The sequence below is a fragment of the Triticum dicoccoides genome, chromosome 6A (assembly GCF_002162155.2).
Source record: "Triticum dicoccoides isolate Atlit2015 ecotype Zavitan chromosome 6A, WEW_v2.0, whole genome shotgun sequence".
Classification (NCBI taxonomy): domain Eukaryota; kingdom Viridiplantae; phylum Streptophyta; class Magnoliopsida; order Poales; family Poaceae; genus Triticum; species Triticum dicoccoides.
In genome coordinates, this window is record NC_041390.1 from 69,099,345 (window position 1) to 69,151,186 (window position 51,842).

The 51,842-nt window shown below is 43.6% G+C and overlaps 2 protein-coding genes across 2 annotated transcripts; both read right to left on the bottom strand.

Moving 5' to 3' along the window:
* Window positions 1-39,331: 39,331 nt before the first annotated feature.
* LOC119315007 (F-box/LRR-repeat protein 14-like) lies at window positions 39,332-42,291 on the bottom strand. Its single transcript, XM_037589677.1, has 2 exons — window positions 42,104-42,291; window positions 39,332-41,139 (listed from the first exon to the last, which is right to left on the bottom strand). The coding sequence occupies exon 2, from the start codon at window positions 41,124-41,126 to the stop codon at window positions 39,672-39,674; it is 1,455 nt and encodes a 484-aa protein (XP_037445574.1). The 5' UTR covers window positions 41,127-41,139; window positions 42,104-42,291; the 3' UTR covers window positions 39,332-39,671.
* A 3,969-nt stretch (window positions 42,292-46,260) lies between these two features.
* On the bottom strand, window positions 46,261-49,300 carry LOC119319292 (F-box/LRR-repeat protein 14-like). Its single transcript, XM_037593779.1, has 2 exons — window positions 49,187-49,300; window positions 46,261-48,048 (listed from the first exon to the last, which is right to left on the bottom strand). The coding sequence occupies exon 2, from the start codon at window positions 48,033-48,035 to the stop codon at window positions 46,575-46,577; it is 1,461 nt and encodes a 486-aa protein (XP_037449676.1). The 5' UTR covers window positions 48,036-48,048; window positions 49,187-49,300; the 3' UTR covers window positions 46,261-46,574.
* Window positions 49,301-51,842: the final 2,542 nt, after the last annotated feature.

Sequence of the window (51,842 nt, forward strand, 5' to 3'; positions counted from 1 at the left end):
ACCCGCCTCCCAAGCCGCGCCGCCACCCGCGCCTCGCCGCCGCCGCTGCAAGCCACCGCCGCCGCTCCCGCGCTGCAGCGCCTCGCCGCCGCCACCTCGCCCCGCCGCCTCGCCTCGCCACCTTGCTCCACCAGAGCCCCGCGTCTCGCCGGACCCGACAAGGTAGCGGTTCGCCACCGGTTTTTTTAAAGAAAACCGATTCGGTTTTTTTGAAAAACCTAGTTCATTTTTTAGATCGGTTTGCCAGTTTTTCTCGGTTCTTCTCTTTAGCGGACGTTCGTCCGTACGTTCGTTTAAACGAACGGTTTTCGCTCGTTAGTTACAGACAATGAACGCTCGTTCGTTAGCCTATTCGTCAGTTTTCTTTTATCGGATTTTTTCCGTGATTATTTCTGATCGCGATCTCTGATCCGATTTTCATTTCATTTTATCTTTTTGCTCGTTTATCGGAATCAGGCGATTCAAGCGCCTAGATCTTCGTCTCGAGACCCTCTTTCTGTTTAATCAACTTAAACAAGATTTTTCAACTGTAAAATTTTACCTTAGTCTAGATTAGTAAACGGATCTTGTTTTCTTTCCCTGTTTGAGTTTCGTTGCTCCGTTTGATTTGATTCTTTTTGCAAACCGGAGTTCTTAAGTTGAACTTTCTGGTTAGATCTTCTTATTTGAGATTTACCCGTGCTTCTTTGCTTGATTGCTTATGTATGCTATTGTTTGTTTGCGATAGAATTCCCGGAGTGCGAAGCGTGTTATTTGGAGTCCCTAGGTTTCGTGAATCGTCAACAAGGCAAGTAACACTTTGATCATCCTGTTGGGGAACGTAGCAGAATTTTAAAATTTTCTACGCATCACCAAGATCAATCTATGGAGTCATCTAGCAACGAGCGAGAGGGGAGTGCATCTACATACCCTTGTAGATCGCGAGCGGAATCGTTCAAGAGAACGGGGTTGATGGAGTCGTACTCGTCGTGATTCAAATCACCGATGACCGAGCGCCGAACGGACAGCACCTCCGCGTTCAACACACGTACGGTTAGGGAAGACGTCTCCTCCTTCTTGATCCAGCAAGGGGAAGGAGAGGTTGATGGAGATCCAGCAGCACGGCGGCGTGGTGGTGGATGCAGCGGTGATCTCGGCAGGGCTTCACCAAGCTCCAACGAGAGAGAGAGAGAGGTGTTACGTGGGGAGAGGGAGGCGCCAGAGACTTGGTGCGGCTGCCCTCCCTCCCCCCCACTATATATAGCGCCCCTAGGGGGGGCAGACCTAGGAGATCCAATCTCCAAGGGGGGGCGGCGGCCAAGGGGGGGCTTGCCCCCCAAGTCAAGTGGGGCGCCCCCCACCCCTAGGGTTTCCAACCCTAGGCGCAGGGGGACGCCCATGGGGGTGCACCAGCCCACTAGGGGCTGGTTCCCCTCCCACTTCAGCCCATGGGGCCCTCCGGGATAGGTGGCCCCACCCGGTGGACCCCCGAGACACTTCCGGTGGTCCCGGTACAATACCGATTACCCCCGAAACTTCCCTGATGGCCGAAACTGGACTTCCTATATATAAATCTTCACCTCCGGACCATTCAGGAACTCCTCTTGACGTCCGGGATCTCATCCGGGACTCCGAACAACTTTCGGGTTACCGCATACTAATGTCTCTACAACCCTAGCATCACCGAACCTTAAGTGTAGACCCTACGGGTTCGGGAGACACGCAGACATGGCCGAGACGACTCTCCGGTCAATAACGAACAGCGGGATCTGGATACCCATGTTGGCTCCCACATGCTCCTCGATGATCTCATCGGATGAACCACGATGTCAAGGATTCAATCAATCCCTTATTCAATTCCCTTTGTCAATCAGTACATTACTTGCCCAAGATTCGATCGTCGGTATCCCAATACCTCGTTCAATCTCGTTACCGGCAAGTCACTTTACTCGTACCGTAATGCATGATCCCATGACCAAACACTTGGTCACATTGAGCTCATTATGATGATGCATTACCGAGTGGGCCCAGAGATACCTCTCCATCATACGGAGTGACAAATCCCAGTCTCGATCCGTGTCAACCCAACAGATACTTTCGGGGATACCTGTAGTATACCTATATAGTCACCCAGTTACGTTGTGACGTTTGGTACACCCAAAGCACTCCTACGGCATCCGGGAGATACACGATCTCATGGTCTAAGGAAATGATACTTGACATTGGAAAAGCTCTAGCAAACGAACTACACGATCTTGTGCTATGCTTAGGATTGGGTCTTGTCCATCACATCATTCTCCTAATGATGTGATTCCGTTATCAATTACATCCAATGTCCATAGTCAGGAAACCGTGACTATATATTGATCAACGAGCTAGTTAACTAGAGGCTCACTAGGGACATGTTATGGTCTATGTATTCACACATGTATTATGATTTCCGGATAACACAATTATAGCATGAACAATAGACAATTATCATGAACAAGGAAATATAATAATAATCATTTTATTATTGCCTCTAGGGCATATTTCCAACAGTCTCCCACTTGCACTAGAGTCAATAATCTAGTTACATTGTGATGAATCGAACACCCATAGAGTTCTGGTGTTCATCATGTTTTGCTCGCGGAAGAGGTTTAGTCGACGGATCTGCGACATTCAGATCCGTATGTACTTTGCAAATATCTATGTCTCCATCTTGAACATTTTCACGAATGGAGTTGAAGCAACGCTTGATGTGCCTGGTCTTCTTGTGAAACCTGGGCTCCTTGGCAAGGGCAATAGCTCCAGTGTTGTCACAGAAGAGAGTGACCGGCCCCGACGCATTGGGTATGACTCCTAGGTCAGTGATGAACTCCTTCATCCAGATTGCTTCATGCGCTGCCTCCGAGGCTGCCATGTACTCCGCTTCGCATGTAGATCCCGCCATGACGCTTTGCTTGCAACTGCACTAGCTTACTGCCCCACCATTCAAAATATACACATATCTGGTTTGTGACTTTGAGTCATCCAGATCTGTGTCGAAGCTAGCGTCGACGTAACCCTTTACGACGAGCTCCTCGTCACCTCCATATACGAGAAACATATCCTTAGTCCTTTTCAGGTACTTTAGGATGTTCTTGACCGCTTTCCAGTGTTCCATGCCGGGATTACTTTGGTACCTTCCTACCAAACTTACGGCAAGGTTTACATCAAGTCAGGTACACAGCATGGCATACATGATAGACCCTATGGCCGAGGCATAGGAGATGACACTCATCTTTTCTCTATCTTCTGCCATGGTCGGACATTGAGCTGAGCTCAATTTCACACCTTGCAATACAGGCAAGAACCCCTTCTTGGGCTGATCCATATTGAACTTCTTCAATATCTTATCAAGGTATGTGCTTTGTGAAAGACCTATGAGGCTTCTAGATCTATCTCTATAGATCTTGATGCCTAACATGTAAGTAGCTTCTCCAAGGTCCTTCATTGAAAAACACTTATTCAAGTAGGCCTTAATACTGTCCAAAAGTTCTATATCATTTCCCATCAAAAGTATGTCATCCACATATAATATGAGAAATGCTACAGAGTTCCCACACACTTTCTTGTAAACGCAGGCTTCTCCATAAGTCTGCATAAACCCAAACGCTTTAATCATTTCATTAAAGCGAATGTTCCAACTCCGAGATGCTTGCACCAGCCCATAGATGGAGCACTAGAGCTTGCATACCTTGTTAGCATTCTTAGGATCGACAAAACCTTCTGGCTGCATCATATACAATTCTTCCTTAAGAAAGCTGTTAAGGAATGCTGTTTTGACGTCCATTTGCCATATCTCATAATCATAGTATGCGGCAATTGCTAACATGATTCAGACGGACTTCAGCTTCGCTACGGGTGAGAAGGTCTCATCGTAGTCAACCCCTTGAACTTGTCGATAACCCTTAGCGACAAGTCGAGCCTTATAGATGGTAACATTACCATCCGCATCCGTCTTCTTCTTAAAGATCCATTTATTCTCTATCGCTCGCCGATCATCGGGCAAGTCTGTCAAAGTCCATACTTTGTTTTCATACATGGATTCTATCTCGGATTGCATGGCTTCAAGCCATTTGTTGGAATCTAGGCCCGCCATTGCTTCTTCATAGCTCGAAGGTTCACCATTATCTAACAACATGATTTCCAGGACAGGGTTGCCATACCATTCTGGTGTGGAACGTGTCCTTGTGGACCTTCGAAGTTCAGTAGCAACTTGATCTGAAGTACCTTGATCATCATCATTAACTTCCTCTCTAGTCGGTGCAGGCACCACAGGAACATCTTCCTGAGCTGCGCTACTTTCCGGTTCAAGAGGCAGTACTTCATCGAGTTCTACTTTCCTCCCACTTACTTCTCTCAAGAGAAACTCTTTCTCCAGAAAGGACCCGTTCTTGGCAACAAAGATCTTGCCTTCGGATCTGAGGTAGAAGGTATACCCAATGGTTTCCTTAGGGTATCCTTTGAAGATGCATTTTTTGACTTCGGTTCAAGCTTTTCAGGTTGAAGTTTCTTGACATAAGCATCGCATCCCCAAACTTTTAGAAACGACAGCTTAGGTTTCTTCCCAAACCATAATTCATACGGTGTCGTCTCAACGGATTTAGATGGTGCCCTATTTAAAGAGAATGTAGCTGTCTCTAGAGCGTATCCCCAAAAATATAGCGGTAAATCAGTGAGTGACATCATAGATCGCACCATATCCAATAGAGTGCGATTACGACGTTCGGATACACCGTTACACTGAGGTGTTCCAGGCGGCGTGAGTTGTGAAACGATTCCACATTTCCTTAAGTGCGTACCAAATTCGTGACTTAAATATTCTCCCCCACGATCTGATTGTAAGAATTTTATCTTTCGGTCACGTTGATTCTCTACCTCATTCTGAAATTCCTTGAACTTTCCAAAGGTCTCAGACTTGTGTTTCATCAAATAGACATACCCATATCTACTTAAGTCATCAGTGAGAGTGAGAACATAACGATAGCCACCGCGAGCCTCAACGCTCATTGGACCGCACACATCAGTATGTATAATTTCCAATAAGTTGGTTGCTCGCTCCATTGTTCCAGAGAATGGAGTCTTGGTCAGTTTACCCATGAGGCATGGTTCGCACGTGTCAAATGATTCGAAATCAAGAGACTCCAAAAGTCCATTTGTATGGAGCTTCTTCATGCATTTGACACCGATGTGACCAAGGCGGCAGTGCCACAGATATGTGGGACTATCATTATCAACCTTACATCTTTTGGTATTCACACTATGAATATGTGTAACATCACGTTCGAGATTCATTAAGAATAAACCATTGACCAGCGGGGCATGACCATAAAACATATCTCTCATATAAATAGAACAACCATTATTCTCGGATTTAAATGAGTAGCCATCTCGTATTAAACAAGATCCAGACACAATGTTCATGCTCAAAGCTGGCAATAAATAACAATTATTGAGGTTTAAAACTAATCCCGTAGGTAAATGTAGAGGTAGCGTGCCGACGGCGATCACATCGACCTTGGAACCATTCCCGACGTGCATCGTCACCTCGTCCTTCGCCAGTCTCCGCTTATTCCGCAACTCCTGTTTTGAGTTACAAATATGAGCAACCGCACCGGTATCAAATACCCAGGAGCTACTACGAGTACTGGTAAGGTACACATCAATTACATGTATATCACATATACCTTTAGTGTTGCCGGCCTTCTTGTCCTCTAAGTATTTGGGGCAGTTCCGCTTCCAGTGTCCCTTTCCCTTGCAATAAAAGCACTCAGTCTCAGGTTTGGGTCCATTCTTTGGCTTCTTCCCGGCAGCTTGCTTACCGGGCGCGACAACCCCCTTACCGTCCTTCTTAAAGTCCTTCTTACCCTTGCCTTTCTTGAAACTAGTGGTTTTATTGACCATCAACACTTGATGTTCCTTTTTGATTTCCACCTCCGCTGATTTCAGCATTGAAAATACTTCAGGAATAGTTTTCACCATCCCCTGCATATTGTAGTTCATCACAAAGCTCTTGTAGCTAGGTGGGAGCGACTGAAGGATTCTGTCAATGACCACCTCATCCGGGAGGTTAATGTCCAGCTGGGACAAGCGGTTATGCAACCCAGACATTTTGAGTATGTGCTCACTGACAGAACTATTTTCCTCCATCTTACAACTGTAGAACTTGTCGGAGACTTCATATCTCTCGACCCGGGCATGAGCATGGAAAACCATTTTCAACTCTTCGAACATCTCATATGTTCCGTGTTGCTCAAAACGCTTTTGGAGCCCTGGTTCTAAGCTATAAAGCATGCCGCACTGAACGAGGGAGTAATCATCAGCACGTGACTGCCAAGCGTTCATAACGTCTTGGTTCTCTGGGATGGGTGCGTCACCTAGCGGTGCTTCTAGGACATATGCTTTCTTGGCAGCTATGAGGATGATCCCCAGGTTCCGGACCCAGTCCGTATAGTTGCTGCCATCATCTTTCAGCTTGGTTTTCTCTAGGAACGCGTTGAAGTTGAGGTTGACATGAGCATTGGCCATTTGATCTACAAGACATTTTGCAAAGGTTTTTAGACTAAGTTCATGATAATTAAGTTCATCTAATCAAATTATTTAATGAACTCCCACTCAGACAGACATCCCTCTAGTCATCTAAGTGATACATGATCCGAGTCAACTAGGCTGTGTCCGATCATCACGTGAGACGGACTAGTCATCATCGGTGAACATCTTCATGTTGATCGTATCTTCTATACGACTCATGTTCGACCTTTCGGTCTTCCGTGTTCCGAGGCCATGTCTGTACATGCTAGGCTCGTCAAGTCAACCTAAGTGTATTGCGTGTGTAAATCTGGCTTACACCCGTTGTATTCAAACGTTGGAATCTATCACACCCGATCATCATGTGGTGCTTCGAAACAACGAACCTTCGCAACGGTGCACAGTTAGGGGAAACACTTTCTTGAAATTATTGTGAGGGGTCATCTTATTTAAGCTACCGTCGTTCTAAGCAAATAAGATCTAAAACATGATAAACATCACATGCAATCAAATAGGGACATGATATGGCCAATATCATTTTGCTCCTTTTGATCTCCATCTTCGGGGCGTCATGATCATCATCATCACCGGCATGACACCATGATCTCCATCATCGTGTCTTCATGAAGTTGTCTCGTCATCTATTACTTCTACTACTATGGCTAACGGTTTAGCAATAAAGTAAAGTAATTACATGATGTTTATGTTGACACGCAGGTCATAAATAAATTAAGACAACTCCTATGGCTCCTACCAGTTGTCATACTCATCGACATGCAAGTTGTGATTCCTATTACAAGCACATGATCAATCTCATACATCACATATATCATTCATCACATCCTTTTGGCCATATCACATCACATGGCACATGCTGCAAAAACAAGTTAGACGTCCTCTAATTGTTGTTGCAAGTCTTTACGTGGCTGCTATAGGTTTCTAGCAAGAATGTTTCTTACCTACGCCAAAACCACAACGTGATATGCCAATATATATTTACCCTTCATAAGGACCCTTTTCATCGAATCCGATCCGACTAAAGTGGGAGAGACAGACACCCGTAGCCACCTTATGCAACTAGTGCATGTCAGTTGGTGGAACCAGTCTCACGTAAGCGTACGTGTAAGGTCGGTCCAGGCCGCTTCATCCCACGATGCCGCCGAATCAAGATAAGACTAGTAACGGCAAGTAAATTGACAAAATCAACGCCCACAACAACTTGTGTTCTACTCGTGCATAGAAACTACGCATAGACCTAGCTCATGATGCCACTTTTGGGGAAGGTAGCAGAATTTTAAAATTTTCTACGCATCACCAAGATCAATCTATGGAGTCATCTAGCAACGAGGGAGAGGGGAGTTCATCTACATACCCTTGTAGATCGCGAGCGGAAGCGTTCAAGAGAATGGGGTTGATGGAGTCGTACTCGTCGTGATCCAAATCACTGATGACCGAGCGCCGAACGGACGGCACCTCCGCGTTCAACACACGTACGGTTAGGGAAGACGTCTCCTCCTTCTTGATCCAGCAAGGGGAAGGAGAGGTTGATGGAGATCCAGCAGCACGACGGCGTGGTGGTGGAAGCAGCGGTGATCTCGGCAGGGCTTCGCCAAGCTCCAACGAGAGAGAGAGAGAGAGGTGTTACGTGGGGAGAGGGAGGCGCTAGAGACTTGGTGAGGATGCCCTCCCTCCCCCCCCCACTATATATAGGGCCCCTAGGGGGGCGGCCCTAGGAGATCCAATCTCCAAGGGGGGGGGGGCGGCCAAGTCAAGTGGGGCGCCCCCAACCCCTAGGGTTTCCAACCCTAGGCGTAGGGGCAGGCCCATGGGGGGCGCACCAGCCCACTAGGGGCTGGTTCCCCTCCCACTTCAGCCCATGGGGCCCTCCGGGATAGGTGGCCCCACCCGGTGGACCCCCGGGACCCTTCCGGTGGTCCCGGTACAATACCGATTACCCCCGAAACTTTCCCGATGGCCGAAACTGGACTTCCTATATATAAATCTTCACCTCCGGACCATTTCGGAACTCCTCGTGACGTCCGGGATCTCATCCAGGACTCCGAACTACTTTCGGGTTACCGCATACTAATGTCTCTACAACCCTAGCATCACCGAACCTTAAGTGTGTAGACCCTACGGGTTCGGGAGACACGCAGACATGACCGAGACGACTCTCCGGTCAATAACCAACAGCGGGTTCTGGATACCCATGTTGGCTCCCACATGCTCCTCGATGATCTCATCGGATGAACCATGATGTCAAGGATTCAATCAATCTCGTATTCAATTCCCTTTGTCAATCGGTACGTTACTTGCCCGAGATTCGATCATCGGTATCCCAATACCTCGTTCAATCTCGTTACCGGCAAGTCACTTTACTCGTACCGTAATGCATGATGCCGTGACCAAACACTTGGTCACATTGAGCTCATTATGATGATGCATTATCGAGTGGGCCCAGAGATACCTCTCCGTCATACGGAGTGACAAATCCCAGTCTCGATCCGTGTCAACCCAACAGATACTTTCGGGGATACCTGTGGTATACCTTTATAGTCACCCAGTTACGTTGTGACGTTTGGTAAACCCAAAGCACTCCTACGGCATCCGGGAGTTACATGATCTCATGTCTAAGGAAATGATACTTGACATTGGAAAAGCTCTAGCAAACGAACTACACGATCTTGTTCTATGCTTAGGATTGGGTCTTGTCCATCACATCATTCTCCTAATGATGTGATCCCATTATCAATGACATCCAATGTCCATAGTCAGGAAACTGTGACTATCTATTGATCAATGAGCTAGTTAACTAGAGGCTCACTAAGGACATGTTATGGTCTATGTATTCACACATGTATTATGATTTCCGAATAACACAATTATAGCATGAACAATAGACAATTATCATGAACAAGGAAATATAATAATAATCATTTTATTATTGCCTCTAGGGCATATTTCCAACACATACCCCTTTATCACCCAGTTTTTATGCATTAGTTCCAATCCTCGAACATTGCATGATTAGGATGCCAATAACATGTGGGTTGGGAAGTAGTTGATGAGGTAGAACCTATTGCCTTGTTACATTCAAACCCTTGGGAGTTACTTCGACGCGTTGCTTATATTGCTATGCTATGCTCGTGGACGTGGTTTGGTTGAGTGAAATCCATGATAGATGTGAGATTGTTAATTAATGGTTCAACTTAAGGTGGCAACTTGAATACACATATGGGTGGATTGAGGCACCTGGAGAACCCAGTGTTGCCTGTATTTTTTTGGAAATCCCGGGGTTCCGTGTGATTTTCCTATGGACCGCCACCCAGGCTCAAAGGGAATTGAGATGATTCATGCTAGAAACTTCTGTGTGCAGCCACAAGCTATTATGGGCTCTAGCATAGTTGAGTAAGTTACATGAAGCTCTCGAAGAGGTAGATCAACAGGTAGTGGGTTGTAGGTTTGGTATGGTCTGCCCGGAGTAGAGAGTTAATGTTTTTGAAAGACTGTGTCTTGGTCATTCGTTTCTCAAACACCATGTAGTGCGAGAAATTCAACGGAGGCTATCGAGTCTTGTGGGGAAAAGTGCGCAAACCTCTGCAGAGTGTATAAACTAATCATGGTTAGCCGTGTCCCCGGTTATGGACAATTTTGAGTATCTAGTACTTGGAGTATCTTAAGTATCTCATGACTTTTTAACTTAAATTGTTGGGTTGATAATTACTTTAATTGGGATTGAGTTGGAGGAACCTTCTCAATGATGTTTCAACTACCATGATAGTTAAACTAAAATTGATTCCTTTGTTGTAGGGAAAATTGGCTTTTCGCAAAACTATAGCCATAGAGCTTTCCACCAGCCCAATATGCATGTAGTGATAGCATTATTCTGTTCTTGCTCTACTTTGTTATTTTGCCAGCATATTCCATGTGCTGACCCGTTTTCGGGCTGCAACGTATTATGTTGCAGACTTTTCAGACGAGGAGTAAGGTTTGTTAGGTCGTTGCCGTGCAGCTCAGCTATGCCGTTGGAGTTGATGGACTCACTTTATCTTCCAAGCCTTCCATTGTTATCGTATTAGATAGCCTTAAGCCATATTTATTGTAATAAGTTCTCTTTTGAGACATTTGATGTAATAAGTGTGTGATTGCTACTCTGTTATAAATCCTTCGAGTACTGTGTGTGTCAGCATTACCGATCCAGGGATGACACTGAAGCACAGAGACTTGACCGTTTGAGGTCGGGTCACTACACGGGGAAACTTCCCTCCGGGAGGGGGAAATCATCGCCATCGTCATCACCAACGATCCTCTCATTGGGAGGGGGTCAATCTCCATCAACATCTTCACCAGCACCATCTCCTCTCAAACCCTAGTTCATCTCTTCTATCCAATTCTTGCCTCTAAGTCCGGGATTGGTACTTGTGGGTTGCTAGTAGTGTTAATTACTCCTTTTAGTTGATGCTAGTTGGTTTATTTGGTGGAAGATCATATGTTCAGATCCTATATGCATATTAATACTCCTCTGATTATGAACATGAATATTCTTTGTGAGTAGTTACGTTTGTTCATGATGACATGGGAGAAGTCTTGCTATTAGTAGTCATGTGAATTTGGTATTCGTTCGATATTTTGATGAGATGTATGTTGTCTCTCCTCTAGTGGTGTTATGTGAATGTCGACTACATGACACTTCACCATTATTTGGGCCTAGAGGAAGGCATTGGGAAGTAATAAGTAGATGATGGGTAGCTAGAGTGACAGAAGCTTAAACTCTAGTTTATGCATTGCTTCGTAAGGGGCTGATTTGGATCCATATGTTTCATGCTATGGTTAGGTTTACCTTAATACTTTTGTTGTAGTTGCGGATGCTTGCAATAGAGGTTAATCATAAGTGGGATGCTTGTCCAAGTAAGGACAGTACCCAAGCACAGGTCCACCCACATACCAAATTATCAAAGTACCGAACGTGAATCATATGAACGTGATGAAAACTAGCTTGACGATAATTCCCATGTGTCCTCGGGGGCGCTTTTCTCTATATAAGAGTTTGTCTAGGCTTGTCCTTTGCTACAAAAAGGATTGGGCCACCTTGCTGCGCTTTATTTAGTTTTGTTACTTGTTGCTCGTTACAAATTATCTTATCACAAAACTATCTATTACCTATAATTTCAGTGCTTGCAGAGAATACCTTGCTGAGAACCGCTTATCATTTCCTTCTGCTCCTCATTGGGTTCGACACTCTTACTTATCAAAAGGACTATGATAGATCCCCTATACTTGTGGGTCATCAATTTGTTGAGCAAGTAATGAATCACGCTCCTTCTGAAGATCTTCATAACTCACTCTTAACTTCTCAAGATCTTGCTTTCTTGAAGAAATTCATAAGAAAGCTTCTCATGATCAGATAAGAAAGTGTTATGATGACTTTGGAGATTATCAAACTTAGTCTGAGGTCTCTGAAGACTTTCAGCCAAAGCTTTAGTGCGATCCATTTCATCACCCAACATATCATCGCTTTTGTCTAGCATATTTTGAACCTTTTCAAGAGCCTTTTGTTGTTTCACAACAATCTTAGCAAGTTTAGAATAACTAGGCTTGAGGTTTTCATCAGATTCATCCTCACTTGATTCAGAGGAGGGATATTTTATTATCTTTGCACCTTTTGGGACGAAGCAATAGGTGAGAGCGTAGTCATCATCGCCGTCGCCAGTGGTGTTGGGGAGGTCCTTTTCCTCAGAGTTGAAGATGGACTTGCTGACGAACGCGGTAGCGAGGGCTAGGCTCGCCACACCAGAGTCTAACTCCTCAGATTCCTCCTCTTCCTCACTTTCCTCAGATTCAGCCTCAGAGTCCATTTCCTTGCCAATGAATGCCCGAGCCTTCTTGGAGCTGCTCTTCTTGTGAGATGAAGACCTTGAAGGTTTTGATGAAGAGGACTTTGAAGATTTCTTCTTCTTCTTTGAATCATCAGAACTATAGTCCTTGTACTTCTTCTTCTTCGATTCCTTTTCCCACTAAGGACAATCTTGAATGTAGTGACCGGGTTTCTTGCATTTGTGGCAAAGTCTCTTCTTGTAATCACGGGATGAGGAATCTGATCTTAAGTCATCACTTCTTGAGGATTTTCCAAAACGACCATGTCTTGAGAACTTCTGGAATTTCCTCACGAGCATTGCTAGCTCCTGGCTTAGTTCTTCAGGATCACCAAGGCTGCTACCAGAATCCTCACCTTCAGATTCAGACACTGCCTTGGCCTTCAGAGCTCGTGATCTGCCATAGCTTGGTCCATAGAGATCTCTCTTCTCAGCAAGCTGGAACTCATGAGTGTTTAGCCTCTTGAGGATATCAACGGGATCAAGTGACTTGTAGTCTCCACGTTCTTGTATCATCGGTGCAAGGGTGTCAAATGAGGAATCAAGCAGTCGAAGCAATTTCTTCACCACCTCGTGGTCGGTGATGTCAAAGGCACCAAGTGCTTGAAGCTCATTTGAAATGTTAGTGAGTGCTACCTCTTGAGCATGCGTTGGTTTTCCCTTGAAGAGGAAAGGGTGATGCAGCACAGTAGCGTAAGTATTTCCCTTAGTTTTTGAGAAACAAGGTATCAATCCAGTAGGAGGTAACACACAAGTCACCTAGTATCTGCACAAACAAACAGGAACCTCGCAACCAACGCAATAAAGGGGTTGTCAATCCCTTCACGGTCACTTACGAAAGTGAGATCTGATAGAGATAATAAGATAAATATTTTTGGTATTTTTATGATATAGATTGGAAAATTCAACGGTAATAGAAATAGCAAATTGATATGGAAATAATATGATGGAAGATAGACCCGGGGGCCATAGGTTTCACTAGTGGCTTCTCTCAAGATAGCAAATTCTACGGTGGGTGAACAGATTACTGTCGAGCAATTGATAGAAAAGCGAATAATTATGAGAATATCTAGGCATGATCATGTATATAGGCATCACATCAGTGACAAGTAGACCGAAACGATTCTGCATCTACTACTATTACTCCAGACATCGACCGCTATCCAGCATGCATCTAGAGTATTAAGTTCATAAGAACAGAGTAACGCATTAGGCAAGATGACATGATGTAGAGGGATAAACTCAAGCAATATGATATAAACCCCGTCTTTTTATCCAAGATGGCAACAATACAATACGTGCCTTGCTGCCCCTGCTGTCACTGGGAAAGGACACCGCAAGGTTGAACCCAAAGCTAAGCACTTCTCCCATTGCAAGAACGATCAATCTAGTAGGCTAAACCAAACAGATAATCCGAAGAGACTTGCAAAGATATTTAAATCATGCATAAAAGATTTCAGAGAAGAATCAAATATTGTTCATAGATAATCTTGATCATAAACCCACAATTCATCGAATCTCAACAAACACACCACAAAAAGAATTACATCGAATAGATCTTCAAGAGAATCGAGGAGAACTTTGTATTGAGAACCAAAGAGAGAGAAGAAGCCATCTAGCTAATAACTATGGACCCGAAGGTCTGTGGTAAACTACTCACACATCATTGGAGAGGCTATGGTGTTGATGTAGAAGCCCTCCGTGATCGATTCCCCCTCTGGTAGAGCACCAGAAAAGGCCCCAAGATGGGATCTCACGGGTACAGAAGGTTGCGGCGGTGGAAATAGGGTTTCGTGGTGCTCCTGGATGTTTTCGGGGTATGTGGGTATATATAGGAGGAAGAAGTACGCCGGTGGAGCTGCGAGGGGCCCACGAGGGTGGGGGCGCGCCTCCCTACCTCGTGACCTCCTCGCTTCTTTCTTGACGTCCAGTTCAAGTCTCCTGGATCACGTTTGTTCCAAAAATAACTCTCCCGAAGGTTTCATTCCATTTGGATTCCATTTGATATTCCTTTTCTGCGAAACACTAAAATAGGCAAAAAAAACAGCAATTTGCACTGGGCCTTTGGTTAGTAGGTTAGTCCCAAAAATAATATAAAAAGGTAAATTAAAGCCCATTAAACATCCTAAACAGATAATATAATAGCATGGAACAATCAAAAATTATAGATACATTGGAGACGTATCAAGCATCCCCTAGCTTAATTCCTGCTCATGCTCGAGTATGTAAATGATAAAAACAGAATTTTTGATGTGGTATGCTACCTAGCATAATTCCCAATGTAATTTCCTTTATTGTGGCATGAATGTTCATATCCGAAAGATTCAAGACAAAAGTTTAATATTGACATAAAAATAATAATACTTCAAGCATACTAACAAAGCAATCGTCTCTTCTCAAAATAACATGGCCAAAGAAAGTTATCCCTACAAAATCATATAGTTTGGATATGCTCTATCTTCACCACACAAAGTATTTAAATCATGCACAACCCTGATGACAAGCCAAGCAATTGTTTCATACTTTTGGTGTCCTCAAACTTTTTCAATCTTCACGCAATATATGAGTGTGAGCCATGGATATAGCACTATAGGTGGAATAGAATGGTGGTTGTGGAGAAGACAAAAGGGATAAGATATTCTCACATCAACTAGGCGTATCAACGGGCTATGGAGATACCCATCAATAGATATCAATGTGAGTGAGTAGGGATTGTCGTGCAACGGATGCACTAGAGCTATAAGTGTATGAAAGATCAAAAGAAACTAAGTGGGTGTGCATCCAACTTGCTTGCTCACAAAGACCTAGGGCATTTTGAGGAAGCCCATCATTGGAATATACAAGCCAAGTTCTATAATGTAAAATTCCCACTAGTATATGAAAGTGACAACATAGGAGACTCTTTATCATGAAGATCATGGTGTTACTTTGAAGCACAAGTGTGGTAAAAGGATAGTAGCATTGTCCCTTCTCTCTTTTTCTCTCATTTTTTGGGGCCTTCTCTTTTTTATGGCCTTTCTCTTTCTTTCTTTTTTAAATTTTCGTCCGGAGTCTCATCCCAACTTGTGGGGGAATCGTAGTCTCCATCATCCTTTCCTCACTTGGGACAATGCTCTAATAATGATGATCATCACACTTTTATTTACTTACAACTCGATACTAGAACAAAATATGACTCTATATGAATGCCTGTGGTGGTGTACCAGGATGTGCAATGGATCGAGAGTGACATGTATGAAAGAATTATGAATGTGGCTTTGCCACAAATACGATGTCAACTACATGATCATGCAAAGCAATATGACAATGATGAAGCGTGTCATAATAAATGGAACGGTGGTAAGTTGCATGGCAATATATCTCGGAATGGCTATGGAACTGCCATAATAGGTAGGTATGGTGGCTGTTTTGAGGAAGGTACAAGGTGGGTGTATGGTACCGGCGAAAGTTGTGCGGTACTAGAGATGCTAGCAATGGTGGAAGGGTGAGAGTGCGTATAATCCATGGACTCAACATTAGTCATAAAGACCTCACATACTTATTGCAAAAATCTATTAGTTATTGAAACAAAGTACTACACGCATGCTCCTAGGGGGATAGATTGGTAGGAAAAGACCATCGCTCGTCCCCGACCGCCACTCATAAGGAAGACAATCAATAAATAAATCATGCTCCGACTTCATCACATAACGGTTCACCATACGTGCATGCTACGGGAATCACAAACTTTAACACAAATATTTCTCAAATTCACAACTACTCAACTAGCATGACTCTAATATCACCATATTTATATCTCAAAACAATCATCAAGTATCAAACTTCTCATAGTATTCAATGCACTTTTTATGATAGTTTTTATTATACCCATCTTGGATGCCTATCATATTAGGACTAATTTTATGGCCAACGCAAATTACCATGCTGTTTTATAAGACTCTCAAAATAATATAAGTGAAGCATGAGAGATCAATAATTTCTATAAAATAAAACCACCACCATGCTCTAAAAAGATATAAGTGAAGCACTAGAGCAAAATTATCTAGCTCAAAAGATATAAGTGAAGCACATAGAGTATTCTAATAAATTCCGATTCATGTGTGTGGCTCCCAAAAGGTGTGTACAGCAAGGATGATTGTGGTAAACTAAAAAGCAAAGATTCAAATCATACAAGACACTCCAAGCAAAACACATATCATGTGGTGAATAAAAATATAGTCTCAAGTAAAGTTACGGATAGACGAAGACGAAAGAGGGGATGCCTTCCGGGGCATCCCCAAGCTTAGTCTTTTGGTTTTACTTGAATTTTACCTTGGGGTGCCTTGGGCATCCCCACGCTTAGGCTCTTGTCACTCCTTATTCCAAAATCCATCAAATCTTTACCCAAAACTTGAAAACTTCACAACACAAAACTTCAACAGAAAATCTCATGAGCTCATTTAGTATAAGAAAACAAACCACCACTTCAAGGTACTGTAATGAACTCATTCTTTATTTATATTGGTGTTAAACCTACTGTATTCCAACTTCTCTATGTTTCATACCCCCCGATACTAGCCATAGGTTCATCAAAATAAGCAAACAACACACGAAAAACAGAATATTTCAAAAACAGAACAGTCTGTAGTAATCTGTAGGTTTCGAATACTTCTGTAACCCCAAAAGTTCTGAAATAAATTGGTGGACGTGAGGAATTTGTCTTTTAATCATCTGCAAAAAGAATCAACCTAATCGCACTCTCCAGTAAAAAAAATGGCAGCAAATCTCATGAGCGCTAAAATTTCTGTTTTTTACAGCAAGATCACAAAGACATCCCCCAAGTCTTCCCAAAGGTTCTACTTGGAACAAACACTAATTGAAAGCATAAAACCACATCTAAACAGAAGCTAGATGAATTATTATTACTAAACAGGAACAAAAAACAAAAAACAAAAATAAAATTGGGTTGCCTCCCAACAAGCGCTATCGTTTAACGCCCCTAGCTAGGCATAAAAACAAGAATAGATCTAGGTATTGCTATGATAATGATAAGGTAAATCGCGAAAACTTATCTCATACTCCCTACGTTCAGCAGCAAGCTTTCTTTGTGGCAAGCAAAAGTAATCAAAAGGGCTAAATTTAATGGGACAAAGGTCCCCAAGATCAAGCTCGGGAGGTATTGGTTCCTCCTTTGGCCGCTCATATTGCACAACCAATTCATCATTATAAGCATTCTTTTGGCAAAAGGTCATGAGCCTTTGTTCAAGAGGAAAGCCTAACCCAATGTTTTGGATAGAAAAATTATCACTAAGTTCAGAGATCCTGTCAACAAGAATATCGGTAGGAACCTTCTTTCTAAGGTTTTTGTTAAAAGCAACATGATCTAAAGATCGTAAGCGCATTATGTCCTCTTGATAAAAAAGGATTGCTTCTATGGGAGGACGGCCGGCATCCACCCTATAATGCGCAAAAATTTCATTGGCCTCTTTAATTATAAATCTGAACTCGTGAGCTAAAAAGATGGTAGTTGCTCGCTTAACCGAAGAATGCTCAATATTAGAAAATTCTAGAAAGATCCTCTGTATGCAAGGATGCATATGGATAAATTTCCTTCCAAGTTCAACAACAAGCAACGATATAGCATCCGCAAGACTACTAGTTTTATGAAGAATATACCCGCTCATGGTGGGCAAAGCACCGACACAAGTAAAGAAATCTTGAATAACTCCTTTTCCAATAATATTACCACTACCAATCCGAAACTTTTTAGTGTGTAAAATAGTAGGTTTTTCATGAGGATCAACAAAATCATCAAAGTTTTCCATGTTATTACCACTCTCCTTATCAATGATAACCTCCCCAATTTCAGACATGATGGCAGCAAGAGGCAAGCAAAAAGAGGCGAACGAAAAAGAGGTGAGCAGAAAAGAGGGCGAATAAAACGACAAGGGTGAAGTGGGGGAGAGGAAAACGAGAGGCAAATGGCAAATAATGTAATGCGAGGGATAAGAGTTTGTGATGGGTACTTGGTATGTCTTGACTTGATGCAACATCCCCGGCAACGGCGCCAGAAATGGCTTGTTGACGGGAGATCAAATCTTGACTTGACTTGGTGCAACCTCCCCGGCAATGGCGCCAGAATCCTTCTTGCTACCTCTTGAACATGTGTTGGTTTTCCCTTGAAGAGGAAAGGGTGATGCAACACAGTAGCGTAAGTATTTCCCTCGGTTTTTGAGAACCAAGGTATCAATCCAGTAGGAGGTAACACACAAGTCACCTAGTACCTGCACAAACAAACAAGAACCTCACAACCAACGCGATAAAGGGGTTGTCAATCCCTTCACGGTCACTTATGAAAGTGAGATCTGATAGAGATAATAAGATAAATATTTTTGGTATTTTTATGATATAGATTGGAAAATAAAGATTGCAAAATAAACGGTAATAGAAATAGCAAATTGATATGGAAATAATATGATGGAAGATAGACCCGGGGGCCATAGGTTTCACTAGTGGCTTCTCTCAAGATAGCAAATTCTACGGTGGGTGAACAAATTACTGTCAAGCAATTGATAGAAAAGCGAATAATTATGAATATCTAGGCATGATCATGTATATAGGCATCACGTCCGCGACAAGTAGACCGAAACGATTCTGCATCTAGTACTATTACTCCACACATCGACCGCTATCCAGCATGCATCTAGAGTATTAAGTTCATAAGAACAGAGTAATGCATTAGGCAAGATGACATGATGTAGAGGGATAAACTCAAGCAATATGATATAAACCCCATCTTTTTATCCTCGATGTCAACAATACAATACGTGCCTTGTTGCCCCTGTTGTCATTGGGAAAGGACACCGCAAGATTGAACCCAAAGCTAAGGACTTCTCCCATTGCAAGAACGATCAATCTAGTAGGCCAAACCAAACTGATAATTCGAAGAGACTTGCAAAGATATTTAAATCATGCATAAAAGATTCCATAGAAGAATCAAATATTGTTCATAGATAATTTTGATCATAAACCCACAATTCATTGAATCTCGACAAACACACCGCAAAAAGAATTACATCGAATAGATCTCCAAGAGAATCGAGGAGAACTTTGTATTGAGATCCAAAGAGAGAGAAGAAGTCATCTAGCTAATAACTATGGACCCAAAGGTCTGTGGTAAACTACTCACACATCATCGGAGAGGCCATGGTGTTGATGTAGAGGCCCTCCGTGATCGATTCCCCCTCTGGCAGAGCGCCGGAAAAGGCCCCAAGATGGGATATCATGGGTACAGAAGGTTGCGGCGGTGGAAATAGGGTTTCGTGGTGCTCCTGGATGTTTTTGGGGTATATGGGTATATATAGGAGGAAGAAGTACGTTGGTGGAGCTGCGAGGGGCCCATGAGGGTGGGGGCGCGCCTACCCCCTGGGCGCGCCTCCCTGCCTCGTGGCCTCCTTGCTTCTTTCTTGACGTCCACTCAAAGTCTCCTGGATCATGTTTGTTCCAAAAATAACTCTCCTGAAGGTTTCATTCTGTTTGATATTCCTTTTCTGCGAAATACTGAAATAGGCAAAAAACAGCAATTTGCATTGGGCCTTTGGTTACTAGGTTAGTCCCAAAAATAATATAAAAAAGGTAAATTAAAGCCCATTAAACATCCTAAATAGATAATATAATAGCATGGAACAATAAAAAATTATAGATACATTGGAGACGTGTCAGTGAGGCGATCAAAGGTTTGCTGAACATTTTCATTGTCGAGTCTTTTGAAGCGGTTGAAGAGATTGTGAAGAACGTCAACTCGAGAATCACGCAGGGTTGAGACTCCTTCATTGACCTGGGACAGCCTGCCCCAAATAAGTTTTGTTGTCCCCAAAGCACTCACTTTGCCATACTGCCCTTTGATCAGATGGCCACATATGATGTTCTTCGCTTGAGAGTCGAGTTGCTTGAATCTATTCACATCAGCAACGTTGATGGTAGGAGTGATAGAGGGAACGCCATTTTCCACAACATGCCAGAGATCATTGTCAATCGCCTCAAGATGCATGCACATCTTATTCTTCCAGTAGGGGTAGTCCGTCCCATCGAAGGTAGGACACCCAGTAGAAACCTTGATCATACATGCGGTCGACATAACTAAAACTCTAGGCGATTAAACCAAAATCACACAGAACAAGGGAGTACCTTGCTCTGATACCAATTGAAAGAGCGTTAAGTCGACTAGAGGGGGGTGAATAGGCGATTTTCATAAATTCTTCACTGAGGAATTTCAGGGTGAGGAAATTCCTAAGCGAAGAACTACTTGCAGCGGAATAAGTACTCAGATATAGACATGACATAACATAACCATGGACATCATGATGAATTGGAAACAAAACACAGAGTACAGAAAGCGTAAGCACAGGATAAAACAGAATAAAGACAAACAGACTCAAGAAATTGAACTGAGGAAATTGAGAATGTCTTCAGTCGAAGTCTTCAAACAGATATGAACAGGTACACAACACAGTAATGAAGAAATGAAAGGGTTGAGGAAATAGAACCAGTTAGCTTGGTGAAGACAATGATTTGGTAGACCAGTTCCAACTGTTGTGCCAGTTGTACGTCTGGTTAGAGCGGCAAGGTATTTAAACCTGAGGACACACAGTCCTCACCGTATTCTCCTTGAACTAAGGTCACACAGACCTCGTCCAATCACTCGTGGTAAGTCTTCAGGTGACTTCCAAACCTTCACAAACTCGGTCACTCGGCGATCCACAATTTCCTCTTGGATGCTCTAGACCATTACGCCTAACCGTCTGGAGGATGCATAGTCCTCAAAGGTAACAAGCGTCGGTTCCACACGGGAACAATCTCTTCAGTGATGCTCAATCACTTTGGGTTTGTAGGAGTTTGGTTTGGGGTTTTGGGTTTTTCCTCACTTGATGATTTTCACTCAAAGTCCTCGGAGGATGGGATGCTCTCAATGACAAGTGTCAGTTTCTCGCGGAGCAGCCAACCAGCTAGTGGTTGTAGGGGGCGGCTATTTATAGCCTAGGGAGCAGCCCGACATAATAAGACATAAATGCCCTTCAATGATATGACCATTAGGTGGATAAGATATTTTGGGACAGCTGGCGCATAGCACAGCAACGGTCGGAAATTTGAGGTTCAAATTCCTCAGGGCTATCATGTTCCTCACTTGCAGGTAATCCGCACTGGCGAATTCCTAACTCCTCAGTCAGAACAAATTCCTCAGAGACCAGAAGAACTTCGTCTCTGTCACTGAAGAAATTTATTGAAATGTATGAGATTTCCAATGGCTTCACTCGAAAGGATTGGTAGGTGTAGGATTTTGAGATGAGCATGACTTGGAAACGTTTCCTTAGTTTTACCTCAACCCCCTTTAACAGTACGGTGTTTCCTGTGACTCAAGAAAGAGAAAATGAAACTACGAAAACAAAAGTCTTCACGCTTCATGTTCCTCGCATGAATATCAAGTCTTCATGATCACACCAATTTCTTCACTTTCAAAGTCTTCAGGAAGTCTTCAGAAATCCAAAGTCTTTACTTGAAGACATTCATTTTTAGGGGTCGACTTTCTCTGTAAATATCAAACTCCTCATAGACTTATAGACCTGTGTACACTCACAAACGCATTAGTCCCTTAACCTGTAAGTCTTCAATACACCAAAATCACTATGGGGCACTAGATGCACTTACAGCATCCCAGATCGAGGTCACCCAAGGGACCTCTTCGCGGTTATAGAACTTGAAAAGGTGTTTTAGATGGAGGGCTACGATCTGGGTTTTGATGTCAATAACCCCAAATCCACCTTTATGTTTTGGTCTACAAACCAACTCCCTGGCTGCTAGAGAATTGTTCTTGACCCCATCTTCAGAGTTCTTAGCCCAAATACAATATCTGCGCAGTTTATCAAGGTGCTTAATGACCTCAGGGTGCAGTTTGATCGTGCACATGGCATAGATCAGCATCGACGTTGCAGTTGAATTGACCAAAGTGAGCTTGGCCCCGAGCGACATTAGAAACAATGTCGTAGACATCTTCCTTTCCACTCCATGCACCAGTGGCATGAGCTCCAGCAATGTTGGCCTCGTCGTGCCCATGGGGAGGCCAAGGTAGGTGAATGGGAGCGAGCCAACAGAGCAGCCAAAAACCCGCGCCAACTCAATAGCACGCCGCCGGTCAATGTTGATATGAATCAAGGTGGACTTGTGAAAATTGATTTTCAAATCTACCGAGGCAGCATAATCCTCCAGGATGATTCTCATACGAGCAGCTTGATCAAGGTAGGCTGGCATCACTAGAATGGTGTCGTCCACGTACTGCACCACTGGGAAATCACCACTGCGTTTGCATGGAAGGCGCAGGTTAATCAGGCACTGAGCAAAAGCATCATTGATCGCGGCTTGAAGGAGATCTGCAGTGAGGAAAAAAATCAACGATGATAAGGGATCGCCTTGCCGTACCCCACATTTGCACTGAAACTTTCTGCTAGGAACTCCATTAAGGAGAACAGAAGAAACACCAGAGCCAAAGATTGTTTCCATCCAGCCCAGCCATTTGTCATCAAAGCCCATGTGTCGCATGATCTCCAGCATGGGGGCATGCTTGATTGTGTCAAAAGCTTTGGCAAATTCAAGCTTAAGGAGCACAATCTCACGCGACGATGTCTGACATTGATGAACATATTCAAATGTCCACGCTAGAAAATCTTGGATGGTTCTTCCTTTAATGAAACCGTACTGATTCCTGTGAATGATTTTTAGAATGACTTTCTGCAGAGGATTAGCCAAAATTTTCGTGACAATTTTTCAGGCAGCAGTTAAGCAGAGTTATTGGTCTGTAGTCATTGGCAGTCTGTGGAGATGAGATCTTCGGGATCCAAGTAATGTACCCTTCACTAATACTGGTTATATCAAGCTTGCCACCATGGAAATCCTGACACGTTCTGTAAAAATCCTCTTTGATGATCTGCCAACAACTCTTAAGAAAACAACCATTAAATCCATCAGGGCCAGGAGCCCTATCAGTCAACATTTCCTTAACCACGACATCGATCTCCTCATTTGAGAAGGGGGCCGATAATTCATCCAAGCCATCAATCTGTCGGATGATCCAAGAGAGATCAAAATACATGTTGGTAGGCTTAGAGGAACCCAAGCGCTCTTTGTAGGTTTTGTACAACACCCCCTCTTTGCCAACATGATCACTCACCACCACATCTCCATCACGTAGATTGGCAATAGAATTGTGTCTAAACCTCTCTGTCGCAAGTGATTGAAAGAGTTTGGTGTTTTCATCAGCAAACCTGAAGTATCTGACATTGCATCTCTTCCTCCAGTATTCATTCTGATATTTAAGCAACGTGTTCAGATGCAGTTTTAAAATGCGCCTGAAGTTTGTTTCTTGGATGAAGAGTGTTCTCTTGTCCTCAAGGTCATCTAGCTGAGCAAGAGCCTCATTACTATTCTGAATCATGATTTTCATATTTGAGATACCCCGGCTCCAATGTTTGAGATCATATCGCAAAGTTTTAAGCTTTTTGTAGATAAGTGCAGCAGAATTAGGAGCATGGCATGACTTGGACTAAGAGCCAGCAACCACATCTAAGAAACCCGCATGGTTGACCCATAAGTTCTCAAAGTGAAACAATTTGGACTTGGGGATTTTTGATTCAATGGCCACCACACACGGGATATGATCAGAAACAGGTTTTCCCAACAGCAAGATCATCGTGTTCGAGAAAGATGTTGTCCAATTAGATGATGAGAAAAACTAGTCGAGTTGTTCGAGCAGGGGATCATCCTGCATATTGCTCCAAGTGTACGATTTGCCTTTGATAGGGAGTTCCATCAAAGATTTTGCTCGTATGATTTCATTAAACAAGAGCATATCCGCAACGTCTCCACCTGGTTTATTTCTGTTCGTCGTGGAACGAATGCAATTAAAGTCTCCCAAGATCAACGAGTTTTCATCATCAGGTATATTAAGATCAAATAACCAAGAAGTAAAGTCCACCCGTCTCTGACTAGAACAAGGACCATAAATATTGACTAGATTCCAAGACTCACTGGATTGCGTGGCAACAAAAGAAACACCCACCGCAAAACAATCAATGTGCCACGGCGTGCCCACAAACACAAAATTGTTCCAAATAGTGATAATACCACCCGAGGCACCCAACGAGGGCGAAAACACAAATTTATCAAAGCACTTGGGCAGAAGGTTTTAATAAAAGCTAAATCAAAATATTCACGCTTAGTTTCCTGGATACATAGCACCGAACAACCGCTAGTATCAATAGCATTCCTAAGAGCCAAAAGTTTACTTTCAGAGTTTATGCCTCTGATATTCCACGATAACACATTCCAAGATTTATTCATGTCTAAGGAAGGATCATATTTCACCGTCTGGGGTCATCTGCTCGCCATCCAGCAGCTTCTCTGCAGATAAATCTTCAGGAGCAATCCCACAGCGGTCGCCCACCTGTTGAATTTCCTCGATGGAAGTAGGAGGCGGGCAAGAACCAGTAACCACCTCTGCAGGAGCAGCAGCCATGGAAATAGCACTGACAGACGGCACTACACGAGCTTTCACCCTTGATCTGGTTTGCTTGGTGTCAGAAACATGGTTGACCTTGAAGCCATCATACTTGTTCGATCTGGTACTCCTTCTAACTGCAGTAGTGTCAAGTGGCACCTTAGCACTGCGAGAGGTAGTAACATTAAACAGAGACGAAGAAGCAAGCATCTGAAGGGCATTCCCTTGGTCAGGCAGAGCAATAGGAACTGACTGAGAGCCTACAGTTTCAGAAGCAAAATGTGCAGTAATAGCTTTGAGCCTAGGGGATCGATCAGCGAAGTCCCATTCCACATTAGCAGTATCAGCCATGACAAATGAGTCCTCATGCAGCAAGTTATGGGGAAATATGCTGGCTCCCAACTGAAAGTTAGAACAGAAGACCACAGACATAAAATCCGGTTCGGGTGCAACACGAAGCATCCATGCGGCAAAGACAGAGTTCAGTTGACTCTGATTGATCTTGAAGGGATTGAGAGGGAACATGGCATTCTCCAACCGCACATTGGTGAGGGCAGGTGTGTACATGCACTTGAGCATTCCTCCTATCCAAAGCAGCAGTTCATAATCAAGTGCAACAGTAAGATTAACCAAGTCTCCACCAGCCCTGACAAAGGCCATACGTTTAACAGGATTCCCAAGAACAAAACTGTCAGCTGAAGCTTCGACATCCTCAATCTCCTCTTCAGAAGACCAAACATCAGACAAGTTATCCTGAATTTTATGCTCGGGATGTCGGGGAACGTAGCAATAATTCAAAATTTTCCAACGTGTCACCAAGATCAATCTATGGAGTCATCTAGCAACGAGGGAGGAGTGGATCTACATACCCTTGTAGATCGCGCGCGGAAGCGTTCAAGAGAACGGGGTTGATGGAGTCGTACTCGTCGTGATTCAAATCACCGATGATCCTAGCGCCGAACGGACGGCACCTCCGCGTTCAACACACATATGGAGCAGTGACGTCTCCTCCTTCTTGATCCAGCAAGGGGGGAGAGGTTAATGGAGATCCAGCAGCACGACGGCGTGGTGGTGGAAGTAGCGGGATTCCAACAGGGCTTCGTTAAGCGCTGCGGGAAGAGGGAGATGTGTCACGGGAGGGAGAGGGAGGCGCCAGGCCTTAGGTTAGGTTGCCCTCCCTTCCCCCCACTATATATAGGGCCAAGGGAGAGGGGGAGGGTGCAGCCTTGCCCCTTCCTCCAAGGAAAGGTGCGGCCAAGGGGGGGGGGAGGAGCCCATCCTCCCCAAGGCACCGCGGAGGTGCCTTCCCCTTTTAGGACTCTCCCCTCCTCTTGTCCCTTTGGCGCATGGGCCTCTTGGGGCTGGTGCCCTTGGCCCATATAGGCCAAGGCGCACCCCCTACAGCCCATGTGGCCCCCGGGGGCAGGTGGCCCCACCCGGTGGACCCCCGGGACCCTTCCGGTGGTCCCGGTACAATATCGGTGACCCCGAAACTTGTCCCGATGGCCGAAATAGCACTTCCTATATATAATTCTTTACCTTCAGACCATTCCAGAACTCCTCGTGACATCCGGGATCTCATCCGGGACTCCGAACAACTTTCGGGTTACCGCATACTAATATCTCTATAACCCTAGCGTCACCGAACCTTAAGTGTGTAGACCCTACAGGTTCGGGAGACACGTAGACATGACCGAGACGACTCTCCGGCCAATAACCAACAGCGGGATCTGGATACCCATGTTGGCTCCCACATGTTCCACGATGATCTCATCGGATGAACCACGATGTCAAGGACTTAATCAATCCCGTATACAATTCCCTTTCTCTAGCGGTACGATACTTGCCCGAGATTCGATCGTCGGTATCCTGATACCTTGTTCAATCTCGTTACCGGCAAGTCTCTTTACTCGTTCCATAACACATCATCCCGTGATCAACTCCTTGATCACATTGTGCACATTATGATGATGTCCTACCGAGTGGGCCCAGAGATACCTCTCCGTTTACACGGAGTGACAAATCCCAGTCTCGATTCGTGCCAACCCAACAGACACTTTCGGAGATACCTGTAGTGTACCTTTATAGCCACCCAGTTACGTTGTGACGTTTGGCACACCCAAAGCACTCCTACGGTATCCGGGAGTTGCACAATCTCATGGTCTAAGGAAATGATACTTGACATTAGAAAAGCTTTAGCATATGAACTACACGATCTTTGTGCCAGGCTTAGGATTGGGTCTTGTCCATCACATCATTCTCCTAATGTTGTGATCCCGTTATCAACGACATCCAATGTCCATGGTCAGGAAACCGTAACCATCTATTGATCAATGAGCTAGTCAACTAGAGGCTTACTAGGGACATGGCGTTGTCTATGTATCCACACATGTATCTGAGTTTCCTATCAATACAATTATAGCATGGATAATAAACGATTATCATGAACAAGGAAATATAATAATAACTAATTTATTATTGCCTCTAGGGCATATTTCCAACAGTCTCCCACTTGCACTAGAGTCAATAATCCAGTTCACATCGATATGTGATTAACACTCAAGGTCACATCCCCATGTGACTAACACCCAAAGAGTTCTGGGTTTGATCATGTTATGCTTGTGAGAGAGGTTATAGTCAACGGGTCTGAACCTTTCAGATCCGTGTGTGCTTTACAAATCTCTATGTCATCTCCTAGATGCAGCTACCACGCTCTATTTGGAGCTATTCCAAATAACTGTTCTACTATACGAATCCAGTTTACTACTCAGAATAATCTGGATTAGTGTCAAAGCTTGCATCGGCGTAACCCTTTACGACGAACTCTTTTAACACCTCCATAATCGAAAAAATTCCTTAGTCCACTAGTTACTAAGGATAACTTTGACCGCTGTCCTGTGATCCATTCTTGGATCACTCTTGTACCCCTTGACTGACTCATGGCAAGGCACACTTCAGGTGCGGTACACAGCATAGCATACTGTAGAGCCTATGTCTTAAGCATAGGGGACGACCTTCGTCCTTTCTCTCTATTCAGTCGTGGTCGAGCTTTAAGTCTTAACTTCATACCTTACAACTCAGGCAAGAACTCCTTCTTTGACTGATCCATCTTGAACACCTTCAAGATCATGTCAAGGTATGTGCTCATTTGAAAGTACCATTAAGCGTTTTGATCTATCCTTATAGATCTTGATGCTCAATGTTCAAGTAGCTTTAATCCAGGCATTCCATTGAAAAACACTTTCCAAATAACCCTATATGCTTTCGAGAAATTCTACGTCATTTCTGATCAACAATATGTCAACATATATTTATCAGAAATTCTATAGTGCTCCCACTCACTTCTTTGGAAATACAAGTTTCTCATAAACTTTGTATACACCCAAAACTTTGATCATCTCATCAAAGAATACATTCCAACTCCGAGATGCTTACTCCAGTCCTTAGAAGGATTGCTGGAGCTTTGCATACTTATTAGCATCTTTCAGGATTGACAAAACCTTCCGGTTGTATCACATACAACCTTTCCTCAAGAAAATCATCGAGGAAACAATGTTTTGACATCATATCTGCAAGATTTCATAAATAATGCAGTAATCGCTAATATAATTCCAACAGACTCTTAGCATCACTACGAGTGAGAAAGTCTCATCATAGTCAACTCCTTGAACTTGTCGAAAAAATCTTAACGACAAGTCGAGCTTTCTTAATGGTGATACTTACCATCATTGTCCGTCTTCCTTTTAAAATCCATCTGCACTCAACAGCCTCACGACCATCGAGTTGTTCTGTCAAAGTCTACACTTTGTTTTCATACATGGATCCTCTCTCGGATTTTATGGCCTCGAGCCATTTATCGGAATCCGGGCCCACCATCGCTTCTCCATAGCTCGTAGGTTCATTGTTGTCTAGCAACATGACTTCCAAGACAGGATCACGTACCACTCTAAAGTAGTACGCATCCTTATCATCCCACAAGGTTTGGTAGTGACTTGATCTGAAGTTTCATGATCACTATCATAAGCTTCCACTTCAATTGGTGTAGGTGCCACAGGAACAACTTCCTGTGCCCTGCCACACACTAGTTGAAGTGAAGGTTCAATAACCTCATCAAGTTTCCACCATCCTCCCACTCAATTCTTTTGAGAGAAACTTTTCCTCGAGAAAGGACCCGATTGTAGAAACAATCCCTTATTGCTTTCGGATCCGAGACAGGAGGTATACCCAACTGTTTTGGGTGTCCTATGAAGATGCATTTATCCGCTTTGGGTTCGAGCTTATCAGCCTGAAACTTTTTCACATAAGCGTCGCAGCCCCAAACTTTTAAGAAATGACAGCTTAGGTTTCTCTAAACCATAGTTCATACGGTGTCATCTCATCGGAATTACGTGGTGCCCTATTTAAACTGAATGTGGTTGTCTCTAATGCCTAACCCATAAACTATCGTGGTAATTCGATAAGAGACATCATGGTATGCAGCATATCCAATAGGGTGCAGTTATGATGTTCGGACACACCATCACACTATGGTGTTCTAGGCTGTATTAGTTGTGAAACAATTTCCACAATGTCTTAATTCTGTGCCAAACTCGTAATTCATATATTCATCTCTATGATCATATCATAGATATTTTATCCTCTTGTCACGACGATCTTTCAACTTCACCCTAAAATTACTTGAACCTTTCAATAATTCAGACTCGTGATTCATCAAGTAAATATACTCAACATCTACTCAAATCATCTGTGAAGTAAGAACATAACGATATCCACTACATGCCTCAGCACTCATTGGATTGCACACATCAAAATGTATTACTTCCAACAAGTTGCTTTCTGGTTCCATTTTACTGAAAACGAGGCTTTCAGTCATCTTGCCCATGTGGTATGATTTGCATGTCTCAAGTGATTCGAAATCAAGTGAGTCCAAACGGTCCATCTGTATAGAGTTTCTTCATGCATATACACCAATAGACATGGTTCGCATGTCTCAAACTTTTCAAAAACGAGTGAGCCCAAAGATCCATCAACATGGAGCTTCTTCATGCGTTTTATACCGATATGACTTGCGTGGCAGTGCCACAAGTAGGTGGTACTATCATTACTATCTTATATCTTTTGGCATGAACATGTGTATCACTACGATCGAGATTCAGTAAACCATTCATTTTAGGCGTAAGACCATTGAAGGTATTATTCAAATAAACAGAGTAACGATTATTCTCCTTAAATGAATAACCGTATTGCGATAGGCATAATCCAATCATGTCTATGCTCAACGCAAACACCAAATAACCATTATTTAGGTTTAACACCAATCTCGATGGTAGAGGGAGCGTGCGATGCTTGATCATATCAACATTGGAAACACTTCCAACACATATCGTCAGCTCACCTTTAGCTAGTCTCCTTTTATTCCGTAGCTTTTATTTCGAGTTACTAACACTTAGCAACCGAACCGGTATCTAATACCCTGGTGCTACTAGGAGTACTAGTAAAGTACACATCAACACAATGTATATCCAATATACTTCTATCGACCTTGCCAGCCTTCTAATCTACCAAGTATCTAGGGTAATTCTGCTCCAGTGGCTGTTCCCCTTATTACAGAAGCACTTAGTCTCGGGTTTGGGTTCAACTTTGGGTTTCTTCATTAGAGCAGCAGCTGATTTGCCATTTCATGAAGTATCCCTTCTTGCCCTTGCCCTTCTTGAAACTAGTGGTTTCACTAACCATCAACAATTGATGCTCCTTCTTGATTTATACTTTCGTGGTGTCAAACATCGCGAATATCTCAAGGATCATCATATATGTCCCTGATACATTATAGTTCATCACGAAGCTCTAGCAGCTTGGTGGTAATGACTTCGGAGAACCATCACTATTTCATCTGGAAGATCAACTCCCACTCGATTCAAGCGATTGTTGTACTCAGACAATCTGAGCACAAGTTCAACAATTGAGCTTTTCTCCCTTAGTTTGCAGGCTAAGAAAATCGTCGGAGGTCTTATACCTCTTGACGTGGGCACGAGCCTGAAATCTCAATTTCAGCCCTCAAAACATCTCATATGTTTCGCGACATTTCAAAACGTCGTTGGTGCCTCAATTCTAAACCGTTTAACTGAACTATCACATAGTTATCAAAATGTGTATGTCAGATGTTCGCAACATCCACAGACGACGTTCGAGGTTCAGCACACTGAGCGGTGCATTAAGGACATAAGCCTTTTATGAAGCAATGAGGACAATCCTCAGTTTACGGACCTAGTCCGCATAATTGCTACTATCAACTTTCAACTAATTTTTCTCTAGGAACATAACTAAACAGTAGAACTAAAGCGCGAGCTACGACATAATTTGCGAAGACCTTTTGACTATGTTCAGGATAATTTAGTTCATCTTATGAACTCCCACTCAGATAGACATCCCTCTAGTCATCTAAGTGATTACATGATCCGAGTCAACTAGGCCGTGTCCGATCATCACGTGAGACGGACTAGTCAACATCGGTGAACATCTTCATGCTGATCGTATCTACCATACGACTCATGCTTGACCTTTCGGTCTTCTGTGTTCCGAGGCCATGTCTGTACATGCTAGGCTCGTCAAGTTAACCCTAAGTGTTTTGCATGTGTAAAACTGTCTTACACCCATTGTATGTGAACGTAAGGATCTATCACACCCGATCATCACGTGGTGCTTCGAAACGACGAACTTTAGCAACGGTGCACAATTAGGGGAGAACACATTCTTGAAATTGTAATGAGGTATCATCTTATTTTCTACCGTCGTTCTAAGCAAATAAGATGTATAAACATGATAAACATCACATGCAATCAAATAATAGTGACATGATATGGCCAATATCATATAGCTCCTTTGATCTCCATCTTGGGGTTCCATGATCATCTTGTCACCGGCATGACACCATGATCTCCATCATCATGATCTCCATCATCATGTCTTCTTGAAGTTGTCTCGTCATCTATTACTTCTACTACTATGGCTATCGCTTTGGCAATAAAGTAAAGTAATTACATGACGTTTAAGTTGACACATAGGTCATAAATAAATAAAGACAACTCCTATGGCTCCTGCCGGTTGTCATACTCATCGACATGCAAGTCGTGATACCTATTACAAGAACATGATCAATCCCATACATCACATACATCATTCATCACATCCTTTTGGCCATATCACATCACATAGCATACCCTGCAAAAACAAGTTAGACGTCCTCTAATTGTTGTTTGCATGTTTTACGTGGCTGCTATGGGTTTCTAGCAAGAGCGTTTCTTACCTACGCAAAACCACAACGTGATATGCCAATTGCTATTTACCCTTCATAAGGACCCTTTTCATCGAATCCGACCCGACTAAAGCGGGAGAGACAGACACCCGCCAGCCACCTTATGCAACTAGTGCATGTTTGTCGGTGGAACCGGTCTCACGTAAGCATACGTGTAAGGTTGGTCCGGGCCGCTTCATCCCACAATACCGTCGAATCAAGATAAGACTAGTAATGGCGAGCATATTGAACAAAATCAACGCCCACAACTTCTTTATGTTCTACTCGTGCATAGAATCTACGCATAGACCTAGCTCATGATGCCACTATCGGGGAACGTAGCAATAATTCAAAATTTTCCTACGTGTCACCAAGATCAATCTATGGAGTCATCTAGCAACGAGGGAGGAGTGGATCTACATACCCTTGTAGATCGCGCGCGGAAGCGTTCAAGAGAACGGGGTTGATGGAGTCGTACTCGTCGTGATTCAAATCACCGATGATCCTAGCGCCGAACGGACGGCACCTCCGCGTTCAACACACGTATGGAGCAGCGACGTCTCCTCCTTCTTGATCCAGCAAGCGGGGAGAGGTTAATGGAGATCCAGCAGCACGACAGCGTGGTGGTGGAAGTAGCGGGATTCCAACAGGGCTTCGTTAAGCGCTGCGGGAGGAGGGAGATGTGTCACGGGAGGGAGAGGGAGGCGCCAGGCCTTAGGTTAGGTTGCCCTCCCTTCCCCCACTATATATAGGGCCAAGGGAGAGGGGGAGGGCGCAGCCTTGCCCCTTCCTCCAAGGAAGGGTGCGGCCAAGGGGGGGGAGGAGTCCATCCTCCCCAAGGCACCTCGGAGGTGCCTTCCCCTTTTAGGACTCTCCCCTCCTCTTGTCCCTTTGGCGCATGGGCCTCTTGGGGCTGGTGCCCTTGGCCCATATAGGCCAAGGCGCACCCCCTACAGCCCATGTGGCCCCCCGGGGCAGGTGGCCCCACCCGGTGGACCCCCGGGACCCTTCCGGTGGTCCCGGTACAATATCGGTGACCCCGAAACTTGTCCCGATGGCCGAAATAGCACTTCCTATATATAATTCTTTACCTCCGGACCATTCCGGAACTCCTCGTGACGTCCGGGATCTCATCCGGGACTCCGAACAACTTTCGGGTTACCGCATACTAATATCTCTATAACCCTAGCGTCACCGAACCTTAAGTGTGTAGACCCTACGGGTTCGGGAGACACGTAGACATGACCGAGACGACTCTCCGGCCAATAACCAACAGCGGGATCTGGATACCCATGTTGGCTCCCACATGTTCCACGATGATCTCATCGGATGAACCACGATGCCAAGGACTTAATCAATCCCGTATACAATTCCCTTTGTCTAGCGGTACGATACTTGCCCGAGATTCGATCGTCGGTATCCTGATACCTTGTTCAATCTCGTTACCGACAAGTCTCTTTACTCGTTCTGTAACACATCATCCCGTGATCAACTCCTTGATCACATTGTGCACATTATGATGATGTCCTACCGAGTGGGCCCAGAGATACCTCTCCGTTTACACGGAGTGACAAATCCCAGTCTCGATTCATGCCAACCCAACAGACACTTTCGGAGATACCTGTAGTGTAACTTTATAGCCACCCAGTTACGTTGTGACGTTTGGCACACCCAAAGCACTCCTACGGTATCCGGGAGTTGCACAATCTCATGGTCTAAGGAAATGATACTTGACATTAGAAAAGCTTTAGCATATGAACTACACGATCTTTGTGCTAGGCTTAGGATTGGGTCTTGTCCATCACATCATTCTCCTAATGATGTGATCCCGTTATCAACGACATCCAATGTCCATGGTCAGGAAACCGTAACCATCTATTGATCAACGAGCTAGTCAACTAGAGGCTTACTAGGGACATGGCGTTGTCTATGTATCCACACATGTATCTGAGTTTCCTATCAATACAATTATGGCATGGATAATAAACGATTATCATGAACAAGGAAATATAATAATAACTAATTTATTATTGCCTCTAGGGCATATTTCCAACACGGGATCCACGCCATCCATCAGAGACGGCCCATCATACTGAAAAAAGGTTCTGAAGCTGAAACCAGAGTATGGTGGGGGGATCACTGGCCACATACGCCACCCATTCTCCTGAATCTGACCCTGAGCAGGCGCAGGCGCATTCCAGGCAGCTTCATTCAGGGCATCCTGCGCAGCCATATCATCAATTCTGGTCTGCTGCATGACAATATAGCATGGGAGTTCATACCAATGCGGTGAGTCATTAAGAAGAGGAGGAGCTTCCTCAGTGCCAACCAGACCTGGGATGGTGTTTCTTCCATTGAGCACATACACGGGGACAGACCAAGAGCGACCAAGACCTGACAACAAACCAACTCTAGTGACCAAGAGACTGTGCGGGACTTCAGCAACATCCTTAATGTGACACTTAACCAAAATGCGGACTTTGTTTTGACCCGGACACGGCCAGACTAGCAGTTTACCAAAGTTAGAAACAACCTTATGGGTATAATGTTTAGTCTGATAATCCATAGGGAATGCAAGAAACATAATCCAGACCTCATATTCAAAAGCAGGCATGCGCATATTGATACTCTCATCATGCGGGACTAAAGATAAAGTAGAGTCATCAGTCAAAGTGTGAGTCCCTTCCCTAATCGCAGCATCTCTGCTCCCCATATCCGCAAACACCACACAACCAATGCCGAGCGGATAGATGAAATCATCAAGCAAATCATACTCTAGATAGACCGTGATAATGCGGCAGACTTCAGCAAGCCAGAACTGCTTCTGATGATCAGGAACGGGAGGATCGATGGCGTACCTATCATGCTTGAGCGAAGGATCATCCACCACCATGACATGGCGCTGGACTCGATGAGCAGGGCCCCGGTCGAACGTCGATCCGTCCGAAGCAAATGCAAAAGGGTGCACCGGGAAGTTCGCCATATCACCAGCTACCGGAGCGCGAGAAGGCGGAGTGATTAGAGCTGCCAGCGAGGAGCAGAGAGATTGCTTGGGTGAAGGCGATGATGGCAGGGGCGGTAAGCTTGAGGGAGACGTCGGCTCACCCGATTGGGTTTTTTAGCAGGTGGAATTGACTGCCCCCTGATCAAGGAGTCGTATCGTCAAGCAATGGGAGGTAGCCACGTCCAAAGAGCGTGGGATTTCTATTTCCGGACCCAAACCCAGCGTGACCTCGTATCCCGAACTACACGGGCCATACCAACAACCATAGAGTTACCAACCGTAGCCGAATCAGAGTTACTCTGGGGTAAGATCTCCTCAGATTGTGTTGTGTGAGGCCTTTTTTGTGCCCAAACCAGATGAGGGAAACGATTACACAAATTAGGCTTACAGGCCTCATGGCCCAGATGGCGACAGAGATGGCATCGATGAAGCCCAAGGCAAAAGGTGGCCCTGTGATCAGTCGCGGAACAAGCCTTACAGGAGTAAAAATTAGACTTAGGGCCCATTCTGCATGGCTCATGACAAGGGGACTGCGGACGTTGATGAAACATCATTTTTGGCAAAGATGCCAAGCAAATGCAATTCCCAGAAACATCCCCACAACTTTGACAGAAAGAATCAGTGCAGTTGTTTGCCAAATGACCAAGCCTATCACAAACGGAGCAGCGTTTTAGCCGATTATATATATAATCCTTGGTTGGTACGGAAGATATTTCCATCATCAGCTTAACACTCTCATTATCGTAACCAGCCTGCCAACCATCCAAAATAGATAGCAGTTTATCATTCGGAATAGACTCCCATAAACCCTACGTAAACAAACCTCCACAAAAAGACGACGGTGTAGCGGGAATACCCGATGAGATCGGTAGAGATATGGCCCCAATACGAAAAAGATTATGATTATCCTAAGAATCCGGAACTAAAAAACTGCCAAAAGAAATCTCCGGTAAAGGAAGCTCGCCGGAATGTCTCTCCGTCGGCGACGAGATCAGACCCAATTTTTCAAATACGAAGATTGAGGCAGGTTCAATAGCATCATTGCACTTTGATGAAATCCACTTAGACTTGATAGCCAGACTAGGTGATGAAGCCAATCCATTAAGCTCGGTGTCCGCATGCCAAGAACCAACCGGGGGGTGAGAGATCACACCTCGATGAAGATGAAAATGGCAAATGAAGTCCGGCCAGATACGGTCTCGTAGGCCAAAAATAAAGTGCCCCACACGATTAGATGCCACCGAGAACCAAAAATGACGATCACCCAAACGAGTAACTTTGAACCCTTCACTGATCCCTCCAATACATGATTGGAGAGCCAAACCAACAGAATCCTCCGAGAGGGGAAAAGAAGTCGAGGATAAGGAAACCTCAAGGAAGAACTCCTTGGAGTTAGTGTTGGGGACGAAATGAACCGTAGATCCGAAGCGTGCACGCACCTGTGCCTCGACCCTAAGGTCGGGGGAGAAGTCCCAATGGAGGAGGCCATCCATTGGGGTCGTCGGTAGGAGATCCTAGGGTAAAACCCTAGAATCGCCATGGGAGTCGCCATCATCGCCTTAAAGAATCAGGGAAAATAAGTGGTGTACGAACTTGTGATGGCCAACACACAAAGTGGTCAAGTCGTTCAATCCCAAATCCCACCAAAGCAACTAATAATATGGAGTTACAAGGGAGTAAGGAAAATGAGGAAATTAACAAATGAATCCCACGATCTAGATCCAATAGCTTCTCCTCACTAAGAGGAGAGATTGATTGGTGGAGATGTAGATCTAGATCTCCTCTCTTTCTTTTCACTTGAGAAGGAGCAAGAAGTATTGGAGGGATTGAGAGATGGAGAACCCAAAGAAGATCAACAATGGAGGAGATAGAATTTTCTAAAAGCTTGGGTAACCATTTGGGAAGAAACCCCCTTAAATAGGCCCCCCAGAAACTCAAACCGTTATGTGCAGAAACATGCAGGGGAAGTACTACCGCTACTTGGGATTCAGTTAGCCATTAGGAAAAAATCATGCAAAGGTACATGGGCGATACTACCGCCCAGCGGCACCAGTAGTATCGGGCCATTACCACTGCATAACCGTTATATATAGCCCGAGCGGCTCTTTCGATGGTAGTGCGAGCGGTTCTTCAATCGGTAGTACCGCTGCAGGAGGGAGGCACTACTACCGCTAACGAGGCCGGTACTACTGCTCCTGGAGAAGACAGTTGAAACATTCGACGTCATAACAAGCATAACTTCTGCAAATGAAATCCAATTCAGATGAAACCAAGTTTGTTGGAAAGATAACAAGCTGATGGCTCTATTTTATACGCATTTTTAGAGCTCATTTGTTGCATATTATCTTTATATATCATGTCCCATTGAACCAAATGCAAGTCCATTATGCATGATTTCCGGTTTTCACTCTTTTCATTGTGTGCATTGCATAGTTAGTGTTTTCATTTAGTTTTCTTTGTTTTGTTGTGTCTACAGGTATTTTGAAGCAACCTAGGACCAAACACGATAAAAATACGAAAGATGGTTTCAATACGGAGGACATCCACGCACCAGACTTACGCATTTTGGAGTGTCAAAAATGGCTTTTTTCCAAAGTGTTGAAAATCAATATCTAGTACCAAAGATGCCTCGGCGTCATTCACGCATTTCCAACAAGCCCAAGAACGTTAAATCAGATTTTGTACGAAGAAACGGCGACCAATTTACATAAGGAGTCTAGAGCATCCGACGGCGCACGGTACGCCCGGAGTGATCGTAGCGCCGCTCGTACCACACCTAGAAAAGCCCGAAATGGCTCATGTTAGACGAGATTCTTCATGGATTTTGTCTCTTTTTTTTCACGACTTCCTTGACTTCCAAAGGAGGTATTAGAAGAGGATTTGGCTCATCTAGAGCCATAGTCCTGGGAGGGAAAAATTCTCTCTCGGGCATATCCTGCTATCTAAATAAAAAAAGAAGGCGGAAGTAAAAGAGAAACGAAACTAACATATCCTACAACAAAAGAATTGCATCGCTAATCGACAAACAACCAATTGGAAAAATCGAACCGAGGTTTGGGTTGTTTTGTCGGCGGAACCAAGGGAAAGCCAGTACATTCAGCACGTGGGGAGATAAGAACAATCTTGAAGGTGTCGGCCAATCAACTGAGTCCCGTGCTAAAACCCTCTTTGAGCAAAGGGAGATGAGTACTCGATAGGTACATGTTGTCGAGGGCCTAGTTGCTCTTTCTCGTCTATTGCCGCCGTGGAAAATAATTTAAGTTGCAACCTCCCGTGGAGGCAGGAAGACATATCGATGGCGCCATGAGTAAAAACAATTGAAAGAAATAAAATGAAAGAAATATAGGCGTACACTCTTTCATCGTAGGATAAATATCGTTATTCTCAAAGTATGACCTAAGGAGCCTACCAAAACATTTTACATATATTTGAAAACAGTGGTAATAACTTTCATTGATCTTACATTGAGATTCATGGGAATATTTTCTTTTTCTTTTTTCTTTTTCTCTTTATGCTTGATTCACTCACTTAGATATGCAATAACTAAATCACATCTAGATGTGCCCTAGACACACCCTAATACTTTTTAGAGTTCAGTTTTTTCAACCAGATTTCAACTTAGTGCGCGACAATCACAACGAAAGTTCTGCGCTGGCTTCTCCAACTTTTAGATACGATCTTCTCAGATGGTGTACTCAATTCTGATTTTTCATACTCATCATACTCTTGATATGTAAACAGAAACATGACCCCCTCTAAATTTCTGGAGGCATGTTATTAGCACACAACTATGTCATATGCCTTCAGCGGCTCAAGTTTCAGTTGTACCTCAACTTCCATGAGATGAATCACTCCATTTGTAATCTTGGAATATAAAAACCCAAATTGTGCTAGCCACTACACGTAACTTATCTTTTGCGAAGCAACGAGAAGACATCCCAAAATAGAATCAATAACAAAACAAGCATGCCGCCTTTGTACTACAGATCCATGTGAAACATTGACCATTACTACACTGATCCATACCAGAATTGCCACACGGAGGTAGCAGGCAGATATACATGTCTTCAAATCCCTTGCGTAGTAAAAAGGGTTCACAACATCTCTTAGAGAGTAGAATCAATAAAACCAAACAGCAAAACAGGGAATCTTGGGGCCGATGTGTGCGGATTACAAAACAGCTATAGAGTAGAAATTATGCAACAAGAATTACAGTACACTAGTGGTGCCTACTATTAAAGTTTCATTCACCAGATGTCGTCCAAAGATCATCATTAGACTGTCATACAGAAAAAATCATAGCAGTAAAGGTAGAAAAGGCAATAGAAAGTCCAGACAAGTGGATCTAGGTTGGATAACGCACAGCCTTGTCCAATGATGCACACTAAACAACTTAATGGCTTCAGCCGCAAATTCATACTGAAAATTTTGGAGACCACTTCATCACTAGGCGCCGAGACAAATTGCCTTCATCAGGGCATCTGAGAAGTTGCTGGAGTAGTGAACCGACTTGGCAACACCCCCCGCCCCTTGCAGAGAGACCTTACTACAACAATCGATAATCAAAGACTCTAACTTATGTGCATGTCCCAGTTCAGCCACTCCGACATCAGTCACCTCATGACACAACCGAAGTGTGAGATTACTCAAGCGTGGGGTCTGTCCAATGAAGCGCATCCCAGCATCAGTTACCACTTCACACAATATAAGCTCGAGTGTCTCCAGGTATGGTGAGGATGACAGGACCTTCATCCCCTCGTCATCAAAGAAGTTGGCAGTATTTAGCACGAGAACACGAATAGGGCAGGACTGAATGAGCACCAGAAAACCCTGTTGTGTGAATCCTATTTCTGATGGCCAGTCAGCAGCACATCCTGTAAAGCTGAGGTCTACGATCTGAAGCATTGGACAGTTGAGGGCTAGAGCGTAAAGGCTGTTATCAGTAAATGATGTCCTGGTTTCACAATAGCTGATATCACTAGAGTACCTCTGCGGGTCGAGCCAAAGTGAGATGCTTTTAAGGTTGCTGCAGCTCCGAGATAATGCAATCATGTCATCGTCATTTAGGGCATGAACATACTCAAGGCAAAGCTTCTCCAATGCTTTACACTTCCCTAGGACAACACGAAGCCCTACTTCTGGCCAAGTTTTAATATGCGCCAATCTTAAATCCTTCAAACTCTCACAGCAGAAATCATATATATCCATGCTGTGAGCATCGTACGAGGAGTCATAAACCACATCACCTGGAACACAATCATATATTCCTCTTTTCCTCTCAAACTCGAACTTCTGGAGCTTCATCCATCCTGAACCAAACTTTAGGAAGTCATGATGATTGATACCTTTGCAATTCTTCACTACAAGCTCTTCCAACGATCCATCCCTACCAAGGTATTCCAACCACTCTACACTGTCGATTTTCTCGCAATCAATAAGGTGGAGAGCAGATAGACTTGTACAACCAACTGCAACCGAGAGAAGCCCATATGATGTTATTTTTGGTGTGGAGTTCAGCCTGAGAGACACCAATGTCTTGCAATAAGCTAAACAACCAAGCCCAGAGTCATCAATGCATGAACAGAAGCTTAAGGTGAGGTCAGTCAGCGAGGAACAGTGAGATGAAAACACAGAAAGGCCTTTTTTGTCCAACTGCTTTCCATGTCCACGTATCCAACCAGAGTAATCGATTTCCACTTTCTGCAAATTTGGGAACCGGGCGCACAATGATGTCAGTGCTTTCGTAGCAGTGCAAAGACCGGAACCAACATGGATAGCACCCCTCTGATTCCCCTCTATCTTGTAGAGCTGTTTTGACACAAGGGAAAGAGAATTCAGATCACTTGTGCTGGTGATCCTCTTGAGAATCTCTGTCACCAGAGCCTCTGGTAGGTCCTCCATTGAGCAAATTCAGCTGTAGCAATCAGGTAATATATATCAAGGTTCAGAAAACAAGAAAGAGCTGGACTCAAACTTATGATATATCAGAATAATGCATGTGAAGATGGAGATGACAAGGGCGACACTCATTACGAAGAATATACTGATGAACTTTGAGCATTTTCTCTTGTGTGTTCTTCGTAACCATGGAGATTAATTAAAGTAGTAGCTAGCTAGCACCTTATCTGTCTCTAGATTGTTAGAAAGAAGAAATGACACTACATGCCACATCATTAAATTAAACTAGCACCATAAGTAGCAGAGCCTGGATAATGAACTAGCTATAAGAGAATACAAAGAAACGAGCTAGGATCGACGCAAGCAATTCTGCAAGAAGACCACGTGCTGAATCTGAACCAACTTATTTGGAGTGGAGGCACCTAATTTAATTAATAACATTAAAACCAGAGCATGCAGATTAGTACTTTTAGCTCTTGTTTGGGCAAGAAAGAAAGTAGGGAGATCATTTTGCCACAGCCGATGAGTTCACAGGGTGCAGTTATTATTAACAGATAATCTGTTCAACTAGAAATACTAGTATTTGCTGCAACCCTAGGCTAGTACTCAGTTGCAAAAAGCTTATTTTCTACTCCTACCTAGGCACTGGCGGAGCTTCGGCAAGGCCGAATGGGCCGTGGCCCGCCCAACATTTTGACATTTGTACACTAATTCATTTACTCCTAGGCCTTGAAACATCAGCCCACAGGCTACTTAATTCTATTTGTCCGATCAGCCCGCCCAACAATTTGCCTCAAGCTCCGCCACTGTACCTAGGAGAATGGATTTGCAACATTAACTAACTTTATTATGGATGCTACTACCGGTCGAGTTTCCCCTATCAATATCAAGAAAGCGAATCTAAAAGAGAGCGTGTACATGTCGAATGGGGGAACCAACGAACAGGGGAGGGGTCGGGTGAAGCTTAAAAATGGCGGTACCTTGAGCACGGCCGGGAGATAGCAACAGTAGCGACCGTGGGAGAGGAGGGTATCTCCGCCGCCGCTCGGCCTCGGTCCGCACCGGAGGAAATTGCTTCTCTCCTTCTTTGATTCGGGATCGGAGGAGAGTGTAAACCCTACTCTCGCTCACATCGCATTTCCTACCCAGAGCGGAGGAAGAGGAAGGAAAATGTGGGGCCGGCCTATTGCGAGCTGCAGCGGGCCGAGTCGAAAAAGCTTTGCCCACAGGCCGGTCCGAGAGGCACGGCCCATATGGCCAGCTCTGGGTGCGACTCATTTACAAGTACGAATTGTTTTTCCTTTTTATAAATCTCAAGCATACACTTATCTCGCAAATTTTATCTAACCGTTTGAAAAAATAATTAAATTTTTAATGCATTTAAAGAATGTCCATGCCCACGAAAACAGATTTTCATGTACTTATTAAAATGTCTAGCAACTTTTTAAAATGTTCCTGTATGCAATAAGAAATGTTCATGTGTGATGAAAAATGTTCACATGTATCAAAACAAATGTTTGCGTTTATGAAAAAGTGGACATGTATTTTCATAAATGATACTGTATGTAAAAATAAATTTTCATGTACATCAATAAGAATTACCTCATATTTTGAAAGGATTCTTACATGTGAAGGAAATATCTACTGCTACCTCCGTTCCTAAATTAAACTGTCTCAACATCTTATATTTAGGAATTGAGGTAGTAGTTAGTTGCCCGTGCGTTACAACACAGGCCATATATATTTTAATGGTTTAATATGAATCATGTCTAATTTATATAATATTGAGACACACATTAGACAGTGTTGTCTATTTAGTTTGTTTACTGTTAGATCAATCTTATTCTTCTTCCTTCATCTACTATCTTAGTTCCTTAACAATCTTATTCTTCTTCCTCCATCTACTATCTCAGTTTCTTATCAATCTTATTCTTCTTCCTCCATCTACTATCTCAGTTTCTCTACCTCTTTGATACAAGTGGCAATCATCATGCAGACTTCATTGGTGAGCCCATGGATTCGCCTCATCTCTGCATGTTGCTCTGGCGGCCGATGGTGGAGAGGGGAATCCCGGTGCCTTCGCTCGGTTAATAGTTTTGGTTCGATTTTTTAGTCTGCATATAGGTGCGACGCTCGGGAGGATGCTGGCGCTTCTTCGAGTTTGTCTTCCGGACTTTGATCCTGCCTGAGTTGGACACGTTGGACGTAGTCGACAGAGCTCCAACGTAGATTTTTGCCGCCTCCTTGGGACAGTGAGGTTCGAGTTTCTCGTCATGTGGCGAGATTTGGTGTCGGGTCCTTCAAATTCATATAAGGGTTCAACGGCGACGACTGCGGCTTCAGGACGTTGGTCTTTAGGGGCACATGCACGAGAACTTTTCGGCTGTCATTACAAGGTCAAGCCAGCTTCAGTAGAGGAGCAGCGACCGCGGCTCGTTCTGATGATTTTTTATAATAGATTTGATCATTTTTGCAAAAAAGAAAGTCACAATCACCATGCCAACACGAGAAAGGGAAAACCGAGATGGGACGAACGGAACTGCAATGGAGTCAGGGACTGACGGAAAGAAAAAGTGAGGAGAGGCTGCAAACAAATAAGGAGTGGAATAGGGAAGGAGCAAACGAGATTTTAAGAAGAGAAGAGTACTTTCTCATCTCTATGAAGCAACGACTTATGGCCTTTTTCTTTACAAAAAACAGAAACTATATGCATGCGAGAACATTATTTTTATTTTTTTCTATGCATAATCTAGTTGCACTATCAAATTATTTTGCTCATGATTGCGGTAATTTCTGCAGCTGTTGAGAGTAACGGCGCAAGCAACACCATGCTTATAGATAAGACAGAGAAATAAACTGAACTGAGATTCTAAAGGAGCATTTTGTTGACTCTTCTCATATGAAGTTTGCGCGTGCTTTTTTAGGCCTTAGTTTCTGTACTCAAGGTAGTTCACGATGTGTCATGTATCCCATTCCGTTTACCTCACGATATACATTGTCAAGCTTAATGTGAGTGCTTGTCATCCTTGTCCTTGTTGGTAGCTCGACATCTTTTCTCCATCATGTGATCCAAATTCTAGAAACTGAGTTAACACTTAGCTCGCGCCGCATGGCCATACTTTCTGAATCTGGTCACTTGAGATGGCCCAAAGAATGTCGCTCCGAGTGGAGGGGAAATTTTCATCTCGGTCAACTATGCCACACAGCTTGCTTTCGACTAACCCCAAATCTATCATTGTAATTACTCGGTTACATAGTAGCATCTGATAAACCCAAGTAAGTCGACACACAGCTCAGGTCAAGGACCTCGAGTCTAAGGACACTGCATATACATTGTTTGAGACTAACAAATGACATAATTAAGCTTGTTGAGTCAGAAAGTGGGTTTGCTCAACTCACCCGAGTCAATATTGTCGGATTCGCATCACCATGCCAATGACTTGTGGAACACAATCATCAGTCAAGTTGTGCACAATACAACGATATGTGTGTCTCCATGACCTTGTAGACTAGGGACCATTAGAACAACATCATACCTTATATTTCACAACCAAATCACATATTTGGCGATACATATAATTGATGATGGTCATGGCAATATAAATAACTTATGAATACAATGGGAAATATCATCTTCACATAATTGCATCAAGGATACACTCCCATTTCCAACACTGTAGATGTCTTCGCCCTCGACGTCCTCACCAAAGTTGCTACTGTCGGTGGCGTTGGTGTGCTCAACCCCGTTGTCGTATTAAAATCGGTGATGGCCAATCTAGGGAGGGGTGCCAAGGGCGAGGCTTGAACACACCACAGAGACCGGTGAGCTTCCCCGAAGCACGTCCAACTCACGATTGAGTAGGTCCATCTCCATGATGTCAGGTCGGGGGGGAAGAGGAACTCCGAGTGGAGGATCCATCATTGCAACCAGCAGGTAGTGAAAATAGTTAGGGGGAGAAAGTGGAGTTGTAGAGGGGGTGAGAGAGGAATTATTGCGAGGACATAATGTCTCCCGCGCTTCTCCATGCATGACGCATGTGCAACTGTATGCCACAATGTGCCCGTGCAGAGATCTTGATCACTGAAATGACCGACCAAACACCCCAGTTTTGCATCTCGCGGAGCTGGTTGCGGTAGATGTGGGCAAACCAAACACACCTAAATTTCTTTTATATTCGGTTTTTTCCGGACAAGCTCCTCAGTCAAGCCAACATAATAGCTAAACACTCTCAGCTAATTACAAACAAAAGCAAACTATGCAAATATCAATGTTTCAAATAGCAGGCTATGCCAAATAGGGGCGGCCCTCCAAATCAGCTATAGCGAGGCTATAGACCGCCATAACCGGCTATTTCGTAAGTTTAGAGGGCTATGCCATATAGCGGCACCTGTTCAAACAACTATAGCCCCGCTATAGCCGGCTATTTAAAATTTTGGTAAATATTCCGTGATCAGGGCCTGCAGCAGGAGCTAATGTTAAAAATAAAAAAATCTCACTTTTTTTAACAAGGGGAAGGCCCATGTTTCATGTTACCTCAAGTAGTATAAAGTACCACACAAAGTACATAGCCAGCTACTGTAATTAGCACATAACAAAATGTTGCTGAGTGATGGATGTCCAGAGCAAAAGACATGATGTGACTACCTGTAATTAGCTCCATCCATTCTGATGAATAAGAAGTATTTCGTTTCGCTAAGACAACAATTTGACCAACGATTACTCTTTTAATATTTGAATTATGTGATAACAAAGTATTTTTAAATACGAATCTAGTGACACAAATTTCATGTCATATAACTTTGTCTTTATAGAGTAATTATTGGTCAAATACATGTCTTAACTAAACAAAAATATGCCTTAGTTTTAGGAATGGAGTATGTTATATGCCTTCAGTAGTCGCTTAAGTTTCAGTCGTTCATGATTGACTAGTGACTTTCAGTATTCTTTTGAGAAGATATGAAAGACATCCTCCAATAGAGTTGATATCAACAAAACAAGCATGCCGCCTTTGTACATGTCCATCGAAACTTGGCCTATTATTACTAAATTGATCCATACCAAAATTGCCACACGAACATATCAGGCAGACATATGTCTTCAAAATCACCTCTGCGATAAAAAAAAGGTTTCGTGACATTTGCTTAAATAACACCAAACGGACATATAGTGCCTCCACAGTAAACAGGGACTCTTGGGGCCTACTTATGCCGGTTTTGAAACGGCTACAGAGAGTAGAAATTAAACAACCAGAATTACGGTTGCAGTTGCTGTCCAGAATTCATCATTAGACTGTCATAAAGAAAAATCATTGCAGTAGAGGTAGAAGGTAACAAAAAGTTCAGAGAAGAGAGTCTGGGTCGGATGATGCACTGCCTTGTCCAATGGTGCACAGTCAAAAACTTAATGACTTCACTAGCAATTTTATACTGAAAATTTTGGCGACCACTTCATCAACACTGGCCCAAAAATCCAAGTTTCTTCTTCAGGGCATCTGAAAACTTGCTGGAGTAGTGAACTGACTTGATTACACCTTGCGCAGCTTGCAGAGAGATCTCACTGCAATACTCAATGACCAAAGACTCTAACTTATGTGCACGTCCCAGTTCAGCCATTCCAACATCAGTAACGTTATGACACGCCCGAAGTATGAGATTACTCAAGCATGGGGTGTGCGCAATGAAGCACATCCCAGCATCAGTTACCGCATGACACAATATAAGCTCGAGTGTTTCCAGATGTGGTGAGGATGAGACGGCCTTCATCCCCTCGTCATCAAAGAAGTTGGCGTTGTTTAGCACGAGAACACGAATTGGGCAGGACTGAATGAGTGTCAGAAAACCCTTCTGTGTGAATCCTATTTCTGATGGCCAGTCACGGGAACACCGTGTAAATCTGAGGTCTACGGTCTGAAGCATAGGACAGTTGAGGGCTATAGCATAAAGGCTGTTATCAATAAATGACGTCCTGGTTTCACAATAGCTGACATCACTAGAGTAGCGCTGCAGGTTGAGCCAAAGTAAGATGCTTTTAAGGTTGCTGCAGCTCCGAGATAATGCAATCATGTCATTGTCATTTAGGACATGAACATACTCAAGGCAAAGCTTCTCCAATGCTTTACACTTCCCTAGAACAACACGAAGTCCTACTTCTGGCCAAGTTTTAATATGCGCCAACCTCAAATCCTTCAAACTCTCACAGCAGAAATCATATATATCCATGTTGTGAGCATCGTATGAGGAGTCATAGACCATATCACCTAAAAGACGATCATCCATTCCTCTTTTCCTCTCAAACTCAAACTTCTGGAGCTTCATCCATCCTGAACCAAACTTTAGGAAGTCATGATGATTGAGTCCTTTGCAATTCTTCACTACAAGATCTTGCAACGATCCATCCCTACCAAGGTATTCGAGCCACTCTACACTGTCGATTTTCTCGCAATCAATAAGGTGGAGGGCAGATAGACTTGTGCAACCAACTGCAACCAAGAAAAGCCCAATTGATATTATTTTTGGTGTGGAGTTCAGCCTGAGAGACACCAATTTCTTGCAGTGCGCTAAACAGCCAAGCCCAGAGTCTTCGATGTGTGAGCAGAAGCTTAAGGTGAGGTCAGTTAGCGAGGAACAGTGAGATGAAATCACAGAAAGGCCTGTGTTGTCCAACTGATTTCCATGTTCAGGTATCCAACCAGAGTAATCGATTTCCAATTTCTGCAAATTTGTGAACCTGGCGCACAGTGATGTCAGTGCTTCTGTAGCAGTGCAAAGACCAGAACCAACACGGATAGAACCCCTTTGATTCCCCTCTATCTTGTAGAGCTGCTTTGACACAGGGGAAAGAGAATTCAGATCACTTGTGCTGGTGATCCTCTTGAGAATCTCTGTCACCAGAGCCTCCGGTAGGTCCTCCATTGAACAAATTCAGCTGTAGAAATCAGCTAATATATATCAAGGTTCAGAAAACAAGCGAAGAGCTGGACTCAAACATATGATATTAAAACCATTAAGCTACGCGTGAAGGGCGGCCAACCAGCTATGCCATGTGGCGCAAACTGGTTGGCCGCGGTGGGAAATCTTTTGCAGAATTTTTTAGATGAAGCTGTGGATTATTCTTAAATGTATTCTTTTTTAGATGGAGATGGGGACCTCTGGTATTTTTTAAATGCAGGTTATGCAAAGTGGCACTCGCTGATAGGCTGGTTTGGTAAATTTTTATTTTTTACTTCTTTTTTAGATGAAGGTGAGAATTTTTTTTAGACGGAGGCGAGGACTCTATGTATTTTTTTAATGAAAACATGCACACAGCTTCCTCTCAAGCGGCGCCACAGGGTGGTGCCCCAAGCACTAGTATCAGAACAATGCATGTCACGACGAAGATCACACTGGCAATAGACACTCATTACGAAGAATATACAGTGCTGATGAAGTTTGAGCATTTTCTGTATCCGTCCAAAACTTATGTGTTCTTCAGTACATAGCACCTTATCTGTCTCTAGACTGTTAAAAAGGAAAAATGACGCTACATGTCACATCATTAAATTAAACTAGCACCATAAGTAGCAGAGAACTAACTAAGATAATACTGCAAAGAAACGAGCTAGGATCGACGCAAGCAATTCCGCAAGAAGACCACGTGCTGAATTTGAACCAACTTGCTTGGAGGCACCTGATTAATAATATGAAAACCAGAGCATGCAAATTATAACTTGTAGCTCTTGCTTGGGCAAGAAAGAAAGTAGGGAAAATCATTTTGCCACAGCCGATGAGTTCACAGGGTGCAATTATTAATAGATAACGCCAATCTAAATATCTAATATATGTTCAACTGGAAATAGTACTATCTGCTGCAACCCTGGTTAGTACTCCTACCTAGTTCCAAAATGCTTACTTTCTATACTACCCAGGAGGATGGTTTGACAACATTAACTAACTTTATTTATGGATGATACTACCAGTCGGGTTTTCCCTGTCAAGAAAGCGAATTGAAAAAAAAGCAGTGTACATGTCGAATCGGGGAACCAACGAACAGGGGAGGGATCAGGGGAAGCTGAAAACGGCAGTACCTTGAGCACGACCGGGAGATAGGAACACCGGCGATGGAGAATGGAGGCCGTAGGGGAGGAGAGGAGGGTATCTCCGCCCCTGCTCCACCTCCGTCCGCGGTGGAGGAGAGTGCTTCTCTCCTTTGATTCGGATCGGAGAAGAGTGTAAACCCCCCGCTCGCATCGCATTTCGTCTCTTTTTCAGCGGAGGAAGCGGAGGAAGATGTCGGGCCGGCCTGTTCTGCAGCGAGCCGAGTCGAAAAAGCTTGCCCATACCCCGCAAAAAAAAAAAGCTTGCCCATGGGCCGGTCCGAGAGCCACGACCCATATGACCAGCTCTGGGTGCAACTCATTTACAAGTACGAATTCCCTCAAAAACAATTACAAGTATGAATTGTTTTTCCTTTTTTATAAATCTCAAAAATACATCTGTCTCACAAATTTTATATAATCGTTTCAAAAAATAATTAAATTTTAAGGCAATGTAAAGTATGTCCATGTCCACGAAAACAATTTTTCATGTACTTATTAAAATATCTAGCAGTCTTTTTAAATGTTCATGTATGTGAAAAGAAATGTTCACATGCATTTTCATAAATGTTCTTGTATGTAAAAATAAATGTTCATGTACATCAATAAGAATTACCTCATATTTCAGAAGGATTCTTACATGTGAAGGAAATATTCATTGATACGTCTCCAACGTATCTATAATTTTTTTTCCATGCTATTATATTATCAACCTATGCATTACTATGCTATTTTATATGATTTTTGGGACTAACCTATTAACCTAGAGCCCACTGCCAGTTTTTGTTTTTTTTCCTTGTTTTTAAGTATCGCAGAAAAGGAAAATTAAACGGAGTCCAATTGACCTGAAACTTCACGGAGATCATTTTTGGACCAGAAGAAGCCCACGGAGTACCGGAGGTGGGCCAGAAGAGCCTCGTGGGCCCCTCGTGGCTTCCCTGACCGACTTCTTTCGCCTATATATGTCCATATACCCTAAAACATCGGGGATCACAATAGATCGGGAGTTCCGCCGCCAGAAGCCTCCGTAGCCACCGAAAACCAATCTAGACCCGTTCCGGCACCCTGCCGGAGGGAGGAATCCCTCTCCGGTGGCCACCTTCATCATCTCGGCGCTCTCCATGACGAGGAGGGAGTAGTTCACCCTCGGGGCTGAGGGTATGTACCAGTAGCTATGTGTTTAATCTCTCTCTCTCTCTCTCGTGTTTTTGAGGTGGTACGGTCTTGATGTATCATGAGCTTTGCTATTATAGTTGAATCTTATGATGTTTCTCCCCCTCTACTCTCTTGTGATGAATTGAGTTTTCCCTTTGAAGTTATCTTATCGGATTGAGTCTTTAAGGATTTGAGAACACTTATGTATGTCTTGCATGTGCTTATCTGTGGTGACAATGGGATATCACGTGATCCACTTGATGTATGTTTTGGTGATCAACTTGCGAGTTTCGTGACCTCGTGAACTTATGCATAGGGGTTGGCACACGTTTTCGTCTTGACTCTCCGGTAGAAACTTTGGGGCACTCTTTGAAGTTCTTTGTGTTGGTTGAATAGATGAATCTGAGATTGTGTGATGCATATCGCATAATCATACCCATGGATACTTGAGGTGACATTGGTGAAGGAAATATGCCCTAGAGGCAATAATAATGTTATTATTTTATTTCCTTATATCATGATAAATGTTTATTATTCATGCTAGAATTGTATTATCCGGAAACATAATACTTGTGTGAATACATAGACAAACTAAACGTCACTAGTATGCCTCTACTTAACTAGCTCATTAATCAAAGATGGTTATGTTTCCTAACCATAGACATGTGTTGTCATTTGATTAACAGGATCACATTATTAGGAGAATGATGTGATTGACATGACCCATTCCATTAGCTTAGCACCCGATCGTTTAGTATGTTGCTATTGCTTTCTTCATGACTTATACATGTTCCTATGACTATGAGATTATGCAACTCCCGTTTGCCGGAGGAACACTTTGTGTGCTACCAAACGTCACAGCGTAACTGGGTGATTATAAAGGAGCTCTACAGGTGTCTCCAAAGGTAAATGTTGGGTTGGCGTATTTCGAGATTAGGATTTGTCACTCCGATTGTCGGAGAGGTATCTCTGGGCCCTCTCGGTAATGCACATCACATAAGCCTTGCAAGCATTGCAACTAATGAGTTAGTTGCGAGATGATGTATTACGAAACGAGTAAAGAGACTTGCCGGTAACGAGATTGAACTAGGTATTGAGATACCGACGATCGAATCTCGGGCAAGTAACATACCGATGACAAAGGGAACAACGTATGTTGTTATGCGGTCTGACCGATAAAGATCTTTGTAGAATATGTAGGAGCCAATATGAGCATCCAGGTTCCTCTATTGGTTATTGACAGGAGACATGTCTTGGTCATGTCTACATTGTTCTCGAACCCGTAGGGTCCGCACGCTTAAGGTTTCGATGACAGTTATATTATGAGTTTTGATGTACCGAAGTTAGTTTGGAGTCCCGGATGTGATCACGGACATAACGAGGAGTCTCGAAATGGTCGAGACATAAAGATTGATATATTGGACAGCTATATTCGGAGACCAGAAGTGTTCCGGGTGATTTCAGAGAAAATCGGAGTACCGGAGGGTTACCG

Bases quoted from the DNA above. Each gene is read 5' to 3' on its own strand.
- LOC119315007 (XM_037589677.1), bottom strand. From the start codon at position 41,126: ATGGAGGACCTACCAGAGGCTCTGGTGACAGAGATTCTCAAGAGGATC.
- LOC119319292 (XM_037593779.1), bottom strand. From the start codon at position 48,035: ATGGAGGACCTACCGGAGGCTCTGGTGACAGAGATTCTCAAGAGGATC.